We start from the raw sequence: 72,089 nt of genomic DNA, 5'->3' as shown, positions 1-72,089 counted from the left end.
GCTAGCCATTCTGAATAACAAACCTTCTAAAATGTTGTAGTTTAACCAACAACCATTAATGATCTTTCCCAAGCCTAAGGGTTGGGTAAGTGATTCTGCTGGTGGTCAGGGTTTGGCACACCTCAGCTGGACTTGGTAATGCTTCTGCCGTCAACTGCCAAGCTGGCTGGGGCCGGGGGGATGGGGTGCTGTTCTAGAATGGCCTCAGAGGGGATGACTTGGCAATCTCCCACTTGGTTTCTCTTCTTGCAGCCCAGGCTTGTCCTCACGACAGAGGCAAGGTTCCAGCAGGGAACTGAGGGCTAGGCTTGGAACCTGCATGCCAGCACCTCCAATTATTTCTAATGGCCAAAGAGAGGCACGTGGCCAAGCCATATCAAGGGGTAGGGAATTACATCCAGCCTCTTCATGCCACAGCTCACATGGCAAAGGGCATGACTACAGAGACAGGTGGAGAATTGGGGCCATCAGGGTAACTTTTACCATGATGGGAGAAGGCAATGAAAGAAAGAATTCGGGGAAAAGGAGAAATAGCTCCAAGGTGTTTAAAAGAATGGGATTGCATCTAACTCCCGCTGCCCTTCTTTCTCCTCTGCCCATGCCGTCTCTTCATCTGTCTCCTCAAGCACTGGAAGGTTTAATGCATATTTGCCTAGGAAAAATTTGACCAGGTCTCATGACCTGGGTTATCATCCAGCTCCTCTCTGAGAAATGCTGTTGGCTTCCCCCAGGCACAGGGCACATATCTCAGTAGGCAACATTGAAGCCAAACAAGAGTCAGAAAGTCCCCTGGGGCAAAGAGGGATCTCTGACCTGCGGAGGATACTCAGGCCACTTTTAGGGAGGAGTGGGAGAGCGAGGGGGAGAATCTTAGCATCACCCCGTGAGATCTGACCCCTGCCTACCTGTTCTGCATCATCACTTGCCATTTTCTCTCATAGGCACCTGCCACCTGGCAGGCTGCATTACCTTCAGTTCCTGAAATATGCTGTGAAAACAGCTCCACATCTGCACATACACTCTTGTCTAGAACAACTCTACCCACCCAGATGTCTCTCCTTCACCCTCCAAGTTTCAGTGTGAAGGTCATACCTAGAAGTGCTTCTCTGTGTTTCCAGAACTTACCTCAATCAGAGCACTCATCACTCTATTGTAATTGCTGACTCTTCTGTATTCCTTATGATTTTGTCAGTTCCTTTAGAGCTGACAAAAAATGTTTTAGTCCTCATATTTCCAAGGTGAACCAAGCCTTTAGTCTCCATATTCCCAAGGTGAACCAAGCCTTTAGTCTCCATATTCCCAAGGTGAACCAAGCCTTTAGTCTCCATATTCCCAGGGCTTAATTCAGAGCCCACAACATAGAAGTGCTTAATAAACACAGCTTCACTTTCTCCTCAGGAAACAATATAACCTCTATTTATGGAGCAAATGCAGGTTTGTAAAAGACTTAATTTACTTTCCCTGTGCCTCTGCAGCAGAGCTGACTTGTCTCATTCCAGCTTTGTAGTTGACTTGGACAAATTTTAACTAATTTGCCTAAAATCAACTAGCTCCTAAGTGACAAAGCAAGAACTGAAATCTCCGTCTTCTAAATCTTAGCCCAGTGTTCTTTCTTTTTAACCCCAGGTTTAAAATGTATTTACTTAACTTTTAATGTCCTTACTTCACTCCAGAAGAGAATTTATTCAGCAGACATTTAAGCATCAACCATATATTGGGCACTGTTCTTCAAGCTAAGAATATAGTCATACATAAGACAGAGCAAGTGGGGGTTAGACAATAAACAGTATTTAATTTAATTATTTACAATGAGATACTTAGCATTTACTATGTGCCCGGCACTATTTTGTATGTTTTTCATTTACAGATGAAGAGATTGAAGCACAGAGAAGTGAAATCACTTGTCCAAGGTCACACAACTGGTAAGTGGAAAAGCTGGAATACGAACGCAATCTGCTTCCCGGGTCTGTGCTCATAACCACTCCTCCAGTCTGCCTGATATAAAATTTTCTATAATGTTAGGTCATGATAAAGATTCTAAAATAAGAAAAGCAGGGTAGGAGGCAAAAGGAATAGGGGATGCTGCTTTAGACATGGTGAACAGAAGCAGCCTATCTGAAGAGGTGGCACTGGAACAGAGGCCTGAATGAAGGGAGGGGTGAGCCTTGATGGGGAAGAGCATGGCAGGAAGAGGGAACAGCAAGTGCAAAAGCTCTGAGATAGAACAGTGCTTGGTGAGTGTAAGGAACAGCAGCGGCCAGTGTGAACAAGGGGAAAGGTGATGGAGGATGCATTTAGAGGGGTGATCAGGGGCAACATGAGAGAGGGGTTGGTTTTTGCCATACTAAAGAGTTTGGATTTATTTTAGTATGACTTATGGTAGCTTACATAATTACAAATGATATAAAGAATAAAACAAAATCAGATAAGTGAGAAAAAGATTGGGGATTGGGATAAAGGTAGAAAAAATTAAGCAAGGGTAAGGTTAGATATAAAATTTAGACCTTACATTTTGATAGCGTATGTAGATCATACACTTTGCCACCAGCATCAGTCTGCAAATTTGAGCTTGAGCTTCCTTGTGGCCATTGCAAGAGGGAAATATGGGCCAGTCCGTGCTTCTTAGTATCAAAAGATAAAAAGAAAGATGTTTAGAAGCACACCTATTCCTAGTACTGAGACCTTAGGGAATTCACTAGCTGACAGAGAAAGTGAGTTGGAATCCTGAATTGATCAAAAGAAAAATTAAGGCATTTTGTAACTAAAAAGAGGTATTTTATAACTACACTGAGATGTACAAAATTTGAATGGTTTACCCATGGTGGAAACATCAAAACTGAATATTAAAATCTTCCTGTGTTTCTTTATATACAGAAGTTTCAGTCCACACAATTTACAAAGACCACATTTTGAGGCTCAGATCATGTCCATGATAGTAAAGTGGTTGATCTAGGAAATGGTTGATTCATTGGTTTAGGCCGATGCAAAGGTTGGGGTGGCAGGCCAGTGATGGTTGAGAAAAAGAAACGGACCACACTGTAGCCCTATAGAGGCCAGGTAAGGACACGGTGTTTCTCATTTCTAGCATATGAGGAGAGAGAGGAATCTGCTCTTTTACTGTATTCTCTTGACAATCATTACTGAAAGCCAACTTTTTTTCTGCTTAGTAAAAAATGGAGAAAACAGGCAGATCGGTTGACAAGGCCATGAGGGGGACGTTTCTCCACTAACCTGTGGGCTCGTTAATACTCATAACAGCTCCTGTGCTTTGGGCGTTTACTCCATTCAGACAGACTTAATTTCTTTCCATGCATTCCTAAGTAAAGCTCTTTACCTTCTGGAGGCAGGCACTTGATAGGATTTAATGGGAGAGGAGCCTCACAAGCCTTGGGTGGTGTGCCTTTATTAAGTCCCAAAGTTTTGACGACATGACAGAGAGAACATTTGAAAGCCATGCAAATTGTTCAGGCTATTCATGAACTACATTACAAATTGTAACACCAGAGCCCTAATGGTCTCTAGTGACTAAAGAAAGGCCAGGGCTGAGGATGGAGAACCTGGCATCATGCACAGAGGCTACTGTTGATGACTGCTCCAAGGAAGAGAGGAAGAGAAAGGAACCCGGGGCCGTGAATAAACCCACACTCTTGATGCAGTCCTCTTAAGGCCCCTTCTGATTCTTTGCATTGCCTCAGTCTTTGGTTCCCCTTCATACATTCTTTCTCTTGTCAGAGAGGAGAGGAACTGAGAAAACACCTTTGGGTTTGTTGTTAAAAAGTCATGGAGCCTTTCTTAAGGGCAATCTCAGTAGCAGGAGAGGCGGGAACCAGTAGCAGGAGAGGCGGGAATCTCAGACGCAGAGAAAGCCGGTGGCGAGGAGGTGGAGGTGGGGAGGACTCACCCAGAAAGTGGCAGAGATGGGAAGGAGAGAAATCACATGGTGGGTTAAAGATGCAGTGGGGTCCAGAGCTATGCTCTTTCCAAAATAGAGGAGATCTGCTGTGCACGGACAAAAGGAAGAGTTCCAGAGGATAAATGAAGGACCAAGGTTGGAGTCAAGAAGGAATGAACAGGAATTAGCCTTATGTTTATCCTCGGAAGAGAAACAAGACACTTCTGAGACAGGTTCAATAGAAGAGGACACAAGAGCTGTTGTTTTGAGGAGAAAGGAACTCTTGTTGTCCATGCAGCCTCATTCTTCTCAGGAAAAATAGGAGTGTGGTTGTGTGTGTGTGTGTGTGTGTGTGTCAGCGGGGGGCGTTCACCTACCAAGAATGAGGGAGGGGAGATAAGACTAGGGACTAGGGATGGGGGGGGAAATGGAAAAATGCTGAGATGGCTTCTGTCACATTGCACAGAGCTCTTAGGAAAGGGCTGGATGAGAAGCAGTTTCTCAGTACAGATGTCTGGAGGTATCTTGGTAGTGTTGAGAAATAAAGAATAAAACTCAACCCTGGCTGGGTATAGAAACAAACAGATTTTCTCTGCTGAGCACTCAGGTGTGAGGGGAGTGAGGGGGAAGAAAAGGCCTTAGCAGATTTGGGAAAGATCTCAACAAATACTAGCTCCAGTCAAAAGCAACAACAAGGAAAGTAAGTTTCTAAACCTTCTAGCTATATTCAAGTATATAATGCATTTTCCTCCAAATAATTGATTTACTCTTCCATAAATATATCATTTCTCACTCTATTTCTTCTTTCCATTCTCCTGCATTTATTAAGTACCGTTGGACTGTGAACTGCACCAGAGACTATTTCTAATAATACTCCTGCATGTGTAGGGCACTTTCTTTCCTATTCACTTTCTCATTTCATCCTCTTGAAACCCCTAACAGGACAGTAGGAAGGGCAGTTGTGTCCATCTCATTTTAGATGAGGAAAGAGACTAAAGACAGTCTCAGGAAAGTGACTTCTAGCCCTCCAGTTCCCTACATGCTCCCCTAGCCCTGGCTTTCCCCTTCACAGCTCTATCACGTCATAATTATTTATTTGTTTAATTATTTACTTAAAGTCTGTCTTCCCTGCTGGGTTGTAGCTCCATGAGAGCAGACTAGGGGTCTTGTTCACTATCATTTTCCTAATGGATCCTGTTATCACTGAATCTTCAATGTCTAGACTCGTAGTAGATAATCAGTAGATTTGCTGTTGGAGGGTCCCCCTAATCTTTCTTGAACAAATCCTTTTCTTTAAAGATATTTTACAACTAAAAGACCCTTATAAAGCTATATGAATTGAGATTCTTGAGCTTTTACGTTTTCCCCAATATTTTACAGTGGTGTCGCTTAAACTTAATTTAACAGCATATCTGACATGTAGCAGATGGTCAATAATTTTTCTGTGGTTCAAGAGTGATTATATCTGTGAAAAGAGCCAGAACCTGAGCCTCGTGCCCTGACTCAAGTTTGCATTTGTTCTACTTTTCTCTGCTTCCGCAGTATAACTAGAACAGTCCTGGAACATAGCAGACAACCAATAGATAGCTATTTAATGAATCAATGAACTAGTATCACTTGATACAGAATTAATGTCTGTGCAATTAATTGTTTGCTGGTTCATTGTGTTTGAGTATCTACCAGTGACACCTGCGATTTTTAAACTCCATTGTTATGTAGCCAAGAATGATTTTGTTTGCAGTAGAAAAATAAGAAATGGACATAGGCAATAATAAAATGGAACCAGAGAGCTGAGAAGTGCTTCTCCCACCAGGGACATCATTAACCCGAGGGAGAGGACTTCAGTTATCTTTGTTTACCTCTTTGATATTAGAGAAATAAGATAATGAATGTCTTTTTAAAAATTATATAGCAAGCAATGGATTATTGCTCAGCTGAAAACAATCACTAGACTAAACTTTTAAGACTTGCCACACTTTCCCCAGTTGGCCTAACTTTGCCCCTACTAACTTCCCGGCCTCAATTTCCCCATCTGCAGAATGGGATGCTAGTGTCTGCATTACCTGCCTCTCTGACTCAAATAAGATGGATGTTTAGTAAAAGCCGTGTTTTACCAAGCTTGGTGGCAACTCAAAGGATGACTTGTTAACTGAAAATTTCCTTATGGCAGAGACTCATAGAAAAGGATAAATATATACCACAGGCATTTTATCTAAGTGTATATATCTAAAACATAGACCTGTATCTTCAATGACCAAGCTTCTCTCTAGGACATAGGTCTCTTCTTCCAGTATGGATTTGCCAATAGGATGTTCCCATGGTCTTTATGGCTTGGATCCATTTCTTATAAAGAAGTTAAAACTTAAAGACCCTTGTAAAATGATATAAATTGAGAGTCCTGAATTTTTAAAACATTTTTCACCAATATTTTACAGTGGTCTCACCCAAACTTAACCTGACAGATAGCACTTGTTTTGGCAACTCATTTTATGAAATCTTCCCAAATCATTCAATTCTATTTTTGTGGAAACAACTCTCTGCCTCTTCACATTCATAGCTCATCAGTTTTAAATTAATCAAGTTAAATTAGTATAAATACTAATATAAATTAAGTACAACTGCTAAAATTAAATTGAGAAATAACTGTAACTTGGTATACCACACAACAGATGGGAATAGAGGCGCATGGCATTTTAGAGCAGTAGCTTTCAAACTATTTCAGTGCACATCCAGAGTAGGAAAGACATTTGCTGTTGCAGCCCCATAGACATGCACACACACACATGCACACACACACACACACACTCACTCATACACATACAAAACACACATGCTCCTCAAACAAAAATTTCAGAAAATACACCTAACCTTTCCCTTATCGTGTGTCATGTACTTTGATGTTTTTTCTTCTATTTTACCTATTGACTTGAAAAAAAATTCTGGATACAACCTTCTAAATTGTTTTCATGATACACTCATGGATCTCAACATGGAGTTTGCAAAGACCTTGTCCTACAGAGTCAGTTTCAAACAAGAGTTTTGAGTATGATATGGTCCTCAGCCAGCACCTTGTATGAAGGAGATGGAGAGAGTCAGTGGGACTGGCAAGCAGGTAGAGTGGAGGTCGGCTAAGAGACTTTCTAGTGTGTATGGAAATGTGTTGTAAATGTGTGAGGAGCTCTGCCAGTGTGAGCCTTGGTTTTCCTCTAGAACAAGGCTCCCTGGTAATTGTTCTTAAACCCTGTGCTAGGTCCCCCAGGTGTCCTGTTAACTGGGTATGAGATGGATTTTCTGTGCCCCCCTCAGGGTAGTGGAAATCAATCCAAGTAGAAGTGGTGTGCTCTCAGCCAGTCCACAGAGAGACCAAGGATGGTGCTGGAGACAGTGCTGCCGGCTTTTTACCTGCCTGCACATCGCGCTCCTCCCCTTGAACATGGCAGTTCACGAGTGTATGTCACACGCTGAGACGACTGTCAGCTGGACCAGGGCGACTCATGGACCACTCACCTTTAAACCTTTAACTCACTCATCAACCCTGATGGAATGATCATTCGGCTCTTTATATAGGAAAGCATGAAAGACTTCTCTGGGGTCTGGGATATAACCTGAAGACAAATAGAAATATTAGAAAGGAGAAAAGATAAGGAAAAGATCTGAGGCTGCAATTGCCCATCCAAACCAGACATGAGCTGTCCAGCTTCCAGAGAGTCGGAAGAACTTTGAAGGAGCTTTATCAACTTTGGGTTGCTATACGGACATAAGTACTTTGTATTCCTGATTTCATTCTTCAGGGATCTGAAAAAGCATATCCTGGAAAAGTTCACTCTCATCTCAATAAGGCTTTCAACACCTGGCAAAACACGGAGCCCATCGTCAGCCAAGGCCTCCCTGCCCCTTAATAACCAGATAAGGTGGGCTGGAAACTCCATTCTACTCTCTGGCCAGCCAAGGCCTTGCTTTCACATTTCTGTGACTTCTAAAGAGTTGGGGGATAATTATTTTGGATTTGAGGGCTTCTGCAGCTAATTGTTCAGTTACGTGCATCCGTGCACGTGACCATATTGACCCAGATGTAGAATTGAGCCCTTCCTTAATCTCCACAGAGATCTGCTTTTGTGTTAGCGGGCACATCAAAAGCTGTGAGGAGGCAGAAATAGGGTTTCATCGCAGCAGGTGAACTGAATTACTAGGCAACCTATTTCTTATTTTACCTTCTTTCCTCAACCCTTGTCTTCTACCCACCCCCAGGCATTTTTTAAGGACGTCTTTATCCCCTATACTGCCTGTGGCCTCACATTATCTTCGAAGCCTCTCAACGCCTTTCCACGCTCAGGAAACCTACATATATTTCTCTCCCTCTGTTAATCAGAGCAGTTCTATTCTCTCTGACCCTTATCGCCAAGCTCAGCTCTGGTCCCCACCTTCACAAATCCAAATCACACCCATCATTCAGTGGTGGAAGAAAAAGAGGATAATTGCAATAAAAATACTTCATTTGAGAAAAGAAAAAAAAACCCAACATACAGTGCCCACTGTTTAAAACTGGTGATATCTCATGCTGGACAAGAGTGGCCATGCTGGAGTGGCTGCCCTGGCAGTGGAGTGGGCTCTAGAACAGTCGACCCGGCTGCCTCCAGCTCTGCTCTCTGGAAGGTTCTCTCCTGTACACTGTCCACCATGGAATCGTGTGAGAGGATTTTGGGGAAGAGGTCCCTTCCAGAGGCCGTAATCATTCCTATAGTTGCCCACTTCCTGTTAGTTTGGATTTGGGGCCTGCTCATCTTAGGGGTTGAGCAATTACAGGCATTTTAATGCCAAGCTGGGGTTTCTCTGGCAATTCCAGTTGCTTCAAACTATCTGCACATTATTTTGGCTAATAATCATCATAATACCTAACATATTTATACGTTTATTGAGGGTTTTCTATGTTTAAGCAGTCTTCTAAGCTCTTTATATACACTGTCTTAACTGAATCTTTGAAAGAACCACATGAAGTAAATACTACTATTGGCCCCCTTTTGTAGGGAAGGAGATAGAGGCAGGGAGAACTTAAATAACTTGCCCAAAGTCACACAGCTAGTGACATTGGGATGGAATTCAGCTAAACCGACTGCAGAGCCCAAGCTTTTTAACACCTATGTCATGTTGCTTAACAAATGCTTGAGTTATGGTGACTTGAACACAGACCCAGATCTCAAAGCTTCTGTCCCTTAGCAGTGTGCCTCTGTGGTCTCATTTTGGCCTCTGCCTCTGAGGATGGCTGAACAATAGCCTAGGTGGGAAGGCACAGCCATCCATCCCTCGTTCCCAGAAGCTGGTCCAGTACATGACTCAGCACACTGAAATTTGACAGTCACCCCCTTTGTTAGCTGGGAGCCCTCAATTAATCAGGGATCAGGATTTTCCCAGATCTTACTCTTATCTCCCCCTGAGTTTCTAGCAATTTTTTTCCCCTGCCTCTGCTGGCACTAACTGTGACGTGGGGAAGAGGATTTGACTTTGCCAAGCCTTCAAGCTCATGAATAGCTGACTTGCAGTCATCTAGCACTGCTGACCACAGGCTAACAAGGCCTCACCTAAGAAAGTTGTTTTTCCCCTGTCATGTCATGCTTTTAGATGGGTCAGCCTGTAGGAAAGCTTTTGTCTTTCTTGTCAGGCCATACTGAAGCCTGCAAGATATAATCCTAACACTTCCTACCAAGTCTGTGATCTGTGATAGAAATATGGTTTAAATCCCAAAATACAGTAGGCACATTGGCCAGGAAAGACTGAACTACACTATATTAACCAATGCCTCCAAAATCTCAGTGGCTGACAACTACTAAGGTTTGTTTCTTCTTCATGCTTCATGCCCCTTACTGGTCACCAGGGGGGCGCCCCACTTATCCAAACTGAGAAGTTCAGCCAGTATCTTGAACCCAGCATTGTGGGTTGCCATGATGAGAGCAAGGAGTGCTTCAGGAAAATCTTGTACCAACAGTTAAGTGCTCAATTTTGCTCAAAATGTATTGGTCAGAACAGGCAGGTCACATGACCCCACTCAATCACAGGAGCCATAAAATTAAATTCTAGCATACGTCTGGAAGGCAGAGAGCTGCAACTGTTGGGTGAGGTACTAATGCCTGCAACAGTAAGCTTTGTCACCACATTACAGGTGTTACCAACTTTCTGGCCAGGAGAAAGGGAATCCTCGGCATTCCATCCCCCATCCTGACTTAACTAATTTCATGTTGTGTTCATCCCTTGCAACTCCCCACCTCCAGGTGTTAATATCTGCAGTATTCAGGATTATTCTGGTTGCAAGTGACAGAAAACCACTTTAAATTGGCTTTTGAAAATATGGAAATTTTTGTTTACATAATTAAGAAATCCAGAGCTATATTGCGCTTTGGGACTAGCTGTAGCCAATAACCCAAATGATATCTTTAGGAGAGTGGCTTTCTCCATTTAATTTTTTTGGCTTTGCTCTTCTCTTTGTTGGTTTCATTCTCAAGAAAGATCCGTTATAGGGTGGCAAAAATGGGCACACATACCCCTAGGCTTATTTTCTAGCTATCTTTGTGGAGAGAATGTACTGATTTTCCAGTAGCATTAGCAGAAGTCACGGATCCAGCTTAGAACACATACATATCACCTGTCACTGTAGCCAAGGAAGTGTGGTGCCCTGATTGGAAGTTCTGAGTCATGTGTCCAACCCCAAGCCTAGAGGGAAGTGGGCTCCACCAGGACTTTATGGGCCAAGAACAGGGGAGGGACAGTTCCTGAGGAAAAGGAACTGACCTGGTCTAGAAGAAAAGAAAATGCATGACAGATGGGCAAAAACAATAGATATTCACTACAATTACATGTCATTTGTATCCCCATTTTCTGGTTGAGGATATTGAGACTTCATAAGATTAAGTAACAAGTCCCAGATCTTGCAGTGTAGACCTGAAATTCAAACTCAAGTCTGATTGCAAATGACATTTGATTATTTGCTGTGCTCAGTTGCCTGCTATACATTCCTTTTACTAATCTAATAATCTGGAAAGTATGACAAAAATGTAGCATGAGCGTTTGTGAATGTTTAAATTAAAAAATGAGATCTACAGTACTTCTCAATATTTAGAAAATGTTGATGAAAAAGATGACTATAATATGATATGAAACCCCAAGCTATCTAACTCTTTCTACAAATAGAAAAAAAAAAAAAACATGAATTTTTTTAAGTTCATGATCTCCTTTAGAAAAATTAAATGGTGAAAATGAGTTAATTGATAAATACAAATTCCTTTTTAGAAAGGACACAGATTTAATATAAAGTAATTGCCTCTTTATGACTGATTTATCTTAAGCCTGACTGCTTTCAAATTATATTTTGCCCTTATTCAGACCTTATCTAGGAAAATAAATGAACCTTTCATTCTGGAAGGAGATAGAATGGAGAATGCCCCATGAGGAGACAAAGAAGAAATAGTCTGAGTTCGTAAAAGATAAATTGAGATCCTTTTTTTTTCTCCTCCTGGTTGGTGAGGAAGACATACATATCCCACTGCAATAAATCCTGAGTCACTTATAACACAGTCCTTTCTAATGTAGATCTATTTGGAATGCCTTCCCCCAACCCCCCAGAGTCCACCACCACTGTCTTGTCCGGCTGAGCCTCCCCTGGGAGTCTGATGTGCAGTCATCTGCTCCAGGGCCCATGGAGAGACCATTTTGGTTGCTGTCTGTTAAGACAGGGTGCAGCTTGCTTGGCTCCTAAAACTCCATTTTCATGCTGTGCATTTTCCTTTGAAGTAAAATATGTGACATTCTAGACCTTGGGCCCTTCTCCCCAGGAAAAGGGAAAGCAAACACTGAGACCATCGCTAACATCCTTCAAGGTCAAATAGCTCCAACTGAGGCCAAGAGGGTGGGGGCCAGGGGAAGCAGAATGTCTCGGTTATTTTACCTCTTTGCCTAAGCAGTCCAGAGTTACTGGATAGTTGCCGATGAACCCCTTTGTATGTGTAGACCTAGAAAAATTTACATTTTCAATTGAATGGACTTAATTGTCTCATAAAATTGCATTGTACAAAATAGGGGCTAGATATGCAGCATTATCAAATTTGGGGAGCACCTGGGTAAAATCTCTTTCCTTCCATTTGTGATAGCCTGAGTATTTCACAAACAGGAAGTTTAGGGACAGGTCTCAGAGGGGCAATAGATGGCATACCTTAGGCTGGGTACGTAGTTGTGGTAACCAGCATGGCCTTCATTGGTGGCCTTGACCAGAGCTATTTCTCCAGAGTAGTGGGGGTGAAATCCTGGTTGCAGTGGATTCAAAAGAGAATGAGAGGAGCAGAAGTGGACCCTTGAGTGTAGAGACTACTCTTTCAAGGAGTTTTGCTGTAACTGAGAGCAGAGAAATCTGATAATAGCTAGAGGGTAATCTGAGATCAAGAGCGTGTTCTTTGCTTTGTTGTACAGTGGAGAGATAATGGTACAGTTGCATGCTGATGGGAACAATTAGGTATAGAGAGAAGAGCTTGAGTAAAAAGAGGAGGTTGCTGGAGTTGTGTCCTTGAGTAGGAGAGAAGGAATAAGACCTAGTGCATGAGTGGAGGGATTGACCTTGGACAGTTCACTCATCCTAACCAGAGGGCACATGATACTGATGGTATTGGTGCAGAGAGATGGGAGGATATGGTGATAGGAGCCTGTGAAAATTCTCTTCAGATTGCTTCAATTTATTAGTGAAATAGAAAATAAGCTATTTATCTGAGATGAGGATGAGGGAAGGGGCATTGGAATTTGAGGAGGGAGGAAAATATGAAAGATATGAAATAGTCATCTAGTTGAATGGCAGAATGAAAGACTTAGATGAACAACCCAAAGCAGCCTATTTCTGGATTTTTAGGTGATAAAGTTAAACATGACCCCACACAGACTCAAGCTGTCAGTACGAGCTTTGAATTCTGATTGGAATTGTCATGTGGTAATGAAATAATGCCTGATGCACAGTGGGGGAAGGTCTACAGGTGGTGGATTTAACCTCACAATCTTTCATTAGTCTATAAAACAAAAGTATTCTGAATTAAATAAGATAAAGACAGTCTCCCTAGACAAGGATAGACCTGAAATAGAACGCTTTGGAAGATGCATTAAGAAACATTTCAGGCTTGAAGAAAAATCATTGGAAGCGAAGAAGCCAAAAGATAATGCAGCTTCCAAAGGAGGAAACATAATCTAAATCAGAATGTTGTTTAAATGCTGGGGGAACAAAGCCCATCAAGAATATTTTTACAGTATAATTTTGGAAATGCAGAACACATTAATATTTAAAGCAACATTTATAAATAAACTTTTAAATAGTGTTTTTGACCTGACTTGCTCACTCCCCTAGGATGGCATTCAGATGGTCTGCGCTCCCTGAATTTGCACACCGAATGTTGTATGTATATGACTATGTACATATTTCTGGAAGTGAGCACGTAACTGTCATCGAATTCGCAAAATAGACTCTGATTCCAAAAGAATAATGACTTCCTTAAAAAAAAGAATGATCTACGTCAGAAACTTATTATAGAGGCAGAATATTTTACATCAAAAAATTTCTGAAATGAAGATTTAGAAACAGCTTGGAGTGGTAGGAAACACAATGGACCGGGATTCAAGAGTTTGGATTTTAGTTCTAGCTTTGCTTCTTTGCTTCTAATAAGCTGTCTGATAATGGACAAATCTCCTCACTCATCAGGGCATCAGCTTCCTCCCCTGTGAAGTAAAGGAACTGGAATGCCTGATTGCTAAAATCTCTTCCGGTTCTAACATGGTAAGATTCCATGAACGTGTACCACACTGCATCTTTTTTATTAATAAAAATGAGAAAGACTATCTTTATCTAAAATAAAGACTGCGGAAGGGCCTCATGGCCCCCTGGGTCTTCCTTTTCTTCTCCCAGTAAGTCACAATGACAAACCACCCCCTAAATAAAGAGAAAAAGCAAGTTGATATCTAGAGGATGCCTTGGCTGAGATGGTAGCACTAAGTGACACTTGACACATTACCCTCTCAGGTGCTTACCAAGAACAGATTTCTAAATATTTACATCTGACATAACAAAATGACAGAGGGGGGTTATTTGTAATTCCAAGACTGAAGAACATGAAGAGACTGTGAGTAAGAGTATTTCCACATGAGAAACATTTGAGTTCCTCCTAATCTTAAGTCCTCTCCACAGTGCATATATTATTGCAACTTTCACTGACAGAGCAGTGAATTTGGTGATGGTGCATGGATTGCTGTAAATTGTCTGCTGGGTTATCTGTTCCTACCATCTTAGAGCACACACCACCTCAGTTACTATGGAAGCCAGCCTCCAAGATGGATCCCAATGATCCTTGTCTCCTCATATTTGCACCTTTATATAGTCCCCTCCCACAATGCATCAGGGTTTGATTGTGTGACCAATAAAATATAGCAGAAGTGAGAATATATGGCTTCCAAGACTAGTTCATAAAGGCACTGGAGTTTCTGTCTTGGTCTTTCGGATCACTCACACTGCAGGAAGCCATCTGCCATGTCATAAGGACACTCAGGCAGCTCTGTGGAGGATGAGATGACCATCAGGCTGTGACACGCCTGGTCACAGGTAGATTCATCAACCTCAGCCACTCAGTGACAGATTCAGTGAAGTCCTAGAGAATATCGATCCCAATGCCAGGAGGATACATGGGTTTTCCCTGCAACGAACCAAATGCCTCTTTGTGCAGGAAGATGTAGGGGAAGCCCTTGAGAAGAGGGAAAGTAATTATTCCAAAGAGGCTATTATTATTATCAGAAGAGACTGATGGAGCTTGAATTGAGAAGATCAAGTGTTTTCTGCCATCAACAGGAATAGGGCCTCATAAACAAACACAGCACTCCACTGAAGGCAAGCCCATCACAGCTCTCGGTCTCATGTCTGTGAGGCTCTGAGTTTCCACTACTGTGCCCCAACCTCCCACAGCTCTCAGTGCTCCAGATCTTTCCAGTTGGAACTGGAGGAGGGAAAGGATTATAAAGGGATTTTACTTTGGCGGCCAATGCACTGGTCCATGTTAGATATGTCACTGCCCCCATTCATGACCTAATCCAAAGCCACAGCCAAAGAGTAACCAAACAGCAAATGTGTTTGGGTTTTCACGGCAGCCACTGGGTGCTCTGTACCAGCCTTCTGAGCCAAGCCCCAGCTCTGCTGTTCACATGCTGGGTGACCCCTCATACTCTTGGCCTGGGTTTCCTCATTTTTAAAGTATGCTGGAGGTAATAGTGGGAGGGGGTGGCGGAAGATTTTGTTTCTGGTCATTTGTTTGTGTTGTTTGCTTTGTTTTTTGATCTGGGCATGGGGAAATGGGGGAGAGGATGGGACCAGATTAAATTCTCTCAAATGATTATCCAGCCATAAGACTCTAAGGCTTTATGTTATAGCATTTTCTCGTGGGAATGCTGTAGCTTCCAGAGACCACTGCATAATCTACACTTTAATTACTTTATAAACATAACCTGAAGATGTTCAGCAAGTAGACCAAAGGCAGGAAAGCAGCCCCTTAAACTCGAGCCGCTGATGGTCTTCATGGTAGAACAATGAGGACATACCTTGCTTCTAAACTTAATTAACAAAACCCTTAACTATGGAAATAGGCAAAATTACTCCCTAATAGCTGGGCCCTAAGTAGCTAGTCTAATGTAGTCTCTCACAGACGGGAAAGGCCAACAAATGAACCTAAGTGAGTATCCCAGCAGGTGGCCCGCCCTGCTAGGTCTTTCTGTACCCTACAATCTAGCCGTTGTAATAACAGCCAACCAAGCCCAGCACTCAGATCACAACCCAATGCAAACAAACTCACAGACTGTCTAAATCTTCTAAAGAAATAAAGATGAATGAAAATCAACTGACTTCTTCAAACTTAGAGAGGTAGGTAGGGGAAGGAGCAAGATAAAATATTTTATCATTTGTGACCAAACGTAGTCATGTAGGAAAATATTTTTGCTATATCAGTGGCTAGGCTCGGTAGTGTAGTATCCGTTTTAACTTTTTTTTTTGCCAGTTCTCCCAAAGGTAGTTTTATTTTGCTGAAAAGGCAAAGAAAGGGGTTAGAAAAATTAGCATTAATTAAACTTTATTTCCCTTGGCCACAGGCCACACAGTTCAAAGAAAGTGCAGCCTCTAGCCAAGTCCCCTCACAAGCAAACTTCAGAATGCATGGCTTAATTCATGTATATTTCATTTGTCCGATAAGAAAAAAGAGGAAAAGGGGGATAAGGATAGAAACAGTAAGAAGGTGAACAGGAAGTATGTCTTCTGTTTGGCATCCTTTAGTTTTCTGCTTTTAGAGTAAACAAGTGGTGGGTGGGGCAGAGCAGGATATAAAATTATTTTCAACTATATAAAAACATATGCAGGTATGTAAATAAACAAATACAATATATTCAGTGAACAAAAGCTCCATTCAAAATGTTATCTTCTGGCCCCTGCCTCACACATCTCTCCAAACTGCTTTGGAAATGGATCCAGATCTGATTGCTTCTCACCACTTCACCACTACCCTACAGTCCAAGCCACTATCGTCTCTTCAGCAGAATATTTAAACAGCCTCCTGAACTGGTCTCTATGTGTCCTTCCAAGGATTTGTTCTCTAATAAGTCTGATCTGGCTCCCTGTCCTTCTATGACTTCATCTACTATTCTCCCCTTGACTCCTTCTGTTCCAGCCATGAGCTTCTGTTCCTCAAACATGCTAAGCCTTCTCTCACCCCAGGGCCTTGGCACTTGATTCGCCTTTGCCCAGAACACTCTTTCCCTGGGCTTGCTTCATGGCTTGCTTCCCTACTCTGTCAAGGTTCTACTGAATGCCTCAGGTTATCAGAGGTCTTTCCAGACCACTCTACATAAAATGGCAAATCTCCATCCAGTACTTTACAGCTCGCTTGCCCAGTTTTATTTATTTTGCCCATAGCACACGCTGCCACCCAACATACATCTACTTGTTTATTGTCAGAATCTCTCCCGTTAGAATTTACACTCCTTGAGGTACTGTTTTGTTTATTGCTGTTTCCCCACTGCCTACAACGATGCCTGGCATATAATTGATGTTCAATAAATAATCAGTTGAATAAATAGATGAATGAATGGATAAATGACTAAATAAAACGCGTACATATGAGAGAAAGTGAGGGAAGGTGGGGGAGAATGAAGAGGAAAAGAGTACGCAACCTCCAAATACATCTCTCTAAGGTAATAGTATAGGTGAACATCTCATGCTTTTCTCAATTTTCCTAAGTGTATAAAATAAAAATGTGTTACTTCTATAATAAAAAAATAATTAATATTTATCTTAAAACAATTTTGTCACATTTAAGGTTTAGCTAAGATTTGAGAACAGAAAGTAAAAATGTTTTTTTTTAAACCAATGTTTCACAGTTCTAGGAAGATAGACAAGTCAAATAGTAGGTAGGCTTCTTGAGATGAAGCCCCAGATTGTCTCAGTGTTCACCCACTGAGCTGTCCAAGCCAGACACACAGGCTCCTTGCCACCAGCTCCAGCTCCCTCTGGGCTCCCGCGGTCACTGGTACTGTCTATCCTTTATGGCTGTCATTCTGTCCTTTCCAGTTCCTGCCTCCATCACTTCCATAAACATCCAGGAGTGGTTTTCCTTCCTCGCTCACTTCCCACTATAAACGTGAGTCGCATCTTCTCAGTTTTTCTTCCTGCATTTTTCTCCAATCTATCTCTTCTCGTCTCCCCACACTGTCGCCGCCTTAGGGCACTTCTGGATCCTTTTTCCCACTAAATTCCTGCTTCCTCATTCTGCCCCCTGTGCCTAACCTCTCCTTCCCAGGCAGACTCCCTGCTGCTGCTGGAGCGGTTTCTCTATAACACAAATCTAATCATCGCATTATCCATACATCTAAAATCCCTCCGTTCAGTACACAGGGCCTCTTCCAGACCTGACCCTGCCTGTCCCACTAGTCTTCCTCCTGCCTGGGCCCGTTGCCTTCATTTCAGCCCAGCCCAGCTCCAGCACTTGTGGCTCGTTGGCCCTGAGCATACCTGTCTGTCTTCTTGGAATGTCAATCCTTGTCCTCTCTAGGGGGCACCTACTCTTTAAAATTCACCTCTCTTGCCACCCTCTCTGGAGGAGTCTCTCTGATTCCCATTGATCTAGATGCAATTCCTCTGGGTTCTCTGAGGAATGTGTGCTCTATTTTAGTCAGTGATTTACTCTTTGGAATCTTACATTGGACTGTTAGCCTCCTAAGGAAAGGGTCCAAGTCTCAGACTGAATTTTCATTTTTACATTTAACTCAGTGTTTCAAATCTTGTAGAAATTTAATCAATACTTGTAAGAGGAAAGGGCCAGAAGAGAAAGGGAAGTCAGCTAGGTAATCAGCTAGATTAGGGATATAAATATGTTGAGGGAAAAGTCCGTAAGATCTTAAGATGTGCACACTAAATCTCCATTGGATGTTTGCAAACCTTGGACCTGAGATATTTAAAATGAATAACATATGATGGTTAAGAACAGACAGGCCACATGAATTTCAATTCCAGTTGAACCACTTAGTAGCTAACTGACCCCAGGCACATTACTTAACCAATTTGAGCCTCAGTTTTCTTATCTAATAAATGAGAAGACTAATATTGTCTCCCTGACAAAGCTGGTATGAGGTTAAATAGGGTAATTCACGTAAAGGACTCAGCACAGTGCCTGGAAGCAGTCAATGTTCAATAAATGTCATTAATGATAACGATGATGATAATCATTAGGAAACAAGACACTGAATGTTTTTAACAGAACAGTAAGAGGAGGCCCAATTATAAAACTATTCAGTATGTCGAACTGGAATTGCAGTGAATGGTATTTCAAAGGCCAGCCCCTAAATTAACATCATCATACGAGGGCCTGGGGATGCCAGCCGGCTGCTCTTTAGAGCATACAAGCCAGCATTACAAGAAAAGGCAGCAGGCTGTTAAATTTTTGCATGATAAAACAGCAGTTTCAAGACTGTGTATGCAGAATAGTTCCACAGGATGGCAATGTGTGTTACCTGAAACAAAGTGTTCCAGAATCAAATAAGATTTTGAGACTTTGTAAACCAAGTCCAACAGTGATATTTTTCTGCAAGACTCCTCTGAGCATCTCTGAGAAGGGGATGGCAGGATTCACCCACCGCTTTTAACCATAGCATCCTGTGTTTTTCAGATTACCTCCTGGGACTTTTCAAAAATGCCCCAATTAAAGGAAAGCTCCACGGGTCTAGCATTTATCATCCCAGGACAACTGAGAAGAAGAAAGAGAAGGAAAGAAGAGAAAAGAAAAGAACAACAACCTTCAAATAATAGTAAGGGTGAATATTTTGTACTTTTCTCAGTTTTCCTAAATGTATAAAACTATGTTACTTCTATAACCAAAAAACCAGGTAACATTTATCTTAAAACAATTTTTTCAGATTTAAGATTTAGCTAAGATTTGAGAACAGAAAATGAAAGTAGACATTTTTTTAAAAAATCAGTGTTTCACAATTTTAGGAGGAGAAATATTCCTGTGCATTGTGAACTAACAGAAACAAGAATGGCCTAGTTAATAAATGCGGAGTCCCAGACAGTCTTAAAACAGCTGACTCCGAGGGCTGAGAGGTACTCAGAGATGCCCACAGGGCACATAACCCTACCTGGGCCCCACCTGGGAGGGGAAAGGCCAGGTCTCAGCAGACGCCTCAATGGGTAGATCTTCAAGAGAGAGCTGTGCTGGTCCTGGGGTCCCAGCACGCCTTGACTTTTCCCCCTTAACCCTCACAGCCTCCAGGAGGGCACCTCTGATGGCCTGGAGTCAGGCTACTGCAGGGTGGCGCTGAATTCAAGCTGGGCCAGCAAAGGCTGCTCACCTTCATCATTGCTGAGGTTCTGAGCTCTCTTCTCTCGTATTCATTTGCTTTCAAGTATCTTTGGTGATTCTGTAAGTTTCTCCCTTTCATTCCAGATTGGTTTCCTGTCATTTTTATGAGAAGGAATTTACTGGTGCTTTAAAAATATATAAAAATGTCTTTATGCCTAAATCTTTTCTTATCAGGCTTCTCTACACTGTTCTCTATCCTGGGTTTTTGGGTTGCTTTTTTTTCCTTTTCTGAATTCAGTGCTTCTGGGCTCAACCAAATGGAAATGGATCTGGTAAAGGCTGGAGCATGGATGTGGATGGGGCGGGGTGGAGGTGGGGGTGGGGGTGGTTGTATAGCCAGGCCCTGGGGCTGCCAGCCGGGAGCTGCTGCCCTTGCTAAGGCCCATTACTCACTCAGTCACTTGGCAAGACGCTGCCCCCAGGCAGCTCGTCCCCCTGCCTCTCTCTGAATAATACACACACCTAGCAGGGAGCCATCACTTACACAAATAGCTGAGAGCACCTCCGGACTACTGTTCAGCTATTAAGAGTTCAGATGCCCTGGGGAGGCCAGATGGAAAGTGCCAGCTTGAGGTCTGAGCCCGAGTCTGCAGGCACCTTTCTAACTGGCCTCACAGGTGTTTCCTCTGCAGGGCAAAATGCCGGTCATATCGGTGCCAGGGCTGCCCTCCACATCCTAGGGAAGGGGATCTGCACTTTGCCAGGGCTAAGCAAGTGGCCTCCTCAGGGTCATGGCAAGTGGTGGGTTCACCGCTGGTGCTGGGGTGAGGTGGGTGTTTGGGGTGGTGCATGCCAGTGAGCAGTGCCTTGTCCACTCCGCGGCTCCTTCAGGCAGGCCTGGCAACAATCTCAAAGGAAGAGTGCATGGGGTGTGGCCCGCTCCCCAGTCCCACCCAGGCATCACACACTTAAATTTATGAAGACTCCTAGGAAGGAATACATAGGGAGGCTTAAAATCATTTTGACAAATACAGGGAAAATGCCTTCCATAGGGCTGAATGGAAATGAGCAGTTTTCAGAATTGTGTATACCACAATTCTGACTATGTAAAAACGATACCTCTACGATATACATGAGGAAAACAGGAATGGATAAAGCAAAACAGTTTACTCTGTTTAGTGAGATTGTCAGCAATATTTATTTTTCTCTTCACAAATTTCAGCTTCTAATTTTTCTACAATGAGCATTCTTACCCTTATTAGCAGAAAAGGTCACTAAGCCATTTGTTCAAAAATCTGCCGAACACCTCTTTACAGAGTGACAATTATGGATAAGACAGGTATGTGTGTGTGCGTGTGGGTGTGTGTGTGTGTGCGTGATGCTTATATAGATACATATACCATGCACGTATATAAATAAATGTGAACAAATGAGTATGCTCGTGTCTATGACTATATAAATTTTATATATATATATATATATATATATATATATATTTATAATTTCATGATTATCTTCAGAGAGCCACCAATACAGAAAATTGACCTACTGGTAAACCCACAGAAATATGTCACACCCAGGAGGCCATCAACAGATAAGACAAAGAGACACAACCACTAGCTGGGATAGGGTCTGTCTTCATTTTCTGGGGTTTAAGTGACTGTTGCAAAATAATCTATTTACTCTTTGTGAAGATGGCCATCTTGACAGAATAAAATGGGGAAGATCCTGCCTGGAGCAGAAGCTGTGTGCTGCCATGGTGACAGTGATCTTAACAGATACTTGTGCCCAGGGCCGGCTTGTCTCTCCTCTTCCTCTTCCCAAGTGAGAAACTGCACTTCACACGGATGGAACAGGGTAGGGTGTTTTCTCTCAGAGCAGAGCAAGCCCAGCGCCAGGTACGGAGCACCTTGTGTGTTCGGCTGGCCTGGCTGCCCCACCCACCTATTCTGCGGGTCACCGACCAGTGCTCCCTCTGACAGGTACCCGTGTGGCACCCCCCAAGGACCCCCTTATGGGGAAGAGCCTTGGGGCTGCCTTGGTCAGCAGCCTCGGGCACTCAGCCTCCACACCTGAGAGCTCTCAGGACTTGTACCTCAGTGTGTGCCCCACTCTCATCCTGGAGGCTTTGTGCAGAGCGGGGTGGAGCCTATGAGGAATAGGCTCATTATGCATAACCTGATCCTTAGAGACACAGCGGGAAAAGGGGGGACCTCAGAGGGAAAGGGGAAGGGATGCTGAGCCAGATGTCCGAACTTCCCCTCTGGAGTTTCTTCATCCCTTTGGAGTTCTTAAAATTTGATCCCACCTTTGTTATTACCTATGGGGGAATGGCATGCTTCCTTAAACAACATGTTAAACAATCATTCCAAATATTTTCTTCAGAGAGCTTTTGCTTTTTTTCTGGTTAATCCTTGTAGGACAATGTTTGGTTGCGTGTGTGTGTGTGTGTGTGTGTGTGTGTGTGTGTGTGTGTATCTTCATGCATGCATGGTTAAGAAAAATAGTTGTTCACTCCAGTAACTCATTGGCAAGATGGAGCCTTCCAGTAGGTGCTGGGTGATATCTGAAAGACTTATAGCCCATCTGTCTGTTCAATCATTTGTTCATTCATTCTAAACATATGATGCAAAGATTGGTTGTAACTAGGTGCATAATGGGCTTGGAAATCCAAGTTATAGTCAAAAGATATGTTTACTTTCTGCTATATAAAGTACTATAGGCCTTTGTTACTAGCAAAAGCTAGTAATTATAAAAATGAATTTATAATCCATTATAAATATTTCAATTTTGGCCAAAATTTAAATCAGAGCAAGCCCAATGAAAAGCCTTAGTTTTTGTCAGGACTTTGAGTAGTAAGAGAGATTCTATCCAACTAGTTTAGAGTACAAGCGGGAGTCCATCCATTCCCATAATTGGGAAGTCCACAGTTATGGGATTTAAAAAGTCAGGTTCTGCTGGATCCAAGGGCTTAGATGACATATAGGGTTTCTTTCTCCCTCAGTCTGTCTTTCCTGTCTCTCTTGCTCTTACTCTTTCCCTCCAGTTGGGAAGATAGTACCGGCAGCTCAAAAACCATATCCTTACAGCTATTGCTCCAAATTGATCAGGCGTGCACACTCTCTCTCAGCATCCATATAGCAAAGTTCAAGAAGAATGACCATTTCAATGCCAGTCATTCTGGTTTGGGAATAGAGGACCTGGACTGGCCCATCAGGATCACAGCCCCTTCTGCATTTGGGGTCACGGGGAGTGCTAGTGGCGTGGATTGCTGTGGGATAGGGTGCTGGTGGGCTGGGATGCTGCTCAGGGATTTTTAGATATATAGGATCCTGTGGAAGTGTGGAATCACAGTTCTCTAAAGGAAAAGTAAGCTGTGCTTACCTGAAGAAGGGGAAGGGAATGCCAGATGGACAAATAACTTCTCAAAGCATTACTATAAAATGTACCTGGAAAGAGATTGATCCTGATGAAAATAATCTCAGGAAACTAAAAGTGGGAATGGAGGAAAAACTGAGATGATTTAACAGTGTTGACTAGAATATTATCATTCAATTATTATTGGCTCAAGAGAGTTTGCTTCAGAAAATACCTTCACAGTGAAAATTCAGGAAAAATGGTATCTTGATTAAAGTGTTTGTTTTCATAAAACAAAGTCCAGGGCTTCCCTGGTGGCGCAGTGGTTGAGAGTCCGCCTGCCAATGCAGGGGACATGGGTTCGAGCCCTGGTCTGGGAGGATCCCACATGCCACGGAGCAGCTAGGCCCGTGAGCCACAATTACTGAGCCTGCGCATCTGGAGCCTGTGCTCCGCAACAAGAGAGGCCACGATAGTGAGAGGCCCGCGCACCGCGATGAAGAGTGGCCCCCGCTTGCCACAACTAGAGAAAGCCCTCGTACAGAAACGAAGACCCAACACAGCCATAAATAAATAAATAAATAAATAAATAAATAAATAAATAAATATTAAAAAAAAAAAAAAAAAAAAAAAACAAAGTCCAAATAGCCTCAGAGTCAAAACAACTTTTCCTGGAACTGAGGTATTTTTTCTCCCGAAGAAGTCCAAATTTAATTAAGATGGGATAAACAGCATCTGGACATTCCTGATCTTATATCTTGACATAATTTAGCCTCAGAGGCAGTCACATTTTTCTAAGAAGATGATCCATTCATTCCTTAGGATGTGCTTTGCCCTTGAGTGGAGCAGAGAGGAGAGTTGCTGGGATGTGTCACAGGCTCGTCACCACTGCCCATCTTCTCTGCTTCAGGGGACTCTGCACTGGAGGCAGAGAGACCCAGTCCTTCACAGAAGTATTCAAAAGGCTCTTCAAAGTCATGGGGCTCTGAAGGGGGGGGGGTGTCTGTCACCAGCTGACTCTTGGCTGTCCTGCTTTGCAGTTTTATGACTTCTATTTCCATCAGTTATCTTGTTTTATGGCTGCAAATGATAAGATAAACTGGGTTCTCTCTCTCTCTCTCAGCTGGTCTGTAAACCAAAACAGATCATTCCGCAAACCCATGCCCTCTCAGATCTCTTGTAGTCTCACCCATAACAACTCATGCAGGCCGAATATTGAACTCCAAAGCCTGTCTCAAAGGGCAAGAGACTAAGCTGATGCCAATTTTGAAATAGGTTTAGCAAAGCTGTCTCCCTCAGAGATCCCATCATGCCTCTTTGACAAAGCCAATCTCCCTTCTGGTCCTGTGTGAGCAACTTCTCCTTAAGTCTAAAGCCCATCAGCTGTGTGACTTGAACGAGTTACTTCACCTCTCTGGGCTCATCTATGAAATGAACAGACAGGATTAGGTGATTTCTGTGGCCCTTCCAGTTCTAACAGCCTGCAATGCTGTGACATCTGGATGCTATATACCACCACCATGATATAGGGAAGTTCTCTACAACCATAACTCTTCCTGGTGTCTCTCAGATAAAGGCCAGCCCTAACCTCACCCCCAAAGGGTATGTCTGCAATTGCAGGAACAAAAGCAAGGACAGACAGGGGGCCAGGCACCAGCTATATTCAGATTAAAATTGGTAAGGTTACATCAGTAGCATCCTTAATAGTGTGGTCATTTCTTTCTCCTTCTCGCCTCTGGGATTAAAGCTTGTGTGCTGACTGTTGAAAAATCAGTCATTAACAGCCAGGAAATGACTTCCTCATCCATCAGAACACTGCTCAGCCATGTTTCAGCTTTTTCCCCCTTTCCCTGTGTAATTATTCTCATCCACCACTGATTACAGTTTATAATAGCCATAATTCTCTCCGAATCAATCATTACTTCACTTTACCACGAGGTTACCAGAAGAAACATGAGGGAATGCAGATAGCCCCGGCTGGGTTTTATTTTTTGGAAATTGCCTGCTTTTGTCTGGATCTCATTTAATCATCTGGATGTTCAAAGAAAAGCTAAGATTTTAATTCAAAGGCACTTTTTTTCTACTTGCCCTTAACTCTTTTTTTTTTTTTTTAAGAGGAAATGATGGCTGGTTAGCGGAGGCTAATGCTGTGCAAAATCTGCCACTGGTATTGTTTGGAGTGACTGGTGGGGGACACAGTGGGGATTCTTGTCGTGCATCCATATGCTTCTTTGGCACTTTACCTTCCTGAATGTGGTTCAGGCTACCCATCCTGAGTGGTTTCCGGGAAGGTTCAAGAATTGTTATTTCCCTCCTTGGACCAATTAGAGCAAAAATTCCTACTGGGAAAAACAAAGTTTTTTCTTACACATTCTGGAGAGGTATGACAATCAGTCATGTACAACTTAGTGAGAATTTAAGACAGTTCAGTTTTATTTAGTATTTACCAGACTTACTATGTTCAATATAATCTGCCAGTGCTTTGGTAAGTTAAAAGAAAAAAAGAATACCATCTAGTCCTCACATCCAAAGCTCACACGGTAATGGGAAGTGGTAGGAAGATAAACATAAAAATAACCATTTCAGCATTCATCACATGTGCCTTGGATTTGGGGGTACAGAGTGCATCAGGAAAATGAGGAGAAGAGGCTATTTTTGTGCTAGGGATCTTAGAATTCCTAGAGGAAATGTGATTTGAGCTGAACCTTGGAGGAGGGGAAGGATTTGAACAAGTAATCATTCCAGGAAGGGGCAGCAGAAATTAATCACAAAGGCCTGGGAGGTGAAGAAAAGATTAGGGAGACCAGTGCCCAGGAGGAAAAGCCCAGAATAGTAGAATGACTGGGGGACATGGGATGGTGTGAAGGCCCAATGGCTGGCTGCAGCATCACGTTACCCCCAGGAAAGCTTCAGAGAACCACATAAGCTCTTCTCAGGGAGTTCTAGAAATACTTGCTGAAGCAGCATTGGCAAACACGAGAGGATAGTGCAAAACATCACATAATTCAGAATATATTACTGGAAATGTGACGTCATGGTTAGTGAAGTTTGGGACCTACTAGTTATGATGATGAAAGGAGTAATTTTACAATATTGGACCCCCATCAAAAAAAAAAGTGGTCTTTTCTAACCCAAACAAAACCAGGTTGAAGTTGAAGCTCTAACAAAAGACATTTTATTTTTAAAGTTTCAAAATATTAACATAATGTTTTGGAAGTACTGGATCAGCATCAACAGCGAATGTTCTCAGGCCTATTTACACAAAGGAAAGGTTGAATCAGTGGTGGGAGTGGAGGCAGCACACTTGACCTTGCATCCCTCCTTACTAGTACACCGTTGGTTTACTGGGGGAACCTATGAACTCTCATAAAGCTCCTTTCACCCTCATTTGCCATATTCACATGTATAAGAGACATGAAATAATTTATGCAGCAAAAGCCCAGGGGTCTGTGGTCTGGGGGAAAATGTTCCAGGTAGCTGCTAATATGGAAGTTATTTACTTTCCCCAAACAGCCTGGGTGGTCCATGTCAGTGGTTTCCAGCTTTTTTATTTCATGAGCTGGTAAAAATAACTTAAAAAAAAAAATTGAGTGGTAGTGGGGGGGAACATGGCTTTGCCTACTTTTTATTTTTCCAAGTCAGGCCATAAAAATAAAAAACCACTCCCATCTACTGTCTCTATTGTTTCACACACACAAAAAGCACATCTTGATACCCCAAACATAAGCAAACCATAATCTCAGCACAGAGGATAATCCTTTCAATTAAAAGCTTTGTTGAAAAAAATCTCACTTCATCATCCTTACTTATCTCATTTTGCAACAGAATGCTCAAAGATGCATTTTTGAAGGGCTTGTGCTCCCTGAGAAGTTCTGATCTGTGTGAGTTCTCTCTCTGGCTGCTAGAAGGTAGCTCAGAGAAACACAGTTCTGAGGTCTCTTCTGTGGACACGCATAGGAAGAAATAAAAGGAACCACCTCATTGTCCAGCATTGTCCAAATTGATGAGGAAGCAAATAGACTGCATTCTCAACTTAAACTCCCAATGTGATATTTGAAAACAGCAGGAGACAGAGGCTGAGAAATCGGTCTTTTCATTAATATATCGGCCCTGTTAAGGAGCCTGTTATGACCCAGGCTTTTAGGCTTTTTGTGGATGAGGACCTGTGGGGCGTTGAAGACGAGCCAAGTACACGAAATTAGGACAAGAACGTCTTAAAAGGTTGGAACAGAACCTGGCCAGAAACATCTCCTTTTGTTTTTTTAACATCTTTATTGGAGTATAATTGCTTTACAATGGTGCGTTAGTTTCTGCTTTATAACAGAGTGAATCAGCTATACATATACATATATCCCCATATCTCCTCCCCCTTGCTTCTCCCTATCCCACCCCTCTAGGTGGTCACAAAGAACTGAGCTGATCTCCTTGTGCTATGCGGCTGCTTCCCACTAGCAATCTGTTTTACATTTGGTAGTATATATGTGTCCATGCCACTCTCTCACTTCGTCCCAGCTTACCCTTCCCCCTCCCCGTGTCCTCAAGTCCATTCTCTACGTCTGCATCTTTATTCCTGTCCTGCCTGTAGTCTCTTCAGAACCTCTTTTTTTTTCTTGATTCCACATATATGTGTTAGCATACGGTATTTGTTTTTCTCTTTCTGACTTACTTCACTCTGTATAACAGTCTCTAGGTCCATCCACCTCACTACAAATAACTCAATTTCGTTTCTTTTTATGGCTGAGTAATATTCCATTGTGTATATGTGCCACATCTTCTTTATCCATTCATCTGTTGATGGACAATTAGGTTGCTTCGATATCCTGGCTTTTAAATAGAGCTGCAGTGAACATTGTGGTACATGACTCTTTTTGAATTATGGTTTTCTCAGGGTATATGCCAGTAGTGAGATTGCTGGGTCGTATGGTAGTTCTATTTTTAGTTTTTTAAGGAATCTCCATACTTTTCTCCATAGTGGCTGTATCAATTACATTTCCACCAACAGTGCAAGAGGGTTCTCTTTTCTCCACACCCTCTCCAGCATTTATTGTTTGTAGATTTTTTGATGACGGCCATTCTGACCAGTGTGAGGTGATACCTCATTGTAGTTTTGATTTGCATTTCTCTAATGATTAGTGATGTTGAGCATCCTTTCATGTGTTTGTTGGCAATCGGTATATCTTCTTTGGAGAAATGTCTATTTAGGTCTTCTGCCCATTTTTGTACTGGGTTGTTTGTTTTTTGGATATTGAGCTGCATGAGCTGCTTGTATATTTTGGAGATTAATCCTTTGTCAGTTGCTTCATTTGCAAATATTTTCTCCCATTCTGAGGGTTGTCTTTTCATCTTGTTTATGTTTTCCTTTGCTGTGCAAAGGTTTTTAAGTTTCATTAGGTCCCATTTGTTTATTTTTGTTTTTATTTCCATTTCTCTAGGAGGTGGGTCAAAAAGGATCTTGCTGTGATTTGTGTCATAGAGTGTTCTGCCTATGTTTTCCTTTAAGAGTTTGATAGTGTCTGGCCTTACATTTAGGTCTTTAATCCATTTTGAGTTTATTTTTGTGTATGGTGTTAGGGAGTGTTCTAATTTCATTCTTTTACATGTAGCTGTCCAGTTTTCTCAGCACCACTTATTGAAGAGGCTGTCTTTTCTCTGTTGTATATTCTTGCCTCCTTTATCAAAAATAAGGTGACCATATGTGCATGGGTTTATCTCTGGGCTTTCTATTCTGTTCCATTGATGTATATTTCTGTTTTTGTGCCAGTCCCATACTGTCTTGATTACTGTAGCTTTGTAGTATAGTCTGAAGTCCGGGAGCCTGATTCCCCCAGCTTCGTTTTTCTTTCTCAAGATTGCTTTGGCTATTTGGTGTCATTTGTGTTTCCATACAAATTGTGAAATTTTTTGTTCTAGTTCTGTGAAAAATGCCATTGGTAGTTTGATAGGAATTGCACTGTATCTGTAGATTGCTTTGGGTAGTATAGTCATTTTCACAGTGTTGATTATTCCAATCCAAGAACATGCTATATCTCTCCATCTGTATCATCTTTAATTTCTTTCATCAGTGTCTTATGGTTTTCTGCACACAGGTCTTTTGTCTCATTAGGTAGGTTTATTCCTAGGTATTTTATTCTTTTTGTTGCAATGGTAAATGGGAGTGTTTCCTTAATTTCTCTTTCAGATTTTTCATCATTAGTGTATAGGAATGCAAGAGATTTCTGTGCATTAATTTTGTATCCTGCCACTTTACCAAACTCATTGATTAGCTCTAGTAGTTTTCTGGTAGCATCTTTAGGATTCTCTATGTATAGTATCATGTCATCTGCAAACAGTGACAGCTTTACATCTTCTTTTCTGATTTGGATTCCTTTTATTTCCTTTTCTTCTCTGATTGCTGTGGCTAAAACTTCCAAAACTATGTTGAATAATAGTGGTGAGAGTGGGCAACCTTGTCTTGTTCCTGATCTTAGAGGAAATGCTTTCAGTTTTTCACCATTGAGAATGATATTGGCTGTGGGTTTGTCATATATGGCCTTTATTATGTTGAGGTAAGTTCCCTCTATGCCTACTTTCTGGAGGGTTTTTATCATAAATGGGTGTTGAATTTTGTCAGAAGCTTTTTCTGCATCTATTGAGATGATCATATGGTTTTTATTCTTCAATTTGTTAGTATGGTTTATCACATTGATTGATTTGCATATATTGAAGAATCCTTGCATTCCTGAGAATAACCCCACTTGATCATGGTGTATGATCCTTTTAATGTGCTGTTGGATTCTGTTTGCTAGTATTTTGTTGAGGATTTTTGCATCTATGTTCATCAGTGATATTGGCCTGTAGTTTTCTTTCTTTGTGACATCTTTGTCTGGTTTTGGTATCAGGATGATGGTAGCCTCGTAGAATGAGTTTGGGAGTGTTCCTCCCTCTGCTCTATTTTGGAAGAGTTTGAGAAGGATATGTGTTAGCTCTTCCCTAAATGTTTGATAGAATTCTCCTGTGAAGCCATCTGGTCCTGGGCTTTTGTTTGTTGGAAGATTTTTAATCACAGTCTCAATTTCAGTGCTTGTGATTGGTCTGTTTATATTTTCTATTTCTTCCTGGTTCAGTCTTGGAAGGTTGTGTTTTTCTAAGAATTTGTCCATTTCTTCCAGGTTGTCCATTTTATTGGCATGTAGTTGCTTGTAGTAATCCCTCATGATCCTTTGTATTTCTTCAGTGTCAGTTGTTACTTCTCCTTTTTCATTTCTAATTCTATTGATTTGAGTCTTCTCCCTTTTTTCTTGATGAGTCTGGCTATTGGTTTATCTTCTCAAAGAACCAGCTTTTAGTTTTATTGATCTTTGCTATTGTTTCCATCATTTCTTTTTCATTTATTTCTGATCTGATCTTTATGATTTCTTTCCTTCTGCTAACTTTGGGGTTTTTTTGTTCTTCTTTCTCTAATTGCTTTAGGTGTAAGCTTAGGTTGTTTATTTGAGATGTTTCTTGTTTCTTGAGGTAGGATTGTATTGCTGTAAACTTCCCTCTTAGAACTGCTTTTGCTGCATCCCATAGGTTTTGGGTCATCGTGTTTTCATTGTCATTTGCTTCTAGGTATTTTTTGATTTCTTCTTTGATTTCTTCAGTGATCTCTTGGTTATTTAGTAGTGTATTATTTAGCCTCCATGTGTTTGCATTTTTTACAGATTTTTTCCTGTAATTGATATCTAGTCTCATAGCGTTGTGGTCGGAAAAGATACTTGATACAATTTCAGTTTTCTTAAATTTACTAAGGCTTGATTTGTGACCCAAGATATGATCTATCCTGGAATATGTTCCATGAGCTCTTGAGAAGAACGTGTTTTCTGTTGTTTTTGGATGGAATGTCCTATAAATATCAATTAAGTCCATCTTGTTTAATGTATCATTTAAAGCTTGTGTTTCGTTATTTATTTTCATTTTGGATGAACTGTCCATTTGTGAAAGTGGGGTATTAAAGTCCCCTACTATGATTGTGTTACTGTCAATTTCCCCTTTTATGGCTGTTAACATCTCCTTTTTAAGTCACTCTTGGCGAAGTATTTCATTAATCCCAAAAGTGGGGGCAGAGGGAAGGAAAGGATTGTTGGCTAATAATAATTAGTATTGAATACTTTCTGTGTGCCTACTACATAGTATATATGTATGTATACTGAATACCTACTATGTTCTATGCTAAGACTTTTACCTACACCTTCTCATTTAATCCTCAAGACAAATTTATAAAATAGGTATTCAACAGAACTTTTTTTTTAACATCTTTATTGGAGTATAATTGCTTTACACTGTTGTGTTAGTTTCTGCTGTATAACAAAGTGAATCAGCTATAAGTATACATATATCCCCATATGCTCTCCCTCTTGCGTCTCCCTCCCACTCTCCCTATCCCACCCCTCTAGGTGGTCACAAAGAACTGAGCTGATCTCCCTGTGCTATGCGGCTGCTTCCCACTAGCTATCTGTTTTACATTTGGTAGTGTGTATATGTCAATGCCACTCTCTCACTTCATCCCAGCTTACCCTTCCCCCTCCCCGTGTCCTCAAGTCCATTCTCTATGTCTGCATCTTTATTCCTGTCCTGCACCTAGGTTCATCAGAACCACTTTTTTTTAGATTCCATATATATGTGTAGGCATGCGGTATTTGTTTTTCTCTTTTTGACTTACTTCACTCTGTATGACAGACTCTAGGGCCATCCACCTCACTACAAAGAACTCAATTTCATTTCTTTTTATGGCTGAGTGGTATTCCATTGTATATATGTGCCACATCTTCTTTATCCATTCATCTGTCGGTGGACAGTTAGGTTGCTTCCATGTCCTGGCTATTGTAAATAGTGGTGCAGTGACCATTGTGGTACATGACTCTTTGAATTATGGTTTTCTCAGGGTATATGCCCAGTAGTGGGATTGCTGGGTCGTATGGTAGTTCTATTTTTAGTTTTTTAAGGAACCTCCATACTGTTCTCCATAGTGGCTCTATCCATTTACATTCCCACCAACAGTGCAAGAGGGTTCCCTTTTCTCCACACCCTCTCCAGCATTTACTGTTTGTAGATTTTTTGATGATGGCCATTCTGACTGGTGTGAGGTGATACCTCATTGTAGTTTTGATTTGCATTTCTCTAATGATTAGTGATGTTGAGCATCCTTTCATGAACACAACTTCTTTTTTATTTAGAAATAACAAGTCTAAGAGAGGTTAAGTTCTCTGTCTCTGAGTACACAGAGGTAGGAGCAGAACTCATATCTGCCCAACCTGAAAGTCTGTTCTGACCACTGCAACAAGAACCTCCCTGCAGGATTTGTGGTTTGTTTTGTGTAATCACCTATCTATACATATGTATGGCCTGCAGTTATATATTTAGCAAACTGTTTATGGTGTATTACATCATATGGCTTTTCTAAGTCTCAATGAATCCTTTGTCATTTTTATAAAGTTCTGGATTGAAGGACGGTCTTCAGACATTAAGGGATGAGTTTGCCAGGGGTCTGGCATCAATAAGGCTGATGAGGTAACAGTGGTCCTCATAAAATGGGCCACACTGGGTCTCTCTGCAGACTCGTCTGAGTATTTTGCCCTTGCCATTAGGACTGGATGGCTAATGATTTCCAGGGTTTTGAGAAAGCCTCTACAGTCCTGCAGGCTCTGGCTTCCTCTGTCTGCTGTGTCTCCCGGGTTGGCTGCAAATTCCCCAAAACATGAATCACCTTCTTTCCTGTAGGGCTTTGCTCCATCTTTGGCCCCAAGTATTTCATAGCAGCCAGCGCCAAAAAGAAGCCCTGGGAGAGAGAAAAGCTTGCATATTAATTCCAGAGGCGACATAATGAGAATTTTATTCGCTTACTCTGAATTCCCTTGTGTACCCCATCCTCCCCTTGGTTCATTAACTCTCTGTACCTTGCCCAGCTGCTGAATCTCAAGAGAACAAATGCACTCTCTGTTCCTCCAGCAGATCACCCGGTCCTCTCCTCCCTGAATTTCCCCCAGGACCACACACGTGCATCTGTTCCTGCCCCTCACAGAGGTCTTTATCCAGGCACGGAGTGTGCATTCCCCTCTTCAGGAAAGGATAACCTCCTTACCTCCTTACCACAAGGCTTATTCTCGGGTTCTGTAATCCTTACAGGTTCTACCGGGCTTTCCTTCTCTGATATTGGGGTGTGTGTGTGTGTGTAGTTCTTACCACCCCCCAACAAAGCAGACGTAGTCATTTCAGAGAGGGACCTAACTCAGTTGTGGTCAAAAGGGCAAAATGCTTCCCAGTAATCTGAGTTACGATTGTGAGTAAGATTCAGAAGTATGAGAAATTGTGCAGGGATGGTTGGGGGGTTGTGGTCTGGGGAGAGAGCATAAACTAGAATTTAAAATCTAGCCAACGTAGGTTAGAGTCAAAAGGTGACAGTTTCATTCTTAGATAAAGAAGCAAACGTTGTTTTCACATTAGAAAAACCTCATTTAATCTCTGCTAAACATTTCTACCAGGGGGTGTCTCTGAGCTACCTATCCAGGTGTGTGTGTGTGTGTGTCTGTGAATGGCCCCATAAACTAGGGCATGTAGAGGAAGGCACAGTTCCTCCCCATCCTGCAGACCTGCTCCGTGCTGCCCTCAGGGTGGCTGCAGCACTGAATGCGCTCTCCAGGCTCTTAAGAGGCAGGGCTGACTTCATAGGCATGTGCATTGGGCACCTACACTTGGGCTCTGTGCTTGGTTTAACGCTCTGCTGCCGCCATCTTAAAATTCTTAATAATGTATGACAAGGGCTCTGCATTTCCCTTTTGCACTAGGCCCCACAAGTTATGTAGCTGATCCTGTTGAGATGCATGTCACAGATAGAACAAGGCTGCACCTTCGAATCACCTGAGAGGCTTTGGAGAAATATCAATGGTCTAGAATCCATTTGGAAAGGGGCCCAGCATCGGTATTGTTTTGAAGGTTTCCTTTGAAGTTCTTCAGGTGATTGGATGCACAATCATTTCTGAAAACACAGGCTAGAGGATCTCTAAGATCTAAGAGCTGGCTTCTGTGATCAGGTGTTCATTTTCTTTTGTACTTGTTAGCATTCCTGTGACTGCTATATTCCATTCCATAACACAGTCAAGCTTGTTTTAATATAAAACTAACACTTAAAATTTTTTATTACCTAGTAAAATTGACACTCAGGAAGGTGCACCATGTTTAGTTTCTACATAACTCGTGTGGTTTTGTGCTCTCAAATGTGTATGCAGCCCACTTTGAGAGGGCCAGGACTAGACTAATGATAATCTTTAAAAACCCTTATTTCTCCAATATTCTTCTGCATCCATGATCTGTCTCCTATAGATCTTTCCACAGAGGGCCACGTTCATGTGAGAAATTAATTCCTTAGGTGTGTGTCTGCTAACATCACTAACCCTGGGCCCTCGAAAAGTTCAATGCATATACCAAAGGTTAAGGTCAAAACAGGGAGTGATTGGTGTAGGACAAAGGAAGGAACCTGAGTTCTCAGCTACTCCAACAAGTTAACAAGACTCCCATCTTCAGTCACACTGGGAAACACCAAGACTGTTGAACAGTTAATACCAAGTTAGATCTCTTGCTACCCTGGGATTACTCTAGACAGAGACATGGCAAAGGGAAGTTTGCCTTCCATGTCCCTTGTTCTCTGAAGGATCCTTCAAAATGACCAAGGCGTATTCTGCCAGCCTAACCAGACCTTCCCACTAGGGGGTTAGTATATTACATGCCCCAAACCATCTTTCTTCTCTCACATAGCTGCCCTTAGAATAGGATTTGATACACTAATTCTCACTACAGTGTCAATGACTGATGTGGTCGACTTAGTTCTTTCCAAGTGTAGTGTGTTGCAACAGGGTTGCTATTTACTTAATCCAAAAGAATATGGTTTAAGGTAGAATTTCAGGCATGAGTAGTAAGCAAGGAAGGGTATAGTCAGACCTAGAGCAGGCTTCCTGGACCCCCTTGAATAACACAGCTCCTCTGGCAGCTGGCCATATGTTTGTCATTTAGCAACAAATAATGCTATCAGCAAACAAGTCTTTGAACATGTGAAAGCATGTATTAAAAAATCAGCCGGGGCTTCCCTGGTGGCACAGCGGTTGAGAGTCTGCCTGCCAATGCAGGGGGCACGGGTTTGAGCCCTGGTCTGGGAAGATCCCACATGCCGTGGAGCAACTGGGCCCGTGAGCTACAACTGCTGAGCCTGCGCCTCTGGAGCCTGTGCTCCGCAACGGGAGAGGCCGCGATGGTGAGAGGCCCGCGCACCACGATGAGGAGTGGCCCCTGCTTGCCGCAACTAGAGGAAGCCCTCGCCCAGAAACGAAGACCCAACACAGCCTAAATAAATAAATAAATAATTAAAGGTGCTAATAATTAAAAAAAAAAAAAATCAACCAACCTGATTCTCAGCTACTCCAACAAGTTAACAATAAACAAAAAAGCCCAAAGATGTCATTTGAATTCCTATTCAAATTGCTCAAAGATGGAAAGATGCATTAAGGGTGCTTCAGTAAACCTGGCATATAAACAAGGAGTTTAACATTAATGCTGTGAAAAAGAATAAAGGAGAAAAAAGTGAACTGCAATTGAGAAGGATCTAAAGCAAATCACTCGTGTCCCCAAAACACTTTGGCCCCAAGAAACCAGCTAAGGGAGACATGTGAAAGATATAAGAGAGAAACTAACCAAGGTGCCCTATGGAGAGGGAGTAGGTGCTGAAATGCAGCCCACGTTCCCCTCGCCAGACCCTGGATCCTCGTACACAGATATGTTCACCCAGAGGGGCTCCTCTTTCTAATATGTCCATCTGGAGGGAATGCTGCATTCTAATTAGTCTGTCAGAAGAACACTCTCCTAATTTTGACAAAGATTACTTCTAGGCCAGCAGCAGCCCTGGAATCTATCCCACTTAATCTGTGGTGGTTGGTACGCAGAAAATTTTAAGGCAAAAATAGCCAAAGGAAGCAGAATCTCATAGGAATTCGGACCTAGACTCAACAAAGAAGGCATCAAAAAAAAAAAAAAAAAAAAAAAGGCAAGCAAAGGAATAGAGACTGGTAAAACAAACACATTTAATGGGTCTCTGAAAAATTTTCATGGTATCAGGTCACCAATTACCAGTCAACTCTTGCCTGGAACAGATGAAAAAGAAGTGACCTGTCTCTCCTTCCTGCAAGGACTGACCTGTAATTTGGGAACAATGTAAAAGAAATCAGAGTGTAGGGCTAAAGGGGTATCTCTGGAAATCTACATGTCAAAGAAGCCACCCTTTTTAATTTTGCTAATTTAATGTGAAAGTGAAATAGGTTCCTTTGCAACCTTGACAGCTAGCTTTCTGGAAAGGTGTCTGATATTGGACATAAAATGGAGACATCAATCGATGAGACTCATTAATATTCATAGACAGCAGATTAAGGTTGGTGGAAAAATTATTTATGAAACGAGGGTATTGTCTTCCTCTCACCAAAAGGATTTTGTTTAGAGAGGATTGGATTGGGTGACAGGGCTATGACAGATTAAGTATGAATTTGCAGATTTCTTGGTTTATCTCCCAAGGAAAAGAATCTAAAGCAAAGAATGTGCAAGCAAAGAATGTGCTGGGCTGAGAACGGTAAATGCTTCAGCACCACGCGCCAGTAGGTGTAATGAGCTTCAGACACCACCACCGTGATGGAAAGCACTTGGAAGGAAATGAAAGGATGGATTGCGAGTGTGGTTGTGTAACAAAGGAACAGGCTGAAAGCAAAACAGGGCTCAGCTGATGTCGAGAAAGCTGGGGGGATAAAACATGGACGGTTTATTTTTTATTTATGTATGTGGTGGGGGAGATAGCATACAATTCAATAATGTAATATGTAATTTACTATTTCTTTTCTCACATTGCATATGTATTTGTGGTGCTGCATAAGAAACCTTTGTGTTATTTCTGACTGTAGTTAGTGGGTGCTATTTTATAATCTAATAAAAACGAGAGTGAAAGTCCGTGAGTTAAGAAGTAGTCTGAGATCCTCAAATGAACTCTGTTAACAGTACTCTATACTTACACAGTTTGAGGATTTATTGCTAGTCCCTTATTTCCATGAGCCCTTTACTCCTTTATCTTCCAATCCATTACAGTCTTGTGGAAATAAGCTGTTGTGATCTGCTGAAATTTTAAAGTGACAGGTGAAAAAAAATTTTTTTTCTGAGAGTGGCATAGTGAGAACCTTAGAATAAGACCTTGAGTTGTTCCCTAGGGCATACAAAGTGCCGTGGCATTTTTTCTGTTGATTGCACTTCAAAAAATTCAGTCTCCTATGCATGGGCCCAGCCCATCATAGTTTCATTGGTTGCTGTAATGTTGTAAACAGAAATTGGAGAAGAGAAGGTAGCATTCTATTTTAGATCATTGACACACAATGCTTAAATTAGATAAGCTCTCCAAACCAATTTAAAAACATTTGGTGGACTTAAACAGATGGAATTTAAAAACACATGTCAGGAATTGGACAGGTCAGTTGTTTTTTTTTTAATCTATTTAATTTATTTATTTCTTCGTTGCTGCATGCGGGCTTTCTCTAGTTGCAGCGAGCGGGGGCTACTCTTCGTTGCGGTGTGTGGGCTTCTCATTACGGTGGCTTCTCTTGTTGCAGGGCATGGGCTCTAGGCGTGTGGGCTTCAGTAGTTGTGCTCATGGGCTTCAGTAGTTATGGCTTGCAGGCTCTAGAGCGCAGGCTCAGTAGTTGTGGCACACGAGCTTAGTTGCTCTATAGCATGTGGGATCTTCCCGGACCAGGGCTTGAACCCACGTCCTCTGCATTGGCAGGCAGATTCTTAACCACTACATCACAAGGGAAGCCTGACAGGTCAGTTTTTGAGGACGGGAGACCTGGAACTGAGTCTAAGCAGAACTTTATGCAGAACAACACAGCAGGGCTAAAAGGAGGTGCAGCAACAGGGTTTGAAAGCTGGAAGAAACCTTGGCCATAATCTGCCCTAATCTCTTCATTTTGAAAGTGTAGACACAAAGACTGAAAAAAGGACTTGGCCAAATGGATAAAGAGTATGTGGTACATCCATACAATGGAATATTACTCAACCATAAAAAGGAATGAAGTGTTGATACATGCCACAATATGGATGAACCTTGAAAACATGCTAAGTGAAAGAAGCCAGACACAAAAGGCCACATATTTGACAGTTCCGTTGATAAGAAATGCCAGAACAGGCAAATCCATAGAGACAGAAAGCAGATTAGTGGTTGCCAGGAGCTGGGGGCGGGAGAATGGCAGTGACTACTAACAGGTATTGGGTTTCTTTTTGGGGTGATAAAAATATTCTGGAATTAGATAATAATTCTTGCACAGCCTTGTTAATATGTTAAAGCCCACTGAATCATATACACTAATGCAGTGAATTTTATCTTATATGAATTTTATCTCAATTTATTTTAATTGCCCAAAAAAAGGGCAAAAGGAAAAAGGAGGTGGGGGGACTTGACCAAAGCTTTCCATCAAGGACCATAATCCAGGCCTCTTCATCTGAAAGGAATGCCCTTTCTATTCAAAGAGTTTATTTTCAGAATCATGTTTTTAACGTAAAAATACCATACATGGAATGACAAAGAAAATGCCATTATCAAAATATTATTTTAAAACCAAATTTGTGATCTAGTAATATATGTGCTTCTATAACAGCACATTAAATAACAAGAACTAGCAGCTGGTCTGAGAACTACTGTAATTTCAAAGTCGTGATGAACATATATGATTTTATAAGATGTCTGCAATGACTGTTATTTGATATGAAATCTGTGATTTCTATTAATGACAAAATCACAAGTACTAATATTGGTTTGTTGCTGACACTCATAATTGAAGGAAATGCTAAATTTCAGGTAAGAGGTAGCAAAAATAAAAAAATATATAATTTTTTTACAGCCAAGATCATAGACCCTCAAATTCTATGCATGGACCGCTTGGGGGTTTATAGACCCCAAGATCAGAAGCCCTATATTGCACCACTTTGGGGGACATCTGGGAGTAAGTGCAAAGGACTCAAAATGTTTAATAAGCCATTATCGTTTAATTAGGGAGATGATTTCCAATCTCAACAGCTAGCAAATAGCAAAAGTAATATCTAAGTAGACTTTTTTGTCATTCTATGCAGAACGCACAAAAAACTACCCAATTTAGTAGGCAGATAAGTCCCCTAAATGGAAATAGTTTCATTGTGTTTGTGTCAACTGCTCTCAGGTTGTAGGGAAGGCTAGTGTGCTGTCTTGAGAACAATTTTGAGGTTCTGTTCCCTGCTAGGGGTGTTGGTGACTTCTGCGATGGGTTAGTGTGATTATTGATGTCTGCTCCTGAGCCCGGAAGGGGCGGAGTGGTGACCACCTGATCCTATTAACTCCCAGCCCTAAATGCTGAACCTCCTTCCTAGACCTGCAGCCTATCACTTAATGCCTCTTGCAGGCAGGTGCCTTGGCTCAGCAATTCAGGCCTGCTGAGTAAATTCTGCACCAAATGTGTGAAGTTAACACATAAAGTAGATTAGCCAAAGCAGACATTCGGTGTGGCTTTTCCTTTTAAAAAGCAAATCCCAGTGTTTTGTATCACAGTATACTACCTACTGGTGAAGTGCAGTTTATTAAGAAGCTGTCATTTGGAGAAAGATATTAACATGTAGAGTTGCCTCAGAAATGTGACACCTTCTTATTTAAGATACTGTTAAGGGACGTCCCTGGTGGTCCAGTGGTTAAGAATAAGTCTTGCAATGCAGGGGATGCCGGTTCGATCCCTGGTTAGGGGACTGAGATCCCACATGCTGCAGGACAACTTAAGCCCATGCCTCAACTAATGAGCCTGGGTACTCTAGAGAATGCGCACCGCAACTAAGACCTGATAGAGCAAACAAATATTAAAACAAATTAAAAAAAGATACTGTTAAGCTCCATTTTTTAATTTACTCAAGCCCTGCAGGTCCAAAATCAATCAAAACTCATGGTGAAGCTTCCAGACACCACCAACATCCAGGTTTTGATCTGCTCAGAGCCACTAGGCGAGTTGCTTCCCCAACTCTGTGGTTTTCACTCTGAGGCCTCAGAGAGTCAACAACTTCCCCTGAAGTCAGTTTTGAGGTACCTGACCAACAGGTGGCTGCCATCTAATCTGGGGTGTTGGTTCACTGCCTTTGGTCATTTGTCTTCAATTAGTTAGTGAAGATAACAACTACCCCACCCAGACCTACAAGGGAATATGGCCTCTGGCACTACGTTCTCTAAATTGTTCTCCTCCATTTCCAAAACAGATGATGCAAATGGATGTGTATGATCTGTGTGTGTGTATGTTATGTGTGTGTGTGTGTGAATGTGCGTGCACATATATATCCCTCTCCATCTTCTTTCTACCTTTGGAATGCTTTCCCTTCACTGTTCATCATGGGAAGAAAAAGAGCGTTAGCTAGCTCATATCTGGTGAGTAATAGTCCCAATTGCCTGACCCTTAACTTTAAATCAGGTTAACTGGACAACTTAGTTTGGCCTCTGGCTTCTGCTTAGCCCTTCTTCAGAGCCTCCATTCCTCATACAGCCTTATTAGCAGTGAATTGCAGTCAGTACTTCCAAATCCTGAAATGGTAGTGTGTTTTAAGATTGGCAGGAAGCTCTCCTCCATCTGCTTCATCTCCCTCATTGGTGAGTCTGAGGTTTCCTTGACTTTTGACACTTCATCCAGCTCCACTTAAAGTGCAAACACCTCAGTGGGTGCAGTCGAAGGGTGGAGATGCAGTGGGGTATGGCAACTGCCCTCCTCCCTCCCTCATCCAAGGCAGACCAACTGAATGCAAGACTCCTCCTCATGAACCTGGATCTAGCCTCAGAGTCCTTCTGAACACATCGAGCCAAAATATGGTAGTCGACACATAAGGGGAATCCTACTTACCGTCCTTGCATTAAACCCTTATTAATGAACAGGGAAGGAGCAAGGTTTACATCACTGACAACTAGCTCTTCGTGCAGTGAAGGGCTGCGTCCCCCAGCTAACTCTTGAAAGTCAGTATGTGTTCTTCCTAAGCAAGCAGCCTAGGTGAGCCTGTTTAAGAGCTTCTCTTAAACCACAGCAAAATGTCCCCATTGTCCATTAACATACGTGGGAGTGGAGGGGGCTATTGGAGGAATAGGAGCCAGAAGAAATGTGTCAATGCCCTGTGCATTGGGAGTGCCACTGCCGTTCCCCTGGCAGGTGGAGCAGGTCCTGGCACGGGACAGGCCCTGTGTCCCCCTCGTTCAGTGCACTGCCTCCTGGCCCCTGGGGTTGGCCTGCCTACAGCGGCCCAGTAGTGCCAGCTCTCCCATTTTCCCCTAGACCTCCCCTGCCTTCTCCTTCTGCACATCATTTGTCCACCTTCACATGAACCTTGGATCTCTTCCATTTCCCCACTATCTTCAGTTGCAAACTTAGTTTTCTAGCACTTCAGGCATTGTTTTAATCACTAGCATGTTATGATATCATTTCATTATCACAAAACACCCCCTTCCCTCTGGTCTGTTTCCACCTCTCTTTACAGCATTCCTGACCATCAAGTCAGCCATTGGAAGGCATCCCCTTGCTTAAGAGAGGTAATCCCCTTGCTTAGCAGAGGTATTCATTTATACTTTTCTACTCAATAACCCTTTGTCATAGATGACCCTCCTGGAAACGGATTCTTCTCTCCAGTCCAAAAACATGCCACAGCACAAACTCTCCACCCTGCACCATAAACTTCTTGACTGTCAGATATTTCAGGCAGCAAAGGATCAGCGCCACTGCTGAAAGCAAGCCAGGCACTAGGGTCAGCCCCATAAATGAATGGCTTATCTTAGCTGCAGCTATATCATCTGTACAAAAACGCTTCTCTCTCAATGTCGTAGGCTTCCCAGTGCAGGGAAGAGAATAAGGAATTCATTCTCCTTCCCTTGGCTCTCACTCAGGCAAAGAAGGAATTTGAACGGCAAATTTCTACTCTCAGCTGCAGTCTTCTGGAACACCATTTAGTCTGGGGTCTCCTGAGCCTCCTAGCCAGTGAGCCTAACTTGGGAATCTGAGAATCTGTTTGTGGGGTGCCACCCACCACGCTCCTCCCCCTGGCAGCCCAGAGAGGTGAAGCAGGCTCAAGACAATCAGCCAAAGGGATCAACTGCCTGTTTCCCAGATGCAACTCTAGTAAATGCTGCAGCAAAATGTAAAGATGTCAGGCAGCGAAGAAAAACATGGGTAATCCTGAATGTTCACATTTCCTCAATTTCAAATTGTTCACAGTGCCTTTCCCACGACTGCTATTCAACAAGCAAGGGACTGCTGGGCCATGGAAATGGCCCTGGCTTTGTCATGAGAAGACCTGGGTTGAGTCCTGGTTCCTGCACTTGCTGGTGGTGTGACCTTGACCAAGTCCTGGGCAGAGCAAGCTTGTGGAACCCAAGGGCCCCATTAGTAAACGGGGATCATTAGAATGTCCTGCTCTTGATGGCTTTGCGGTTCCAATAGCACAATATAGAGTGCAAAGCTGATTATATGCTGTAACTGGCATTACAGAAGCAAGGAGGACTTTTCCTTTCTTTCCATAATTCAACAGCCTACTGTCCACCCGGGAGAGTGCCTCTCCCCACAGCTCTCCTGCCTCGCCGTTCCCAGCATCTGTGGGGCCACCGAAGGCCTGGGTAGTGGGGTGCTCAGTGGGGTGAAGTGGGGAGGGTGAGTTCGTGATGCCTCCATCTCACCCATGCGGATGGGTAAGGCAGCTGAAATTAATGACATTCTGAGCCACTGCGGTGCTCATCTGCTTAACAATCCAATTTCTAGGACGTTTTAGAAGTTGTTAGCTGACTGCCAAAAATGAGGATCATTAAAAATAGATTCACAGCTGTTCAGGAAGCCAGAGATATAATTTCACCTTCATTATGCCTTATTGCAGGTGTTATTGATTTAATCTCATTGCATTTTACTGTGTAATATCAATTCACACTGTCTTTGACTTGGAAATCGGGAACTGTATTTATTCTTCTTATTCTCATAGCAGAAGATATGCTGAGACTGACAGCCACAGTGACAGGCTCCAAGGTAGTGACACTATTTAGGCAAGGCCTAATTTGGGGTGTGCAGAGCTGATCAAATGTAGCTGGCTGAGAGAAAAATAATCTAAAAACAGGGCCATGATTCCTTTTAAGTGTGGGTCTACACACACAAATAGCTTAAATAAATAAATCAAAAGAACCCTTGGTTTTGCTCAGGTCACAAAAAAAAGTTGTTTCAATGACTCTTTTGCTTTTCTGTCAATTCTTTTATCCTGAAAATTTCACACTGAGAATTGCTAAAGTAGAATTTAATCTGAAATAAATTAGGATGCATTAGGATATTGTTTTCCAAAAGGTGTTTCTCAGAACATTTGTCTTGAGATACTCTATGATTTAAAAAAAAGGTTCTGAACCCCAAAATTGTGGGAAATCCTATATGATAAACCCTCCTTATAACTCCTTAAGGAGTTATAATATATGGTGGCATATTAAAGGTTCCAGGCAGGAAAGAGATTTGGTTGACACCAGCATTTTGCAGACTAATCTAATGCAGAAACATTTGTTCTCCCCATCCATTAACATCCCTGAGGGCCAGTGTGCTGAGGAACACCCTTTGGGAATCAGTGCTCTTAGATCTGGAAGAAGGAAGGCCACTTCATTCCTAGAAGTCCCACACCTTTGTGGATGGCCACTGTTGCCACCATCTTGAATCGAAATGAGCCATTCCTGATTTACAAAGGTTTTGTTCATGAACTTTTGCTCCTGAGTGTCTGCTGCTTCATCTGTATCCCTTTCCCTTGTTTCACGGTCTCAGCCTCCAAACCCAGGTTCTAGCCCACTCAGTTCCAATTTCCCACTTCCCCACGCCTCCCTACCCCCAACCCTGCCCCAGGAGAACTTGTCACATCACCAGGCTCATCTCTCACAAGTGCAGTGGGGCTCAGGGAGGCCCATGCCTACTCTGTTTTTACTAGGTTCAGCCACTTTTTCAATTAAGTAACTCTCACTAGTGAGAAAATTTGTTCACACCATGTATTCCAAAGCCTGTATGACATCAGGTACAAAATGATTCCAAGTTTGCCTGCCTTTTTGTAACACTAATATGTTGCATGGCCTTCAGCGGGTCATTTAGCCGCTCTGTTGTGGTGAACAGTTGGCATCGCATCCATAAAGATGCACAACTCTTTCCGCCTACATTCAGGAGAGCTGAGAAAAGAGGCCCATGTTGCCAGCGTTGCGTTTGAAGGGGTTCCATATGAACGGCTGCGTTTGATGAGCTCACACTGGCGGTTTTACCAACTCCCGTGGACATCATCAGGGATGGCGTGACTTCAGGATTTTTACTCCGTTTCTGCCCACTGCCTTTCAGACTTCCAGACGCTAGCTTCCAGGCTGGTGGAGGTCCGTGGGAACCTAATATACTTATGTCAATGCCATTTTCTTTTGTTTCATAGAAAATATAACCCTTCTGATATCTAACATTTGCTTCCAGTTAGCAGAGAATGTTAGACAATTTCATTACTACCTCTCTCTAGCCCCTCCCTGCTCTTTCCTGCCCCAAACTTGCTGATTTCTCCACAATCACCCAGTCCTCAGTAGTGATTTCACTTCTCAGGATGACAGCTGTGGGCAAAAGCATGGCCAGGGTTTAGGCCAAAGGCACAGACCTGATCTCATTTGTCACTTATTCCCCATTACTAAGTCACTAATAACAGACAACTTGAGTCCCCCGTAGATTGTGAGCTACCCAGTGCCTGGCCTTTTACTTCTCCACACATGCATCATGGTGTCTAGCTATTTGCTAATTAATGGATTAGCATCTCCCAGCCAGTAAGGGATGGAGCCAGAGTTGGATTCAGTCTCCCGATAGGCAGATCCAGCATGCTGAACTAGGTTTGTTCCATGGGTGTGATTCTGCCCGAGCAGTCAGCTTATGCCTCCGTGTTCAGACTTCATTCTCACAGGAACTCCTGTAGAGTAACATGGATTGGAAAGCTAGATGGGGCTTATAACTGCATACATTGTGCCACTGAGAATTATTCAGATTTTTTTTTTAAGTCGTAGCTTATGCATGTATATTTGGGGCAAGCAGGGGGCACAACTATGTTTATATACTCATAAAATCATAACTATTCAAATTTGAAAGAGGAGTTTGAGGACATTTGGAGGAACTTCCTTATTTTTATAATTAGGAATTTGAACTCCAAAGAGGGGTTCAGACACACAACTAATTAACTAAATAATGCTGGCGAATTCCTCTTTACACAAACCCAAGTAGGAGAATCCGTTTTCAGTTCCTGTAATGATACTTACTTTTCTTTTCAGCATTTGAGTTTTGTTCCATTTTTGCAGCTCTGATATGATTCAGAATTATGTCTCTTTTAAAATCAAACCAAAATGAAATCTTCAACACAACTCTAAAGAATCTGGGACAATGACAGACCAAAAAGGAAAACTTAATTTGGACTCATATTTGAATGTCCAGAAAATTACTGCAAAAGCAAAATATACTATAAGGAAAATATACTGATGAATACAATAACTAGTTCTACTTTCTTTATCACACTTTTATAAAGGCATAATGACTGACCCAAACATATTAAGAAAAGGATAGAAAAATAAAAATGCTTTTTTACATGACTACAGCTAACCTATTAACATTGTTCCCAAACAAAGGAATAAAAAATAAGATTTAAAAACAGACGTGAAGAAAACTAGCAGAGCGGCGCCACCTAGTGTCGGTTATCTGAAAAAGCATCGGACATTTCCTGCGCCCTCCTGTGGTAGAATTTAGCATTCCTCACAGGCAGGAAATCTGGTTTCTTCGCTTCGAATGGGAGATGAAAAGAGATAGCATCCCCACATATTTTCTAAGCAAAATATACCTTCATTCACTATATTTAAAACAGAGCAACTACAAAGATCCAGTTTCCCACTGGTCACACAATAGTCTTCCTTTGGACCTAATTTCAAGTGAATCATTTGATTATTAACTTTTAAAATCTGAATTATTGTAAAGGATCTAAGCCTTTTTGTCCCCATGAGATTCTGTTCAACATGAAATTTTATGAACACCATCCCTGTATCAACATCTTGGTAACATTTCAAAGCTAAAACAAACTTTAATTTTTAGAAAACTAATTTAGAAGTAAATGTGAGAGGATTTGAGCCAGGAATAAGAGTCATCTTCCCCTGTGCCGGTTTACCCATCTGTAGTGTGGAAATTGTTCTGACTCCAGTCTACTTTCCTTTAGGGGTTGGGGAGTTGCCATTGACAAGATTAAATGAGATTAATGTCCATGGATGCTACTGAAGAGTAGAAAGTATATGATTTAGACAAAACTGAGATGTTTGTTATTTTTATTGACTTCAAAATATTGATGTTGGGACTTCTCTGGTGGTGCAGTGGTTAAGAATCCGCCTGCCAATGCAGGGGACACGGGTTTGAACCCTGGTCCGGGCAGATCCCACATACCGCGGAGCAAGTAAGCCCGTGCACCACAACTACTGAGCCTGCGCTCTAGAGCCCGTGAGCCACAACTACTGAGCCCATGTGCCACAACTACTGAAGCCCGTGTGCCTAGAGCCCATGCTCCGCAACAAGAGAAGCCACCACAATGAGAAGCCCGTGCACCCCAACGAAGAGTAGCCCCCGCTCGCCACAAGTAGAGAAAGCCCGCGTGCAGCAACAAAGACCCAACGCAGCCAAAACTTAATTAATTAATTAATTTTTAAAAATGTGGTGAACATTTAAAAAAAAAAAAAAAAAGAAAGAAAATATTGGTGTTGAAGTCTAACATCAGCCCTGGTTATGAGTTGAGGAAAGAATAGTGAACCAGGAAACTGAAGAACTTTACTAGTTCTAAGTCATTGAAGTCTGGATATCTGCTCTTTTATTCTGTAAAATGAGGATAGTTTGGACTGTGCTATCCATAGGGTTTGTTCTGGCTCTAATGTCCTACAGTTAGACCATATAACTGCATTCTCCCTGCCACTGTATCAGCACTGGTGCTCATTACCTCTTATCTGGACTATTGCAATATCTTAAAAACACATATCTCCCAGCTCCAATTCAGCAGAATAATGAGGGACAATGGGTATTTCCAGCATAAACTTCTTAAAGTTTAAGTCTAATTCCATTCCACTACCTGAAGCCCTGAAAGCGCTCCCTGGGGCACTTTGCAGGACAACCAGTGTTTATTGGCCTCTACTCGGTGCTAGACAGTATAATTGGTGCTTTCTGATCCTAGTGTCTTTACATGTACCTAATGACACTTTAGATAGGCAGAACATGCCCCGTTTTTATGGAGGAGGAAGCTGAAACTCCTAGAAGTATAGGCAACTGCTTCAAGTCCCAGTAAGGGAGTGAAGAGCGTGGTCTGCAAATCTGGGTTTCTGGTTCCAAAATTCATGGTCTTTGTGAGTGGTTAAGGGGTAGACTTTGGAGCCAAAAGTACTTGGGTTGGAATGCAGGCTCTGCCAAACATTGTTACACATTATGTAACCTTGGGAAATTTCCTAACCTCTCTATGCCTCAGTTTCCTCATCTATAAAATGGGGACAATATTAGTACTTATCTCACAGTAAGTTAATACATGTTAAGCACTGGAATAGCACCTCCCTCTCTTACTGAACTAGGTATAAATGAACTTTCTCCCTTAACATTTAAGGTGCTTCTAAATTTGGCTCCAACTGGCCTTCCTGTCTTTTCTCTTGCTACTTTCCTAAGAGTTCAATACCATTATTCCAATTTCCCCTCCAAATACTCTGAAGTGTATTGACCTTCCTCCAGGTCATTGCTTTTGCTGCCACTGGTGTTCTCCCTATTCAGATAGTCTGTCTCCTCTTCTCTACTGACCCCTAGTGGTGAGCACAGTGATGGGCATAGCAAGCATATAATAAAAGTTAGGTGTTATCAATATTATGGTTATTGTTGGTATTATTATTAATACCCTTCAAGGCCCAGTCCCAAAGCCACCTCTTTCATGAAGCTTTTCCTGAGACAGCGTCATCCTCTGAGCTACCTCAGGTTGTTGCCCAGTCTATCCTTTCACACACTCCCAGGCTACGCTGTTCAAAACAGTAGCTGCCGGCCACATGTGACTATTGAGTACCTGCAGTGTGGCTGGTCCAAAATGAAATCTGTTGTAGTGTAAGATAAAGCCATATTCCGAAGACTCTGTATAAAAATAAAAGGAAGTCTTTAAAAAGTACATCATATTTTAATTTTTTATTTTTAATATTTTAATTTTTATTGATTATATGAAATGATAATATTTGGACATAGGTTAAATAAAATATGTTGTTGAAATTAATTTCACATGATGCTTTTTAGTTTTCATTAAAATTGCATGTATGATTTTCATTATATTTCTATTGGAGAGCACTATTCTAAGGTAAAGCTATTTTTAACAACTGTTCTGATTATAAAATGTAATTCATATTCATGGCATAAAGTTGGGAAAATGTAGAAAAATGCAGGGTAAAAAAGGAAAATCTTTTAATACCACTACTAGAAAAGAAAAGCTAATGTATACTTCTAAGATTTTTATTTTTAAATCTTATTTTTATAAATATATATTTTTTGACAAAACATATTTTCACAAAGTCAGGATTATAATGTTTTGTTCACTGACTTTTTCATTTAATGTAGAATAAGTTTTTTCTTTTTCATTATTCTTCTACAGGTTCATTTTTAATGGTTGCATAAGTATCCTATTTATGAATATACCATACCTCATTTAGCCAATCTGTGAATGTGCCAGAGATCAGCTCACCAATTCTGTTTTTTTCTTCTTGGGCCTAGTGGATGATTACATTTCCCAGCATTCCTTGCAGTTAGTTGTGGTCACATGACCATTCTGACCAATAGAATGTGGTCAGAATGATGTAAGCCATGTCCAACCGATAACAAATCCAGGCATCCCTCTTTGTGCTCTCTCTTTCTCTCTCTCTCTCCCTCTCTATTCATTCACCTGTTGGATGAGTGCAGGGGTCTACCCCTCTTTTAGAGGTCTGAAAGATAGTTGAAGTATAAGACAGAGGAGCCAGGATCCCTAAATCACTACACGAAAAGCCACCAGGCAACAACCTCTGACTGTACCATGAGAGAAAAATAAATTTTTTATTGTGTTAAGCCACTGTGATGTGGTATTGTTTGTTAGAGCAAGCTAATGTGTAACTCCCTTAAAGCCTAGTATTGGGCATTTGGATTACTTTATAATCTGTATTTTTAGGATGAATTCCTAGAAGTAGAATTGCAGGGTCAAAGGGTATGTACATTTGTACTACTTTTGGAAACTATTGGCAAAATCCCTTTCAGACTTCTTATATTCCTTACTAGATGGGAAGCCACTTGAAGCATTTCACTTTGATTGCTTCTAAGTATCTAGTAGATCCTAGGTATGTGTTAAGTATTAAACAAATTCATGTATGCTCAAAATACATATGTACAAGGAAATACTGTTATTTTCAAAATAATGACTTTGAAGTGTAGATTTCAGCAATTGCCTGAATAGTATAGGCACTTTTAAGAAATAAGGGTTAAAGAAAAATGGCAGCAAGTAACATCTATGTGCTTGGCTGGGAACTTCTATTTTTTTAAAAAGGTGCTTTTAGTCTCCTAATGGTTATGGTGAAGCCATGGATAGAGTCAACCAGTTTTGGTATGTACCTCCCACAGCATGGGTTGCTGATGTGCAGTTGGCTACTTGCAATTTTTTTTGCATCTTTTTGTTCCTCCACGGATTCTGTATATGTTTCTCACTGCATACATCTGTGCTTTGCCGTTTTCATGAATCAAGAACTGGTGATTTATTTGTAACTACATTTGGTTCTTTAAGAGACACAAACGTTAGATTTGGGAGGGATGAAGATAAAACTAAATGACTATTAAGATTCTTTCCAAATCTAAAATTCCATGTGAGAGGTTCTCCAAGGAAATGAATACGATTACCTGGTGCGTGGGCCTACTCTGGAAGAAATCACAGACCTGTCCGGAGGCTAAATTTCAATCTGTTGGGAGTTTAGTTTTCTAGAAGCCCAAGCAGTGACAATAGCTTATCTTTCAACCACAAAGCAAGGCTGTTTCTTCATGTTAAAGATCATTGAAGTAACTTCAACCCTTCATTACTCAACAACCCAAATTTATGTCCAAAATTCTTTCAGAAGAATATGATTTCCCTTTGAATGAAGTTGAAGTTTTTGAGTCCTCAGGATGCTGAGAACAGCAAAGACCTGGATTCTAGTTCTCCTGTAACAAGGAAATTCTCATGTTATTATAGTAAGAACCTCTACTGAGCAGAATGGTAAAACAGGTATATTCTAAATAGATGGGACCACCATGGCTCTTGATCTTATTTGTGGAAACTTTATTCATGGTTAATGCACAATGACCACAGAGGGATGAAGAAAAAAAATCCTTTCATAGTCTTTCTTGAAGAAAATCTGAGTTACAGACAAATGGATTCCAGAACACCCCAAGATAACAAACCAGCTGAAAGGTTAAAAAAATTATCTTTCTATTTGATGCTAAACAACTTGTTGGGTTTGTTTTCTCTGGCTGAATTGACCTGACTGCCCAGCTATTTAGTGTCACAAAGACACTCTTCATTATGGAGGATGAAGAAGGAAATAGTATCTTGTAGCTAAAGAACATGCCTCTTGAATGGGTCAGGAAGTGATGGGCTTTGGGGGAACAAAGCTGCTGGCATAAGCATTTCTTTGTTTTGCTTGGATTTTTTTCTATTCTTCTGTGGTTACATGATGGTCTTTAAACTGCAAACCCATCATCTTCTCAAACTGGCCCAATGGCAGGGTTCTAGGTGATGGGTGACATCTACCAACTTTCTTTGCAAATTTCCTCTCTCTCTCTCTCTCTCTCTCTCTCTCTCTCCCCGCCCCCATACTCTGTAGTTAAGACCAAGGCTAACAAAGGCCTCTCTGGTAGATGAGACCCTAACAGACCAAAGAGCACTAGAGCTGAAACATGACACATGAGAAAATGAGGCACAAAGAAGAATTATCTTGTTTTCTGAATTGACTATCTCCTACCACCCTACCTGTCCTCCCAGAACGGAAGTTGTATGAATCCAGAGATCTCGTTCTCCAGGGCTTAGAATACACCTGGCATATAAAGCATGCTCCAAAAAAAATTTTTTTGAAAGACAGAGAGAAGAGGAGAGCCATGAAATTTGTATTGGAGAAAGTTTTAAAGAAATAACAAAATTGCCAGATCTTCTAACACCTGGGTGGTCAGTATTTATTGACCACCTATAATACGATGGATGCAGCACCCAAAATAGAAACAATAGCAGAAGCAATAACAGAACAAGACTCCAACCATTTTCTAGTCAGAAAAAAGGTTTCTAGCTTATATCAACTTTACCTGAGGAACTGATCTCAAAAAAAGGGCAGGAAAATGCTAATTTGTAATAAAGCGAAGCATGTGCCTCTCATTACGAGCATGTTCTGCTGTTTTGCACCAGCCACTTCCCCATCTCTGTGTCAGTGTGTGGTATGAGAATAGCTACCCAAAGTCATATCAAGTGACACACTCCAGATTTTCTGTACCATTTAGTATACATTTTAAATAATATAGTAGCACTGAGACTTTTTAAATAAGGAAAGCATTCAATAGATCCATTTTGCATTGAGTTCATCATGAGTAGGATGGAAAAGTGGGTCTTGATTGGACAACTGTGGGGACAAAGAATCAAAGCAAAGCAGAATTCTTCTTTTTTATTGGGGACAAGTTTGATCCACAAAAATCACATTGCGTTTCTTATTTCTCCTGTGATTGATGATTCGTCCCCATTTATGGACAGGCGTCCAGTGCTAGGCCCTGGGTGGGTATTCAGTAGATTCAGCGTTTATTTAGGTTAATAAAATCCTCCATTTCTGGGTTGAGCAGCTATCCCAAAAAGGCTTTTCTTACCCTCTAAACCGAAGCCCCTTCCCCTTCCAGTCTCCTTTCTTTGTCCTGGCCACCTTCATTCTGGCTTTAGCTGCCTAAGGTACGTGGGAAAATGACTGCCCTAAACATAATCTTTAAGATCTCTACAGAAAGTGTCTATAACTGGAATTTCCTCATTACTTTAATGTCCTTCTAGTCATAGCTTCATGGGCCTATTATGTGTAAATTAGAAACACATTATTCCACTAGCAAAGCTTTTCTTTCAAATGCATAGAATTTTATAACCTGTCACGATCTATTAAATTCCAAATTGTTTGTACTGAAACTGACTTTTTTCTGTAAGAAGATGTCAAAGGATCTTAATTTCAGCTAATTCTGGCAACCAAAATGAGTCTCCTCTATTTAATAGCTGGCAGTGGCCTCTGCAGTAAAATGCTTCCAGGAAAAATTGGGAATTACTAAGATAATAGTGTGTTTCTTTAGATTAGTATCACTTCTGAAATGTGAAGCTTTTGCCAATTCCAAGCTCCTTTGCTGTCTTTTTAAAACTGAATTTCCTGAAAAGTTCTTAAATATTGAGAAGAGTTGATGTAAGTAGACAAGAAGACAGCAAATAGGAAAGCTAATGGACAGACTCTGAGTGACCTGCAGAGGGTTCTAGAATTTCATATGAGCTACTTCCAAGTAAGGAAAAACTTGGCAGACATGAGTTTAGAATTCTCTTTAGTTTGTCCCTCCTTTTAGAGCCTGATATTATTTTCATTACTATTGCTTTTCAGCTTCATGGCCATCAATTGGAATATTTCTAGGGATGATATGTTTTGGGTGGGAAAAGCATCATTTCCTTCCCAACAAGCTCATAAAGTATTGATATAATGTAAACTCAGCACTGGAGTGAAGAGTTTGGCATTAAGCAACTAATCTCTGACTTAGGATGTTAACTCATATATCTAACACCAAGGAGATATTGCTGGGCAAACCAAGAAAAGCTCTATGCTTGATGCTTAATAATAATAGATAATATTAATTAAATGCCAGGCATAGCAGTAAGTGCTTTATACGCTATCTTATTTAATCCCTTAAAAAAGCCCATAAGGCAGATTGTATTATTATTCCCATTTTACAGAGGGCAACCCTAAGGCTAAAGAGGGAGAGTTCATATTTGAACTCAAGTCACCCTTTAAAATGTAAAGGTCATGTTAAAAAAATTTATTTTAGAAAAGACCATCAATTTCTCCAGTATGAGCTGGCCTGGATCATAAAGGAGTTCCAGTGTAGTCAGTTTCTTGTTGGTACTCCTAGGTGTCCTTGAATTTAGGGTCCCACAGAACTTTCATTCTCCATTAGGCAGGGCTGGCATGTAACTGAAGACAATCCGAAAGGAGGCAAGGCATCGTATTCAAGACACACATGATGAGGATGGATCCTCCAGGTGCTCCAACTGACCAGTCAGTTCAGTTAATTCAGGACTGAACTGTTCAGATTGATGGGTTGTCTTAGCATTGTGCCGATGACGTTGTAGACAAAGAATTAGTCAATTTCTGTGAATCCATCATTCCAACTCTTTGGTCCTCTGTATACAAACGAGTTGGTAGACTTTTTTTACTTTTCTCTGATTTTTTTTTTTTACATCATATGATTTTCCTTGCTTAATTTTCCGATTTCTGTTTGACAAATCCTGCCTAAACAACTCTGAGCTTGTTTTAGAACCATTTTACCAATTATGCTCATGGGAATACCAAATGCGGCTGGGCTTAATTTAAGTATTAATAATAAAAAGAATTACATTACACCCAAAATAATGACATATGTTTGCTATACTTCAGGGGCTATAATCCCTTTATTTGCTTTTCTCTGAATGTGGCTTCCAATAAAATTCATTCTCAATAATAAAATTTTTAAAAATAGAATTCTCAAATTTACTATTTCATGTGACCCAGGAAACTTGGCCATCTCCTTTAGGATAGACGTAATTTGGATGCATCACACTTGAACAGGACTGTCTTTCACTCAGGTGATCATTGGATTTGCATTCAGTCAAACAAAGGTGAAAAACAAAATGCACTTTTTCAGGGAAGTGTTTCAAAAGTAAGAACCAGAACAAAATGGATATACAATTAACCAGAAAGTTCAATTAAGCAGGACTTCCTTTCACAAAGTGTTCTAGTTCATCAAATTTCATTCTTCCTTTTATTCACTCATCCACTCATTCATTCCATTAAGATAGACTGAGCATCTACAATGATGCAGGTACTGGAGACACACAAACAGGGGCTCCAGGATCCTTGCTCTCAGGGATCCTCATCCTCCCTCCCTGGATATCCCTTCCCTTCCTTGATTCCTTCTGAGCATCTCTGTGTGTGTGCTATTGAAAAGTTGCTGAAGAATGGTGCAAAAGATAGGAGTGGGGTGAGGAGTAGCTATAAAATGGTCACCCACTCTTAAATCTGTTAAAGATTAACTTTGGAAACCCAAATTGTGGGCTTGGTTAAGATGAGTACATAAGTATATTTCTGTGGAATTGCACTACTCACTGACTTCAGGGTGGTTACATTTCAAAGCTTTAAAAATTGAGCTCAGTAGTCACTAAGACAGACATAATTTCCTTTGAATGGTACTTAAGGCTCTAATAGAAGAAGTCTTCCAACATACCTGTTGTTGCTGCTCTTTCCCCCCATCTAACTGTCTGAGTGATGGTTCTCCAACTTGGCACAGATCCTGCCTCACCCAGAGAGCTGGTAAAAGTCCAGATTTCTGGGCTCCATCTCCAGACTTTCTGATTACTTAAGTCCAGGAGGAGGGAGCTAAAGAATCTGCATTTCTAGCAAGTTCCCAGGTGACACTGATGCTGCTAGTCCGGGGACCACATCGTGAGAACCATTTGGTGTAAATAAATGTTACTCAGAGTGCCAAGTGCAGACATGAACTATTTGCTGCATGTCTGTGACAAGATAAGTACAGAAACGGAAAGGAAGCGTTGGAATTTTTTATAATTTGACATTGCCATGACATCACGTGCATGATCAGTGGGCATATCTTACTAAATAAAGTATGGGTGAGCTCAGGGATGTCAAATTTGCACTGTGAGTCACGTGGTACAAGCTACGTGCTAGTATGCACAGGGAGCCCACATTTTATTGTGTGATAGATTGAAGGTATTAAACACTGGTTGTTCACCATAGATGGTTTGAGAAACAATGCTCTCTATAAACCATTGTGATACTGCCTCATTTTTTAAAATGTGGTTAACACACAAATGAGTCAGGGCCATTCCGTCTCATATAATGTGGGGCAGTCGGGAGGGAAAAGGGGCCAGGCCTTGGTCTGGCACCCTCTACCCGGAGAGGCCCAGGGGAAACAGACAAGGCTGTAGAGACGGGCCCTGGGTATGACACCATACCTCAGTGGGGTGAGTCAGCCCAGGGGCCAAGGAGATCAGGCTTTTTTTGTGGCTGGAGGTCTAGCAGAGAAACTGACCTGTCAGAATTTAGGATGCCTAGTCCTCTGCAAGGGTCAAACTAGGTAAGCAGGAAGGTTGGATGCTTCCCAGTGAGGTCAGTATGGGTCCCTGAATTGCAGGCGGCCAAGGAGACTCCAAACCCAATGCAGAAGATTCTTAATTGTCACAGAGTCACCTGAATCCCAGGTCTGGGAAATTGACTTAATATTTAATAGAAGCCTGGACATGACTAGGTCTGCAGGTGGAAACCAAGAGCAATCCCTACCAGGGGTGCCCCCAGGAAGGCCTAGCCCAGGAAAAGGGAAAGCAAAAAATCATCCTCTTGATCTCAGCTTCTTGGGCTGGCATTTTCTTTGATCTCTTCAAAATATTCTTATTAAAATTTCCAGTGATCTGATTCCTAGTTGTCAGGTTTCAGCTGCTCTCATCCTTAACTTCTAGTATCCTCTCGGGTTGGCTAGAAGGAAGCCCATGTGAACAGAGCCTCCTCCATGATTTCAAAGCTTGCTGAATATTCAAATTGACTTTGCTAACTGTCTTTTCAAATGGATCTCCTGATAGCTCTAGGATTTCACTAGCAGTGATTTATTTTTTAATATTTTGCCCTTTGAGCACTGATAAATTCAGTGTTCTTTCTAAGCACTTGTACAAATTCGACTGCAGTTGGAGGAGGTTAGCATTTTTACATGTTAAATACATCGAGGCCTGATAAGCAGCCATTTCAGCTGTCTGTTTGCTTTTCTAGTCCCACTGAAGTCTGTGCTTCTCTAAAGCCTTCCTTGGCTGGAGTCACCCCAAGAAGAGGTTTTCATTACTTTGTATGTAGAAATAACCATCTGCTTTGTTCTAATGGCCTCCAGTCACTAATTTATTTTTTTTTTTTAGATTTTTTTTTTTTTTTTTTTTGATATGGACCATCTTTAAAGTCTTTATTGAATTTGTTACAATATTGCTTCCGGGTTTTTTTATGTTTTGTTTTTTTGGCTCTGAGGTATGTGGGACCTTAACTCCCCAACCAGGGATCGAACCTGCACCCCCTGCATTGGAAGGCGCAGTTTTAACCATTGGACCACCAGGGAAGTCCCTCCAGTCACTAATTTGAAAGAGTGACCTTAAGTGCCCACCAGCAACCTGCTGGGGCGTCCAGCCAGAAAACTAACGGCCCCAGAAATGCTGCAAATGGGCTGGGACACAGTGGTGACCCAGGCTGCTGATAAATGTGAGTTTCAAGACCATTAGCTGGAGAAGTGAAAAGCAGTGTCACGTAGGGGGTACCCACTGGTCGTGGGTCAGACAGATCTGGGTTTGATTCCTAGTCTATCGTTTAGAATGCTTTTAATTGCAAGTAACAGAAAAACCAAGTCAAAATGGTTGACGGCAAAGGAAATTTAGTGGCTCATTTTGGACCCGAGACAGACAGTCTTCTGAGTTGGTTGTTCCAGGGACTCAAGGACGTTGGTGGCTTTTCTCTACACTCTACTGTTTCAGCTTCATCCTAAGACTGATTCCCTAATTCCCCTCAAGTTTGCAAGATGGCTGCAGGCTACAATTAGGGCTTCCTCATTAGGGGCCAGCAGGGAAAGAAGAGGGAGAACTGGTCTCCCCCAACAAGTGAAAGAGAATCAGTCACTTCAATATGATTGGCTAGAGGAATGCCCTGCACTGATTGGGTCGGGTCTGGTTTATCTAAGCCAATCACTATGCAAATGGGGTAAAATACTGTGGTTGATTTAAACCAATTAGAGTCACTCATTGGAGTTGGGGATGGAGCTGATACACCAAAACCAAAAGTATGCTACACCAGAGGGGAGGAAAGAATAGATGCTGGGAGACAACCATCATGTTCATGATGCTGGCTCTGCTACTTGCATTCCCTTGGCATTGTCATTTAACCTCTCTGAACCTGTTTTCTCATCTATAAAATAAAGATTATCCACTTCCCTGGCTGAGGTAGAGATTAGGAATAAGATAAAGATAATAAAGTGCTTTGTGCTGTGACTGGCACACCAAGTGCTCAGTAGAGATTATGAAGGAGAAGATAAACTAAAGTAGGTACCCATTGTATTTGTATGTTACATTCTTTCATAGGCTTGTTTCAAATGCATCTTCCTCCTTAGTGCCTGCAAGTGAAATGACTATACATGGACGACAAAGACTGTTCACAGAGACCACTTATATGCTGATTCATCTGGACATCATTTAGGTGAAAAAATTCAAACCAGGCAGTTCTAAAACACGCAGAGGGTATCTCTGAGTAGTGAGTTTAATAATAATAATAAAGCAAAGAAGATGAAATGAAGAAAAGAAAATGAAGACAGAAGAGGAGAAGAAGTTAGTTACAATTTATTGAGCACTTCTGGGTGTTCCACTCGGCACTTTACATGAGTTGTGAGCACTTGATGTTGGTTTTCTTTTACTTATTTGTACACGAGAAACAGAAACTTACAGAAACAAAACTTACAGAAACAGAAACTTACAGAAACAAAAACTTAAGGATTTTGCCTGAATCAATAGCCATTAAGTGACAAAACCTGGATGTGAACCCAAATTAATGACTCCCAGGTTAATTTCATGTTCTCTGTACCAAAACTACTTGCAAAGGAGGTGCCCGCATTCATTCATTCATTCACTAGTTCATTCATTCCCTCACTTGTGCTCTCAGCAGACGGCCCCTGAGCCCCTGCCACACTTGGGGTTGGGGGAAAGAAAGATGAATAGGACACAGCAGCGCCCTTGAGAAGCAGACAGTGTCCAAGTCTTGGGATGCAAGGCTTATTTTAGGAGTTCCCTGGGGTGAGGTTTTGCGGGGCAGAGTTTTTCGCCCTTTCTCAGTCCAGTGAGAACTGAGGAGTGGTGGCACAGCGTGCTCCAAGGCCTGTAAGACACGGGGGGCTGCTCTCTCCCCCAGCTCCCTCTGCCCTCTGCTCTCCTCAGTGAGGCAGTTTAATCTGGAGCTATCTCAGGGCGAAGGAGGTCAGAACATCCAGAGATCACCTTAACTCTCCATAACTCTGCTCCAAAGAAATAACTCTTTCAGAGGAAAATAGCTGCGACCAGTCAGGTTCCTCTTCTTTCAGAATCTGGACTAGAAGAGGGGAATGGGTCTGGGTGTTTATATTGTTGACTGTTCAATTCATGCAACTCTATTGAGATGGCCTGTGTGCTGGAGATTGTGCTGAGTGCTGGGGATATGCAAATGAGTGACTGTCACAGTGCCTCTGGCCTTGGGTACACAAGCTGGCAGAGAAGACAGATGCACATAGGATGTAGTACATATTGTAGAATAGTCTGGTATGCTCCGGTGTGGCTGAACAAGTTGTTAAACTTTGGAAAGAGTTTAACTGGTAAATAGTCACTGGTAAATAGTCACTGTCCTGACTGCCCTTCCACCTGCCCCACACTATCCACTATTTTACCCTTTTCTGCCCTGACCCTTCCTCAAGCATCTCCTTCACCCCCAGTGACCCCCAACTTCCCCATGATCCAAACACAGGGACCTCCAAGACCCAGCCTCAGCACTACAGCCCTTGATTAGTCTGCATCTGAGCATAGCAATTGTCAAATATTTTGAGTGTCATCTCTGAATAAAGGCACATACCATGTGCTTCCCAGGAGTAGAGGAATGGGGAGAAAATGTTGGAATCAGTTGAAGGGAGAATATACCCCAAGAACATACGTTGATTGAACATCTGTTGTCTCTTTGGACCTCTGGTCACACTTCAGTCATGCTCCCCAGAACTCCCCTAAAGTCTTCTGCCTCTACCCCCATCCTGCAGTCATCCTGCAGTCATCCTGCTCTGAGTCCCAGGGCAGCTACTTATTGCCGAATTCAGACAAAAGAAGTAGATAGGGGTCATAAATATGGGGCTCCAAGAAGCTGGGGTCTGCCTCCTGGGAATCAGCTTCAGTGTCCTCTGAACTGCCAGTTTGGTTATTGTAGGAATAAAGGGCTTTTAATTTGTTTTTTGTAGGAATAAAGGACTCAACAACCAAATGGCTAGGTCCTTTCAGCTGATGATTGGAACTCTATTCTATTCATTAGGATGTTTCTGGTTATTATTAAAAAAAAAAAAAAAAATCAAACTAGCTTGAACAAAAGGAGACATTCAAAGGAAGAACAGTATGGATCCCATGCATGGGTCTATCTCCATGCCTGAGTGATCCCAGTGACCTCAGTGTCTGTGTGCTGCTGTCCTCAGCGTTGGCTTCAGCCTCAGGTAGTCCCCCTTCATTGTTGCAGGGTGGTGGACAGCAAACAAAGTCAGCAAAAGACTGTATGTTCTGGTGTTTCTGTTCTCAGAAAAAAAGGAAATCTTTTCCCAAAGCCTTCCAGTTGGCCCACCCTCCTATCTCATAATCAGAAACAAGTCAAGTGTTCAGTCCTGCTCAATGGCCAATGAAGAGAGTGCAGCCACCATTGCTGGCTTTTTCAATCAAGATTTGCCCCTAGAGTTGGGATAGGGACCCCAACTCTTCATTTGCCAGCAATCGAATATCGGTGGGCAACCAGAGATGTCTGCTGCTGGAAGCTACTGGAAAGAGAAAGGTGGGATTGGAGAAGATGGTGCTCGTGAGTGAGATGGGAGTGTGTCATTAGATGTTAGAAGTTAAATGGCAAAGGACTTTGGAGTAAAGAAACCTGGTTTGGAACGCTAGTATTACGTGGGTCATTGTTTCAGTTATTAACTGCTGTGTAATAACCACCCCCCCCAAACTTTGTGGCTTAAAACAATCACCATTTATTATTGCATACTGGTCAACAGATCAGCTTGGTGGTTCTGCTCATCTGGGCCAGGCTGGTCTGAGCACATTTGGACCCTTTCAAGTGTCTGCAGGAGGCTGGCTGGTCTAGGATGGTCTCAGTTGGGATAGCTTATCTCTCTCTGCTCCGTGTGGTCCCTCATCCTCCAGCAGGCTAGTCTGGGCTTGTTCATCCAACAGCCTGGCCAGAATTCTGAGGTCTAGGCTCAGAACTGAGAGACTATCAGCAAAGCCTGATTCTGTTGGACAAAAGCAAGACATGAGACCAGCCAAAAGCTGCAAAGTCATGCTGCAGAGTGTGGACGCTGGGAAGAGTGAAGAATTGTGACAACTTTGACAATCAATCTACCACCGTGACCTTTGCAAGTCATTTCTTTTCTCTACACCACAGTTTCATCACCTCTAAAATGAAGCTAATCATAGTATCTACCTCAAAGTCTTGTTTGAGGATTAAATGAGAAAATGCATGTAAAGTGCTTCACACAGTGATGGCACAGAGTAAGCATTAAATAAGTATTAGCTTTTATTATGCTTGCATTTATGATTGTGGCTAATATTATTATCATCATTATTGTAGTTGTTATAATGATTACTGTGATTCTGAGTATCTGTCTGCTGGGTTATGACTCCCCCTAGGATACAAGTCTAGTGAAATGCTTTCCGAAAGTCCAAAAGTCTAGGCTTGTAGAAACCCTAGCTGGCTTCCCAGGAGCCGGCTAGTCAGGGGAGGGTGATTTCATAGAGCTGCCTGTCTGCCTTCCTATAGCTGTTTGGTGAGTGCTGTTCTCTCTGAGTTTTTGCTGTGCTGGCTGCTTGGAGGTCCCAGAGCTCCATCCCTCACTTGGAACCCTCCAAGGAACCAGGGTTAGCTGCTGTTTCAACAGAAACCACTAGTTCTGGCCAGTGTGGCCCCCTGGAGGAACGGAGCAGGCTTCACTCCTGGGATGGCTGATTTTCTGCTCCTTTCCGCTGTTGCATCTGTGCCTGGTAACCCTCCTGAGGTGACAGTGTAGCCCAGGGTGCCCAGGGTCTCATCTCATTCTTACTCCAACCCAAGCCTCCAAGAATTGAAACCAGTTGGCAATCTCCTGGAAAAGGAAATTTGTCTCTTAAGTCTGCAAAAGGGAAAAGGGTTGTTGTTCTTGGGTTTTTTTAATGGTTGTTTTGTGCATGATGGAAAAACCTCCCGATGATGGTCCTGGCATTTATACCCCATGCAGACTCTCAAAGCATCAAGGAGGAAAGGCACAGAAGCTTTTTCCACGAGGCAGCCTGGTAACTTCATTTGCCACCGTGGTTTTCCCATCTGCTAAGGGATGGGCCCAGGCAATTTTCCATGTATAATTCACAGTCCTTTGTAATTTAGGCTCAAAGAGAATCAACAGCTTGATCAAGACGCCATGGTGAGGACTCAGAGGGTGGCACTCCCATTTTCTGTCCTTGCTCAGAACCGATGCTGGCCTTGCTCCTGTGAGCACCTCTTCTCTCCGTCCCACTCTCTGAGTCTCCGTTTACCTCTCTTCCTACCTTGTTTCATAGTCCCTCACAATTTTTCTTTGTCCCTCCCTTTTATCAAACACTATATTTCTACCTTGCAAATGTGCTGGTTTAACTGGACACCTCCCACAGATAATATTGCAGCAGTGACCACATGTCAGGCCTTGGCTAGCTGATTGTGGCCCACACTTCATCTGGCCAGGGCGAAGATGGATGCTCAATTTGCATTATTTATGTCTTTTCTCTGTGTTCCCCTGATGTGCTTTTACATAACATATGTAAAATTCTGCTGACATTGAGAATTCATTTGGCTAGAGATGCTCAAAAAGAGGGGTGGGAAGAGACCTGGTTTGTGTAAATTCAAAAGCTATCAGACAGCTTTGCCTTTTTTGTTATCCTGAGAATTGGAAGATGGCTTCTCAGGAGAGTTCTCTGGATTACACTTGACAGTCAGGTGAGCTCTTTTGCTTAAAGAGCTTTGGTTCCATTTAGGCTATCAGTCTCCTGCTTTCAAATGGGTGGGAGTAAGGACTGAGGCCCATTTTAAAGTTCAAATGCAGATCTGTCACTGCATTGCAACTACAGGCAGAGAATAACAGAGCAGTGGGGAGGACTTAGAGCATCTGACTTAATCTCTTCATTTGTAAAGGAAGAAACTGAGGCTCAGAAACATGAAATGGCTTGTCAAAGAGCTAGTCATATCATGTTATCCAGTCCTTAAATTCCTTCCAATAAAACAACATTGTTACAGGGGGGCAAGCACTTTTCTAAGTACTTTACATATTATCCCATTTAATCCTCATAAAAGACTCATACACTAGGACTTGTTGCAGGAGAGCAAGAACTCTTGGCTAAAAATATAGCAAGCCTTATTAAAATAGTAATCTTCAAATTTTCTTTTGAAAATTTAGGGAGTAACAACCAAAGACCCGAAGGGGAGGAAGAATGTGTGGAGGAAGGGATACGAAAGAAAGAACCAAGCAACATGACTTAGGAAACCCATAGAGATAGAGTATCTATCAGATTACAGTCCAGGAAATGTTTCTGCTCTTCTTTTTTTGTTGTTGTTGTTGGGTTTTTTTGGTTTTTTTGTTTTTTTAAACATCTATTGGAGTATAATTGCTTTACAATGGTGTGTTAGTTTCTGCTTTGTAACAAAGTGAATCAGCTATACATATACATATATCCCCATATCCCCTCCCTCTTGTGTCTCCTGCTCTTCTTAAGGGGTTCAGTTGTACAAGAATAAGAATCAATACTTGTCTTGGGAGATGTGTGCATTTAGGGCAACAGACATGCCAGACATTCAAGCTGTTGAGGAGATTCAAGAAAATGAGCCCGTGCCCACCCAGGTATGTTTTACATGCCACTCCACCCCACAGTACTACTCTTCTATGGGACTTGGGATGGCAATGCCACCATTCATTGTACTATTAAAGGCCAATGCTTCTTTACTTCTCAGATTTGGGGATATATACAGATAGATGTAGAACAGAGAATCCAAACCTCAATCCCCACTTCTTGTAGTTGGTCAGGAAGCCCAGCTTGGCAATCACAGCAGCCGCTTCCACCACCCTTTCCATGTTCCCCTATCCTCTGCAAGCAACCCCCTTGGAGAGGTTCTTTATCTGATGGGATTACCAAACCTTCAGCCCAGATGATCTGAAAACTTGATAACCTCACCTTTACTGGGTTGCCTCAGTTCCCCATTGTCAGGGATTATTGGGCAAAAAAGTACTGGGACATGCCCCAGTGAATCCCTTCAGTTTCAAACAGCATCCTCCCTGCTCCAACATCTAGTTGAATCTTTTTTTTTTTTTAACATCTTTTTTGGAGTATAATTGCTTTACACGTTGTATTAGTTTCTGTTGTATAACAAAGTGAATCAGCTATACGTATACATATATCCTCATAACTCCTCCCTCTTGCATCTCCCTCCCATCCTCCCTATCCCACCACTCTAGGTGGTCACAAAGCACCGAGCTGATCTCCCTGTGCTATGCAGCTGCTTCCCACTAGCTATCTGTTTTACATTTGGTAGTGTATATATGTCCATGCCACTCTCTGACTTCATCCCAGCTTACCCTTCCCCCTCCCCATGTCCTCAAGTCCATTCTCTACGTCTGCGTCTTTATTCCTGTCCTGCCCCTAGGTTCTTCAGAACCATCTTTTTTTTTTTTTTTTTTTTTTTTTAGGTTCCATATATATATGTTAGCATATGGTGTTTGTTTTTCTCTTTCTGACTTACTTCACTCTGTATGACAGTCTCTAGGTCCATCCACCTCACTACAAATAACTCAATATCGTTTCTTTTTAGGTCTGAGTAATAGTCCATTGTATATATGTGCCACATCTTCTTTATCCATTCATCTGTCGATGGACACTTAGGTTGCTTCCATGTCCTGGCTATTGTAAATAGAGCTGCAATGAACATTGTGGTACATGACTCTTTTTGAATTATGGTTTTCTCAGGGTATATGCCCAATAGTGGGGTTGCTGGGTCGTATGGTAGTGTTATTTTTAATCTTTTAAGGAACCTCCATACTGTTCTCCATAGTGGCTGTATCACTTTACATTCCCACCAACAGTGCAAGAGGGTTCCCTTTCCTCCACACCCTCTCAGCATTTACTGCTGTAGATTTTTTATGATGGCCATTCTGACTGGTGTGAGGTGATACCTCACTGTAGTTTTGATTGGCATTTCTCTAATGATTAGTGATGTTGAGCAACCTTTCATGTGTTTGTTGGCAATCTGTATATCTTCTTTGGAGAAATGTCTATTTAGGTCTTCTGCCCATTTTTGGACTGGGTTGTTTGTTTTTTGGATATTGAGCTGCATGAGCTGCTTGTATATTTTGGAGATTAATCCTTTGTCAGTTGCTTCGTTTGCAAATATTTTCTCCCATTCTGAGGGTTGTCCTTTCGTCTTGTTTATGTTTCTTTGCTGTGCAAAGCTTTTAAGTTTCATTAGGTCCCATTTGTTTATTCTTGTTTTTATTTCCATTTCTCTAGGAGGTGGGTCAAAAAGGATCTTGCTGTGATTTATGTCATAGAGTGTTCTGCCTATGTTTTCCTCTAAGAGTTTTATAGTGTCTGGCCTTACATTTAGGTCTTTAATCCATTTTGAGTTTATTTTTGTGTATGGTGTTAGGGAGTGTTCTAATTTCATTCTTTTACATGTAGCTGTCCAGTTTTCCCAGCACCACTTTTTGAAGAGGCTGTCTTTTCTCCATTGTATATTCTTGCCTCCTTTATCAAAGATAAGGTGACCATTTGTGCATGGGTTTATCTCTGGGCTTTCTATCCTGTTCCGTTGATCTATAATTCTGTTTCTGTGCCAGTCCCATACTGTCTGGATTACTGTAGCTTTGTAGTATAGTCTGAAATCAGGAAGCCTGATTCCCCCAGCTCTGTTTTTCTTTCTCAGGATTGCTTTGGCTATTTGGGGTCTTTTGTGTTTCCATACAAATTGTGAAATTTTTTGTTCTAGTTCTGTGAAAAATGCCAGTGGTAGTTTGATAGGGATTGCATTGAATCTGTAGATTGCTTTGGGTAGTATAGTCATTTTCACAAAGTTGATTCTTATAATCCAAGAACATGGTATATCTCTCCATCTTTTTGTATCATCTTTAATTTCTTTCATCAGTGTGTTATAGTTTTCTGCATAGAGGTCTTTTGTCTCCTTAGGTAGGTTTATATCTAGGTATTTTATTCTATTTGTTGCAGTGCTAAATGGGAGTGTTTCCTTAGTTTCTCTTTCAGATTTTTCATCATTAGTGTATAGGAATGCAAGAGATGTCTGAGCATTAATTTTTGTATACTGCTACTTTACTAAATTCATTGCTTAGCTCTAGTAGTTTTCTGGTAGCATCTTTAGGATTCTCTATGTATAGTATCATGTCATCTGCAAACAGTGACAGCTTTACTTCTTTTCCGGTTTGGATTCCTTTTATTTCTTTTTCTTCTCTGATTGCTGTGGCTAAAACTTCCAAAACTATGCTGAAGAATAGTGGTGAGAGTGGGCAACCTTGTCTTGTTCCTGGTCTTAGTGGAAATGGTTTCAGTTTTTCACCATTGAGAATGATATTGGCTGTGGGTTTGTCATATATGGCCTTTATTATGTTGAGGTAAGTTCCCTCTATGCCTACTTTCTGGAGGGTTTTTATCATAAATGGGTGTTAAATTTTGTCAAAAGCTTTTTCTGCATCTATTGCGATGATCTTACGGTTTTTATCCTTCAGTTTGTTAGTATGGTTTATCACATTGATTGATTTGCGTATACTGAAGAATCCTTGCATTCCTGGCACAAACCCCACTTGGTCATGGTGTATGATCCTTTTAAAGTGCTGTTGGATTCTGTTTGCTAGTATTTTGTTGAGGATTTTTGCATCTATGTTCATCAGTGATATTGGCCTGTAGTTTTCTTTCTTTGTGACATCTTTGTCTGGTTTTGGTATCAGGGTGATGGTGGCCTCGTAGAATGAGTTTGGGAGTGTTCCTCCCTCTGCTCTATTTTGGAAGAGTTTGAGAAGGATAGGTGTTAGCTCTTCTCTAAATGTTTGATAGAATTCTCCCATGAAGCCATCTGGTCCTGGGCTTTTGTTTGTTGGAAGATTTTTAATCACAGTCTCAATTTCAGTGCTTGTGATTGGTCTGTTTATATTTTCTATTTCTTCCTGGTTCAGTCTCGGAAGGTTGTGTTTCTCTAAGAATTTGTCCATTTCTTCCAGGTTGTCCATTTTATTGGCATATAGTTGCTTGTAGTAATCCCTCATGATCCTTTGTATTTCTGCAGTGTCAATTGTTACTTCTGTGTTTTCATTTCTAATTCTGTTGATTTGTGTCTTCTCCCTTTTTTTCTTGATGAGTCTGGCTAATGGTTTATCTTCTCAAAGAACCAGCTTTTAGTTTTATTGATCTTTGCTATTGTTTCCTTCATTTCTTTTTCATTTATTTCTGATCTGATCTTTATGATTTCTTTCCTTCTGCTAACTTTGGGGTTTTTTTGTTCTTCTTTCTCTAATTGCTTTAGGTGTAAGTTTAGGTTGTTTATTTGAGGTGTTTCTTGTTTCCTGAGGTAGGATTGTATTGCTGTAAACTTCCCTCTTAGAACTGCTTTTGCTGCATCCCATAGGTTTTGGGTCATCGTGTTTTCATTGTCATTTGTTTCTAGGTATTTTTTGATTTCTTCTTTGATGTCTTCAGTGAATTCTTGGTTATTTAGTAGTGTATTGTTTAGCCTCCATGTGTTTGTACGTTTTACAGATTTTTTCCTGTAATTGATATCTAGTCTCCTAGCATTGTGGTCAGAAAAGATACTTGATACGATTTCAATTTTCTTAAATTTACTAAGGCTTGATTTGTGACCCAAGATATGATCTATCCTGGAGAATGTTCCATGAGCACTTGAGAAGAAAGTGTATTCTGTTATTTTTGGATGGAATGTCCTATAAATATCAATTAAGTCCATCTTGTTTAATGTATCATTTAAAGCTTGTGTTTCCTTATTTATTTTCATTTTGGATGATCTGTCCATTGGTGAAAGTGGGGTGTTAAAGTCCCCTACTATGATTGTGTTACTGTTGATTTCCCCTTTAATGGCTCTTAGCATTTGCCTTATGTATTGAGGTGCTCCTATGTTGGGAGCAGAAATATTTACAGTTGTTATATCTTCTTCTTGTATTGATCCCTTGATCATTATGTAGTGTCCTTCTTTGTCTCTTGTAATAGTCTTTATTTTAAAGTCTTATTTTGTCTGATATGAGAATTGCTACTCCAGCTTTCTTTTGATTTCCATTTGCATGGAATATCTTTTTCCATCCCCTCACTTTCAGTCTGTATGTGTCCCTAGGTCTGAAGTGGGTGTCTTGTAGACAGCATATATATGGGTCTTGTTTTTGCATCCATTCAGCCAGTCTATGCCTTTTGGTTGGAGCATTTAATCCATTTACATTTAAGGTAATTATCGATATGTATGTTCCTTTTACCATTTTCTTAATTGTTTTGGATTTGTTTTTGTAGGTCTTTTCCTTCTCTTCTGTTTCCTGCCTAGAGAAGTTCCCTTAGCATTTGTTGTAAAGCTGGTTTGGTGGTGCTGAATTCTCTTAGCTTTTGCTTGTCTGTGAAGGTTTTAATTTCTCTGTCGAATCTGAATGAGATCCTTGCTGGGTAGAGTAATCTTGATTGTAGGTGTTTCCCTTTCATCACTTTAAATATGTCCTGCCACACCCTTCTGGCTTGCAGAGTTTCTGCTGAAAGGTCAGCTGTTAACCTTATGGGGATTCCCTTGCATGTTATTTGTTGCTTTTCCCTTGCTGCTTTTAATATTTTTTCTTTGTATTTAATTTTTGATAGTTTGATTAATATGTGTCTTGGCGTGTTTCTCCCTGGATTTATCCTGTATGGGACTCTCTGCGCTTTCTGGACATGATTGACTATTTCCTTTCCCATATTAGGGAAGTTCTCAACTATAATCTCTTCAAATATTTTCTCAGTTCCTTTTTTTTTTCTCTTCTTCTTCTGGGACCCCTATAATTCGAATGTTGGTGCGTTTAATGTTGTCCCAGAGGTCTCTGAGACTGTCCTCAATTCTTTTTATTCTTTTCTCTTTTTTCTGCTCTGCTGTAGTTATTTCCACTATTTTATCTTCCAGGTCACTTATCTGTTCTTCTGCCTCAGTTATTCTGCTAGATTGATTCCTTCTGGAGAATTTTAAATTTTATTTATTGTGTTGTTCATCATTGTTTGTTTGCTCTTTAGTTCTTCTAGGTCCTTGTTAAACGTTTCTTGTACTTTCTCCATTCTATTTCCAAGATTTTGGATCATCTTTACTATCAGTACTCTGAATTCTTTTTCAGATAGACTGCCTATTTCCTCTTCATTTGTTTGGTCTGGTGGGTGTTTACCTTGCTCCTTCCTCTGCTCTGTATTTCTCTATCCTCTCCTTTTGCTTAACTTACTGTGTTTGGGGTCTCCTTTTCACAGGCTACAGGTTCGTAGTTCCTGTTGTTTTTGGTGTCTGCTCCCAGTGGGTAAGGTTGGTTCAGTGGGTTGTGTAGGCTTCCTGGTGGAGGGGACTAGTGCCTGTGTTCTGGTGGATGAGGCTGGATCTTGTCTTTCTGGTGGGCAGGACCACATCCAGTGGTGTGTTTTGGGGTGTCTGTGAACTTATTATGATTTTAGGCAGCCTCTCTGCTAAAGGGCGTGGTTGTATTCCTGTCTTGCTAGTTGTTTGGCATGGGGTGTCCAGCACTGTAGCTTGCTGGTCGTTGAGTGGAGCTGGGTCTTAATGTTGAGATAGAGATCTCTGGGAGTGCTCTCGCCAGTTGATATTACATGGGGCTGGGAGGTCTCTGGTGGACCAATGACCTGAATTCGGCTCTCCCACCTCCGAAGCTCAGACCTGACACCCGGCTGGAGCACCAAGACCCTGTCAGCCACATGGCTCAGAAGAAAAGGGAGAAAAAAGAAAGAACGAAAGAAAATAATAATAAAATAAAATGAAGTTATTAAAATAAAAAATAAAAAAAATTATTAAAATAAAAAAATTAAAAAGTAAAAAAAAAAAAAGAAGAGAGCAACCAAACCAATAAACAAATCTACCAATGATAACAAGCGCTAAAAACTATACTAAAAAAAAAAAAAAATGAGCAGACAGAACCCTAGGACAAATGGTAAAAGCAAACCTATACAGACAAAATCACACAAAGAAGCATACACATACACACTCACAAAAAGAGAAAAAGAAAAAAAAATACATATATATAAAAGGAAGAGAGCAACCAAATCAATAAACAAATCTACCAGTGATAATAAGCTCTAAATACTAAACTAAGATAAACATAAAACCAGAAACAAATTAGATGCAGAAAGCAAACCCCAAGTCTACAGTTTCTCCCAAAGTCCACCACCTCAATTTTGGGATGATTCTTTGTCTCTTCAGGTATTCCAGAGATGCAGGGTACTTCAAGTGGATTGTGGAGATTTAATTCGCTGCTCCTGAAGCTGCCCAGAGAAATTTCCCTTTCTCTTTGTTCGCACAGCTCTTGGGGTTCAGCTTCGTATTTGGCCCTGCCTCTGCATGTAGGTCGCCCTCTGGCATCTGTTCTTTGCTCAGACAGGAGGGGGTTAAAGGAGTGGCTGATTAGAGGGCTCTGGCTCACTCAGGCCAGGGGGAGGGAGGGGTACGGAATGCGGGGTGAGCCTGCGGCGGCAGAGGCTGGCATGACGTTCCAACAGCTGAGACGTGCCGTGTGTTCTCCCAGGGAAGTTGTCCCTGGATCACGGGACCCTGGCAGTGGCAGGCTGCACAGGCTCCCAGGAGGGGAGGTGTGGATAGTGACCTGTGCTTGCACACAGTCTTCTTGGTGGCTGAAGCAGCAGCCTTAGCGTCTCATGCCCATCTCTGGTGTCTGCGCTGATAGCCACGGCTTGTGCCCGTCTCTGGAGCTCATTTAGGCGGTGCTCTGAATCCCCTCTCCTCACACACCCCAAAACAGTGGTCTCTTGCCTCTTAGGCAGTTCCAGACTTTTTCCAGGACTCCCTTCTGGCTAGCTGTGGCACAGTAGCCCCCTTCAGACTGTGTTCACGCAGCCAACCCCAGTCCTCTCCTTGGGATCTGACCTCCGAAGCCAGAGCCTCAGCTCCCAGCCCCAAACCGCCCTGGCGGGTGAGCAGACAAGCCTCTCAGGCTGGTGAGTGCTGGTCGGCACTGACCCTCTGTGCAGGAATCTCTCCGCTTTGCCCTCTGCACCCCTGTTGCTGCGCTCTCCTCCGTGGCTCCGAAGCTTCCCCGCCCACCCTCATCTCCACCAGTGAAGGGGCTTCCTAGTGTGTGGAAACTTTTCCTCCTTCACAGCTCCCTACTGGTGCAGGTCCCATCCCTATTCTTTTGTCTCTGTTTCTTTTTTCTTTTGCCCTACCCAGGTACGTGGGGAGTTTCTTGCCTTTTGGGAAGTCTGAGGTCTTCTGCCAGCGTTCAGTAGGTGTTCTGTAAGCGTTGTTCTACATGTAGATGTATTTCTGATGTATTTGTGGGGAGGAAGGTGATCTCCATGTCTTACTCCTCCACCATCTTGAAGGTCCTCCCCCCATCTAGTTGAATCTTATTTCACATCATTATCTCCCATCCTTTTGGTAGGAAGATGTTTGTTTACCCATCTCATAGCTTGGATATAAAGGCAGATACAGACTTAAATTTAAAAAGCCCAGGGGATTCCCTGGCGGTCCAGTGGTTAGGGTTCTGCACTTCCACTGCAGGGGGCCCGGGTTCGATCCCTGGATGGGGAACTAAGATACCTCAAGCCGCCTGTGGTGCGGCCACAGAAATAAAAATAAATAAATAGTCTAAGAAAGGTACACAAATGAAGTATTATTGGCTGAAATATAATAGTGTTGTCAAAAAGTTGAACTCGAATCTTATCAAGCTTCTAGATTTAACTAATAATTTATAGGAAATCCAAGGTAAAGCATCCTGATATCTCTAATAAGTTGGAGAGAGAGAAACAGGAGAGAAAGAGAGAAAGAGCCTGAGATTTAAAGACTGAAAGAGACTTAAGAGACAGAGCAACCATGTAATTGCCATGTACAGACCTTACTTGAATGCTGATTTGAACAAAAACTTATTGCATCTCATTGAGGTGAATATTCAGTAACTTTTACTTTCATGTTTAATAATTTAAATCAAAGTTTATAATAGATTTTCATTTGTTAAATATCAATAGTAGAATTTTTAATATAGAGCATTAAAGACACAATAAATTAAAATATTTATTTCAAATCATATACATATTTTTGGTGCAAAGAAGTAAAATAAAATGTTCAATAACTAGACTTTTAAGCAGAAAAATAATTCCATTAGGATGAAATTATGAAGGGAGAGTAGAAAATACATAATGCATTTATGGAAATAAAGAAATGTAAAATTTCAGGAGTTTCCATATTTTTAAAAAATGGTAAGATGGGTATCAAATTGCTGTGGGACCTAGATTCTGTGGATGCATTTAAAACGGTTTTATTTTGAAATGTCAGTATTTAAAACAAGCTGGAAATTATATTCTTTGTAACTGTTACAACTTGTGATGAAAAAATTTAGATGCCAACCTAGAAGTGTGATAAGGGTACATAGTCTCGAAATTCTTTTGGGGAGGGGAAACAAGCAAAAGAATTTGAAAACCTCTGTCAAATTCACCACGCCTCAATATTTTTTAACACAAATCCCTCTTCTTGCACAATACTTATCCATAGTCTTCGGCATGCATTTCAGGAAACAAAACTTTAGATATGCTTGAAAATCTTAATTGCTGCACTATAGTACCAGGAGGTGTGT

The 72,089-nt window shown here is 41.6% G+C and overlaps 1 long non-coding RNA gene across 1 annotated transcript; it reads left to right on the top strand.

The window, feature by feature from the left end:
- Nucleotides 1-37,503: 37,503 nt before the first annotated feature.
- On the top strand, nucleotides 37,504-44,624 carry LOC103004647 (uncharacterized). Its single transcript, XR_450120.1, has 2 exons — nucleotides 37,504-37,593; nucleotides 44,331-44,624. It is a non-coding gene; the product is annotated as an uncharacterized LOC103004647 (long non-coding RNA).
- Nucleotides 44,625-72,089: the final 27,465 nt, after the last annotated feature.

Source organism: Balaenoptera acutorostrata, chromosome 7 (assembly GCF_949987535.1).
Source record: "Balaenoptera acutorostrata chromosome 7, mBalAcu1.1, whole genome shotgun sequence".
In the NCBI taxonomy this organism is placed as follows: Eukaryota; Metazoa; Chordata; class Mammalia; order Artiodactyla; family Balaenopteridae; genus Balaenoptera; species Balaenoptera acutorostrata.
Note: the sequence above shows the minus strand (reverse complement) of the source record. Positions and strands in the feature narration are given on the sequence as shown.